Source organism: Ailuropoda melanoleuca, chromosome 10 (genome assembly GCF_002007445.2).
Source record: "Ailuropoda melanoleuca isolate Jingjing chromosome 10, ASM200744v2, whole genome shotgun sequence".
NCBI lineage: Eukaryota > Metazoa > Chordata > Mammalia > Carnivora > Ursidae > Ailuropoda > Ailuropoda melanoleuca.
In genome coordinates this window covers 4,754,108-4,810,180 of record NC_048227.1, presented here as the reverse complement: position 1 = coordinate 4,810,180, position 56,073 = coordinate 4,754,108, and the positions used below count along the sequence as shown (strand labels likewise).

The 56,073-nt window shown below is 44.7% G+C and overlaps 2 protein-coding genes across 4 annotated transcripts; both read left to right on the top strand.

Moving 5' to 3' along the window:
* The first annotated feature begins 13,888 nt into the window (after window positions 1-13,888).
* LOC100478359 (oncomodulin) lies at window positions 13,889-18,329 on the top strand. Of its 3 annotated transcripts, none has more exons than XM_034669541.1 (5): window positions 13,889-13,936; window positions 14,678-14,745; window positions 15,502-15,634; window positions 16,295-16,404; window positions 18,040-18,329. In XM_034669541.1, the coding sequence occupies exons 2-5, from the start codon at window positions 14,685-14,687 to the stop codon at window positions 18,063-18,065; spliced, it is 330 nt and encodes a 109-aa protein (XP_034525432.1). In that variant the 5' UTR covers window positions 13,889-13,936; window positions 14,678-14,684; the 3' UTR covers window positions 18,066-18,329. The 3 variants fall into 3 exon arrangements, with proteins under 3 accessions (XP_034525432.1, XP_011233466.2, XP_034525433.1); XM_011235164.3 differs by having other exon boundaries at window positions 13,895-14,056; XM_034669542.1 differs by having other exon boundaries at window positions 13,929-13,973.
* A 9,617-nt stretch (window positions 18,330-27,946) lies between these two features.
* CCZ1 (CCZ1 homolog, vacuolar protein trafficking and biogenesis associated) lies at window positions 27,947-55,847 on the top strand. Its single transcript, XM_002927571.4, has 15 exons — window positions 27,947-28,155; window positions 29,107-29,204; window positions 29,304-29,397; window positions 29,687-29,764; window positions 30,337-30,384; window positions 31,064-31,147; window positions 32,254-32,429; window positions 39,315-39,396; window positions 41,247-41,308; window positions 41,600-41,711; window positions 47,252-47,285; window positions 47,926-48,043; window positions 54,241-54,399; window positions 54,672-54,799; window positions 55,507-55,847. The coding sequence occupies exons 1-15, from the start codon at window positions 28,042-28,044 to the stop codon at window positions 55,560-55,562; spliced, it is 1,443 nt and encodes a 480-aa protein (XP_002927617.2). The 5' UTR covers window positions 27,947-28,041; the 3' UTR covers window positions 55,563-55,847.
* The last annotated feature ends 226 nt before the right edge of the window (window positions 55,848-56,073 follow it).

Sequence of the window (56,073 nt, the reverse complement as noted above, 5' to 3'; positions counted from 1 at the left end):
CTGAGTTCTGTGAGCCACTCTAGCAAATTAGTCAAACCCGAGGAGGGGGTCACGGGAACCTCTGATTTGCAGCCAGTGGGTCAGAAGCATAGGGGACAACTCAGACTTGTGACTGGCGGGGCAGGGGGCCGCCTTGGGGACCGAGCCCTTAACCCATGGGATCTGACACTACAGCCACTTAGACAGTGTCAGAATTGCATTAAATTACGGGGCGCACAGCTGGTGCTGCCCAGAATTGTTTGGGGTGGGAAACCTCCTCACCCTGGTGTCGGAAGCATTGTGTGTCGTAGTGGGACAGCGAGGGTGACACAGGGGAACTGATGTTTGTCCTATTTGGGGGGGGGGGCGCAGAGAGAAAGAACTGTCCTCTCTCCAGCAACATTAGCGTAAGAAGTGGTACGGCTAATGCTTTCCTCTGCCAGTGGGAAGGCTGGGGTTTGGGGTGGGGGTACAGGGTAGGGAGCGGCCTGAAGCCCACTAGGAATCCAGAGATACCCAGAAGGCCAGCTGGGCCATTCCTGGAGCCAGGAGTGACTGATCCAAGTTCCAAACAGCTGGCTGATTTGGACCCTTAGCATTCAGACTCTCTGGTCCTTAGAGAAAGCTGGAGGAAGAACAGAGAGGAACTAAAAAGAGAAAACCAGGAACAATGCATTAATGTTCCCACAAGTGGGGTGCTGGGCCCTCTCAGATCCTCTCCTGAACCCTCCCTTCCTGCAAGGTCACAGGCAGCTGGTGTCTACCCAGACACTTGCAGCTCTGGCCCCTCCCGCGNAAAAAAAAAAAAAAAAAAAAAAAAAAAACCCCCCACCCCCACCACCTCCTCCACCTGTATTATCCCGCAACACACTTATCCCTGACTGCCGAACCTCAGGCCTCGTCTACACCCCTCGGAAGCAGTCAACCCTGCCGATCCTCCTCTAAATACTATTTATTACCTTTGCCCCGGACGTTCGCTGGCCCAGGGTGAGAGCACTGGTGACATGCTTGTGAAGGGCAAGCGAGGCTAAGGAGCTGTGAAAAAGTATGTGGGCGCTATCCTCCCACCTTGACAGGTGCATTCTCATAGCACCAGAATCATACCCACAGCTTCTTTGTGTCTTAATATTTTTGGCAGGCCGATGTTCGCAGAATTCCTTATGCACTCTAATGACAGCCTCTCCATTGGCAGAGACCAGGATGGGCCCTTATTAATGCTGAGCACATAAGACTTAACACCGGGGCTGCCTGGGTGGCTCAGTCGGTTAAGCATCTGCCTTCGGCTCAGGTCATGATCCCTGGTCCTGGGATCGAGCCCCGCATCGGGCTCCCTGCTTAGCAGGAAGCCTGCTTCTCCCTCTTACACTCCCCTTGCTTGTGTTCCCTCTCTTGCTGTCTCGCTCTGTCAAATAAATAAATAAAATTTAAATAAATAAATAGTGTAATTTAAGACTTAACACTGGTTCATAAGTGTATAGGCTATTGGGTGGCTTTTTTTTTTTTTTCTTTTTAGAGAGAGAGAGCAGGCATGCGAGGAACGTGGGGGCAGAGGGAGAGGGAGAGAGAATCTTCAGCCGGCTCCACGCCCAGTGCGGAGACCAAGGTCGGGCTCAATCTCAGGACCCTGAGATCATGACCTGAGCCCAAATCAAAAGTGGGACGGTTAACCGACTGAGCCACTTAGGCGCCTCAGGATGGCTTTTCTGCATGAGCGAAATAGGCAGAATGTCAAAGATGACTAACCTTTATTATTTTACATGTCTGGTGTTGTGTTGCTGGGTCAGCAACGTTTGAATGAGTAATAAAACAAACACAGATTTAATCCATAAATTGTTATATGTCAAATCCATACAATTTTTCTTCCTTTAATTTTAGCAAAAACAAATTTATGTAATATAATAAAATCTTCACATAATTAACTGTTCTACTGCCAAGAATGATCTCAAAGACTAAAAAGAGAATAGGGTTGTATTCAGGGTATATGACATTTGAATGTATTTTCATCAAAAATGTGTATGAAGGGTAAAAAAATTAAAAACTCAAATTATCCTTATGCTTTCACAAGATTGCTTCTTCTTCCAAAAACTCAAAATCGGCTACCAAAATTAAAAGGTAAAATATAAGTTATACTTAGGGAATACCAGAAATTTTGATTGAAATTATTTAAATAAAACTAAAATGTGTAGTGTTTTAAAATGCGTATGGAATTTTATTAAACTTTATTATGTTTTTCTCAAACCAAGATGATTCACAATCCTAATATTCGATGTTCAGCTGGCTGCCAATGTGGAAAACCGATACCGTGCTTCTCCTGTATGCACATGCCTACCTGCAAACAAAATTAGAAAACATGAGTCATTTGATCTTGCAGATTTTCTTGAGTCACATGTGCAACTGCTGTAAATAACAGGCTCATTTGCGAATACCTCCAGAACGGCACATTAAAACACCAGGAGAAGGGGAAACACAGACATACAGCACAACGGGGAAACAATACTTCGTTACAGGAGAATCGGTCATATTCAGTGTGCCTGAGACAAAGGATTCGATGACTTAGGATTTGACGTCTTTTTCCCCCCTCTAAAGGTTCCCGTCACTCAAATTTTCTCCTGCTTCCCTGTCTGTCTCGTAGGTGGGGGGGCACAGCCTCCACGTCCTCACACGCTGTCATCTTTCGCTCCGATGTTAAGGAGCATTTCCCTGGGGCCTGAACCGTGCCAGCCGTGACCGCAGATGCTTACACACGCGCTGCGCGGGGTCTCAAGGGACAGGAGGGCCCGCACGTCCTTCCGTACATTTCCGTGTGCGCTCCTGCTATGTGGGCACCTGGCGTACAAGGGGCTCCCTGCCCGCCTACCCAGAGGGCACGCAGCTCCCCGGGTTCGTCAGCCCGCTCTGGGCGCCCTCACAAAACACCAAACCCCGGGCAGCTTGAACAATGGGCATTTATTCTCTCACTGTCTGGCCGCTCAAGTTCAAGGTCAAGGTGTCAGCAGGGTTGCTTTATCCTGCAGCGTCTCTCCGTGGTCTGTGATGGCCACCTCCTCCCTGTGTCCTGGTGTGGTCTTCCTTCTGCGCACACCCATTCCTTGTGTCCCTTTCTATGTCCCAATCTCCTTTTTTTTTAAAGATTTTATTTATTTGACACATAGAGAGAGAGAGAGCACAAGAGGGGAGGAGGGGCAGAGGGAGAGGGAGAGGGAGAAGCAGGCTCCCCACTGAGCAGGGAGTCTGACGTGGGACTTGATCCCAGGACTCTGAGATCATAACCTGAGCCGAAGGCAGACGCTTAACCGACTGAGCCACCCAGGTGCCCCCCAATCTACTCTTATAAAGACGCCAGCCGGTCAGATTGGATTGAGGCCCATCCCAATGGCTTTATTTTAACTTAATTCCCTCTTTAAAGCCCCATCTCCAAATACACATTCTGAGGTTCTTCAACATATGAATTGCAGAAGGGGCTTGTTGGGCCCATAACACCTGGCCTACTTAGTACAGCCGTCCCCCACCTTTCTCTCTCTCTGGCCGGCTCCTCTTTGTCTTTTACTCAGGTTCACCGTCTTCTGCCAAGACTCAAGATTCCAAGACTCAGGATTCCGGCCTGAGCCATCATCCCTGCTTCCCGTACCCCCCACCCTGGGCAGGCAGAGCCATACCCATGGCTTCAACGGCCAGCTATTCAAGAATGACTCAAAAATGTGCATGCCGTGCCCTCACCTCTCCTCTGAGCTCCAGATGCACTCATCCTCGTGGCTGTTTCCATCAGCTTGGCCGAACCCTGAGTGCCCACCTTTGTGAAGGGCAACGCCTGTTCTCCCGGAGCCATCCCTGACACCCCTCTCCCTCCTGGCCCTGAGCCATGACCACATTCAGTCCACTAACCCTCCTAATAACACTCAAATCCACCTACTCCTCTCCAGCTCGCTCTCTAAAATAAATAAATCTTTAAAGAAAAAAAAAAAGTAAATACAAATCGAACTCAGTCACTCCCTCCTCGGAATCTTTCAATGGATCCCTTTTGCTCTGAATGCCAAGCCCTTAACATGGCCAACAAAGTCTTGCAAATAATTCCTCATTTTGTAAGTATGCATTCGTTAGTGATCGGTATGATTACATTTTTACTCTTTTTTCTTTCTTTAACAGTCACATGTCTGAGTTTTTGGGTATATGGGCTCTTGAGGGCCATCCCTAGAAATTCTGCCAACCACACCAACCCCGGAACGTGATGTTAGACGAAACGAACTGGCAATCGCTCAATCACTCATTGTTTAAAACCCAGCATCTAGCACAATGCTTGGCCTGTAGACGGCACTCAACAAATATTGGCTGAACAAATGAGTATTATAAGACATTTCTGGGAATGTACCCCGGAGAAAAAAAATAACGAAGGGTGGACTCACAGATTTTGCTCCCAGGGATTTCATCCCTGCACTTCTTATAAGGGTAAAGACGTGAAAAAACCTAGAGGCCCAGTAATGGGGGGCTGATGACATTAGAGCTCCCCCTGCCCCGTACCAGAGAATCATACATAGCTGTTAAAAATTATGGTATATAGGGGCACCTGGGTGGCACAGCGGTTAAAGCGTCTGCCTTCCGCTCAGGGCGTGATCCTGGCGTTACAGGATCGAGCCCCATGTCAGGCTCCTCCGCTGTGAGCCTGCTTCTTCCTCTCCCACTCCCCCTGCTTGTGTTCCCTCTCTCGCTGGCTGTCTCTATCTCTGTTGAATAAATAAATAAAATCTTTAAAAAAAAAAAATTATGGTATATAGATTTGTACTTACTGATGGGGAAAATGTTCACAATACATAAAGTGACAAAGCAGGCTACTGAGGTCATGGATCCATTTCAATGTTTAAAATATTTTTAAAAATCAACATATCTTAAAGGATCACTGAAATATTAGCATTGTTATTTCTGGTGGTGAGTTACATCCATTTCTTTTCTCCTTTCTCTTTCTCCTTCTCTTCCTTCCTTTCTTTTCTTTCTCTCTCTTTTTTTTTTTTTTTTTGCTTCTCTGTATTTTCTACAAAAAGCAGGTATTATGTTTTTAATAATACTTTCAAAATTACTTAACCTTCACACACACACACACACACACACACACACACACACACACGGAGAGAGAGAGAGAAAAATATTGCATGTAAACCAGGCTACAGCCTTGTTCATTCATTTGCTGAATGTGTCCCGGCCTCGCCAGGTAGCGTGTTAGTGCTCGCGATCGTAAGCGTACATGGCAGTGTACGTACACGTTACGCTTACGTCAAGCTATCCTATTGTTAAAAGTACTGTACCTTGTCTTGCCGTTACACATTCCCCCTGAGGAAACGGGTCCAGCACATGCAAGACCCTGGACCTGAAGTGAATCATCAGGGGGGATAGGTGGGTTTATGCCCAACTTCCCAAACAATCTCCAGCTCCCTGGCTGGAAATGATGCTTCAGGACCACATACTATGGATTGGATGGACTGGGGTGATGAGTTCCCTATGCCGGAGAGCGCATCGTGCTTTGTCCAGCGGCTTGAAAGCAAACTCGGACCTTTTTCTTTCTAAGGGGAGGAAGGGCTTGTGGAAATCCAGAAGCCTGGCTGTCTTGGGAATTTTTCAGTGGACACCATGGAAAATTCCGAGGATAAGTTCAGGCCCTGCCGCTTAAGCTGCTAATTGACACCTGGAGTATCTCTTAAGCTCCCTTTTCCTCATAGGGATGATAACATTTTACAGAGCTGTTGCAATGACTAATGGCACAACATAATGTTGGTAAACCAGGCAATGTTGAACAAACATAAGTCATGAGCGGGGCCGGCTTTGTGGGTGCACTTGGAAGGGCCCCATGCTTGATTTAATGCTCGGCTGCTGCCATATTGAAATTCTTAATTTGTGAACAAAAGGACTTGTGTTTTCACCTTCCACTGGGTCCTGCAGATTATGTAGCTGGTGTTGGTTATGAACCTTACTTCATGGCCATACCCATAGGAGGTCACAAGGGATGTATCCTATTCAAGTTTTCCTAAAAACTCTAAATCCTTACAGACACAGACTGCATCCAGCCATCCCTTTGTTACGCATTTTGTTGTGAAACCTGCAAGCTGTCCTTTTCGTTCAGCCCTAAGACATTGTACGTTTTTTGGTTAGCAAATGGCAATATCTTCTCACTAAGGAGCTTATTCTAAGCTCCCATGTGAAACCTTATTTAACAAATTTTTGCCAAGTCTCTTTGAGTGGGAAAGGAAATCCTTCACCAGAGAAATGTCTCATTTATAAGTAAACATACTCCAGTAACTCTAGGTGTCTCCCCATATCATCGTACAGATGCATCAGCTGGATGTTAAAATTCAGATTTTGGGGGGGGGGTTCCTTTTTTTTTTTTTAAGGCTTTATTTATTTGACAGAGAGAGAGCACAGCCAGGGGAGTGGCAGGCAGAGGGAGAGGGAGAAGCAGGCTCCCCGCTGAACAAGGATTCCGATGTGGGGCTCCATCCCAGGACCCCAGGATCATGACCTGAGCTGAAGGCAGACGCTTAACTGAGCCACCCAGGTGCCCCAAGATTTTGGGGGTTTCCTATCTTGTCAGTCAGGAATTGTTCTCCCATGTTTCTTGCATTTTCATCACATTTAGGAATCTCAGCTCTTAATGTTCTCAAATAATTTGCCATAGTCCTACAAGACATTTGAGACTCTTCTGCAACTTTTTTTTAAAAAAATTTTAAGATTTTATTTTTAAGCAATCTTTCCACCCAACATGGGGCTTGAACTCACAACCCTAAGATCAAGAGCCGCACGCTCTTCTGAGCCAACCAGGCACCACTGAGACTCCTTTGGAATAGATGGGGAACAACAAAGCATGAGGAATGGTTTTAACCACACTGGCCATTGTTTAAGTAAGATTTCAGATTCCCACCAGGTCCACCTTATGACTAGTCATTGTCTCTCAGGTGAGGCCAGGCCCTCTCATCTCCACTGCTGGAGCCTCTGGTCTTAGTAAATTACAAGCCCCAGGGATTGAAGGTGAACATGAGACACATAGTCCCTACTTTCCAGGAGCTCTCATCTGGGGAGAGGAGATGGACAAAAGCGGGGGGGGGGGAGAGAACAGATCATTTCACATCATGGTAAGTGCTCTAGAGAAAAAAATAGAGTGATGAGATTGATGTGGTAGACAGGGAGGTCTCTCTGTGATGGGGCTATAGGGTAGGAAAAAACTTTTCCTCTAATCTCTTAGGTTCTGTTACTAGGACCTGCTAATTAAACCAACAAAAAAGATAAAGTAACAGGAGAAAGGGTACAATTTTATTTAACTTGCGTGGAATTCATAAGAAAGAAGCAAAACTCAAAAGAGCAACTAGACTTAGGGGCTTATATACCATTTTAACAAAGAGCAGTAAATTGTGGAGAAGTGGCTAGACCAAGGAAAGGGGATTTGGGCTCTAGGGGTGATAAGCCACGGGGAAGTGACCAGGAAATATATGGGGGACTAATGGAAGATAAGGGGCATTCTAGAAAGGTCTGTGTATGTAGACTCCTCCCAGCATCAACTCTCCATCCCCAACAATGGGTTGCTCTCTCTTCCTGGTACAAGGAAGGCACTTTCCTCTGGGAAAATTTTGCCCTATTTTTAGGCAGATAAGCAGAGAGCAGAGACCTCTTCTCGCATTTTTTTGTTGTTGTTGTTTCTCAATTGCCTTTGTCTCGAAAGAGTCCAAGTGGCAAATTTTGGAGGGTCAGAGTCTGATCCCCTTCGGGGCCAGAATGGCTTCTCTTTCTGAGCTGTGAGGTCATTTTCCTCAGTCACAGGGCACAGCCACCTAATGGTTAAGCATCTCTTTCTCAGCCCTGCTGTGAACGCAGGAGGCACCACAGCTGAGTGTCTGGGTCTCACCTGCTGGAAGTCCTGGGAGCCCTGTGATGATTCAGCCGAGAGGACAGAGAGAGGCTGCAGCTGGCCAATGCCTGATCCCACGGCCTCCACACCCCACGCCACAGAGTAGGACCTTCTGTCTTTCTGCGCTCAGCCATTTTTAAAAAGTCAACCTTCTATGGAAGTAAAACATCCATCCAGAAAAGTACCCACTAAAGCTTCCTAAAAATGTAAACAGCACCCAGATCAAGAAATAAAGCATTACCAATACAGCAGGATCTCCCCACCCCCAGTCTCTGCCCTCCCTTCAAGGGTAACCTCTATCCCCTTCTAGCATTTTAGATGAGCTTTACCTGGGATATCTCTGTTTTTTAAAAGCCGATAAGGCCAACAGCAACGACAGAGGCCACCATTTATTGCTCCTTCGCTGTGTGCCTGGCTCACTGCCAGGTGCTTGCTTCACCTGGATTAGCTGTCAGCAATCCCATGCAGCAGGTTGTATTATCATCTCCAGTTTGAAAGGGGAGAGGTGAGGCTCAGGGGAAGAGACCTGTTCAAGTTCACCTGTTCCACAAATCCAGCTACTGAATTTACAATATAACAAGGAAAGTAGTAGTGAGAGGCTGAATATAAAAATGGACAATGAGGGGCGCCTGGGGGACACAGTCAGTTAAGCATCCCACTCTTGCTTTTTGCTCAGGTCGTGACCTCAGGGTCCTGAGACTGAGCCCCTCGTTGGGCTCCATGCTTAGCTCAGAGTCTGCTAGAGATTCTTTCTCCCTCTCCCTCTGCCCCACCCACTCATGCTCACCATCCCCTAAAATAAATAAACAAATCTTAAAACAAACAATCAAAAATGGATAATGGTTGGACCGTCTATAAAAACAGAGCTCTGACCTGAATTCTGCAGCAACCAGCCCCAGAAGCCAGCCTGCTGTATAGACGTCAGGCTTGTAGGGAGTCGGACCACTGTCCCTAGCAAGCAATCCAGGAAGCCAAACACCAATCCCTGTGATGACTGGCCCAAAACAGCAGGGACTTAAGTCGTAACTGACAGCTCCCTTCATTTTTATTCCAGCTTCCAACATGGGACCAAACAGAGGAAATTGAATATGCCCCGTTGTTCATTCACAGAGGACGTTCAGCTTCTATTAGCCTCCCTCCAGCTGCCCCAGGTGGACAGCCCCCTATCAGGACATATATGAATCCTCCCTTCTTTCCTCTATAAAGCTTTCCCGCTCTTCTGCCTGACTTTGAGTCCCTTTGAAACACAGGTGAGGCTCTGAGTTAATAGTCTTTGCCTGTTCTCATTTGATTGGTCTTCATTCATGTCCACACTGGGGTACAGAATTGAGCAAACACAGACCCTCAACCTACCCTCATGGGTCTCACTGTCCAGTGAGCAGAGAGACACACTATTCAAGCAATCACAGCAAGTGGGACCATGCAGCTGTGATTTGGCTGTAAGGGAGAAGCCCTTTCCAGACACAGGAAGCAGTACAAGGAGACATGGCTGGAGAGAGGGTGGGAGGATGGTGTGAGATGAGGTTGGAGGGGTCCACACGGGACAAATCATACAGGGCCTTCAAGACCATGGGAAGGACTTTTGCCTCTACCATAAGGACAAGTTGAAGCCAGTGATGGGCTTGTAGGATGGCAGTGGGAGAAGACGGGAGCCATATGCTTGGTGTTATGGGTTGAGTTACGTCCCCAACAAGATCCACTAGAGTCCTAACCCCCATTACCTAAAGAATGTGACCTTACTTGGAAATAGGGTCATTGCAGATGTAAATAGTTAAGATGAGGTCATACTGGAGTAGGGGGACATTTAATTCAATATAACTGGTGTCTTTACAAGAAGAAGACACACAGAGAAGACGGCCATGTGATAACAGAGGCAGAGATTGGAAGGACGTAGCTCTGAGGATTGGCTGCAAACACCAGAAGGTGGAAGAGGCAAGGAATGATCTCCCCTCCCCCCTGAGCACCTTTGTAGGAAGTGTGGTTCTGCCATCACCTCGATTTCAGGCTTCTGGTCTCCAAAACTTGAGACAATAGGCGTCTGTTGTGTTGAGCTACTCAGTCTGTGGTCCTTTATTTTGATTGCCCTAGGAAAAGCTAGGGTTTTTTAAAAAATCGATCTGGTTAGGTTGAAGGGGAGCCCACGTGGACGAGGGTTGGCCAGTTAGGGTCTGCTGTGGTTGTCTCCCAAAGACAAGATGGTAGCTTGGGCTCAAGTGGTGACAAGTAGGGCATGGGGAGAAGACAAAGCTGAGGAATGTTTAGGAGAGGACATCTACTGCGAAAGTGTGGGAGTGGTCAGCTGCACTCTTGTCTACTGTGTCATACATGTTGAAAAGAGGGCCTTAGACACTTACAAGAAACTTGTCATCAACAAGGCAGCTGGGATTGGGCACAAGCAGTGATGACATCTAGGACAGGCCAGTGGGTCAGGAGATAGGTCTGGCCAGCGTGGCTGGAGAGACGTCACAGGGCTACACAGCAAGTGATCAGCATGGGGTCTCAGGGTAGAGGAAGTCTTCGGGATTAAGAGGCACGCTGGGGATTGGGATTGAAACAGGTGATTGACTGGGGACAGCATCAGATATATGAAGCAGAAGTGTCGTCTGAGAGTACGGGGCCACTCACTGGCAGTAGCAAAGTCCAAATACGCAGCCCAGCCAGGGTCGCCAAGTTCTTTGCTTCCACCTGCCAGCCCTCCTCCTTGCAGACATTGCTAGCTGATCCCAGAGCCCACTCCTTCCACTCCGGGAAGTCCCTACCAATCGAGTGGAGTAGATGCAAGAGAGAAAGTCCTCTTGCAATCCCAGGACAGGGGTGGGATTCAACGGGGGACTCCGAGACTCCTCCGGAGAACTGCCAATCTGCACTTGGTCCTCTGATCCCCAAAAGAGCCCGGGAAGTTGATAGAGCTGCCGCCTGCATTACTCCTATTCGCTACAAGAGGAAACTGAGGCCCGGAGCCTTGAGGCTAGTGAAGGACAGAGCGGGGCTCCAGTTAAGGTCTTCTACTTTCAAATCTTCTTTCTACTCTTTCCTGGGAGCAGTTGTGAGTTGGTGGCCAAAATAATGTAGACCACTGAATCAACTTTTTTTTTATTGCGGTAAAATACACATAACATCAAACTTACCATTTTAACCATTTCGAAGTGTACAGCTCTTGGCTTTAAGTGCACTCACAGTGTCGTGCAACCATTGTCACCATCCAGAACACATTTCACCTTCTCAAACTGAAATTCTGCCCCTGTCGAACACTATCGGAAAGAGAAAACTCCACGAGTTTCTATGGCAATGTAATGTCAGCAACCTACGTTCTTGCAACTGGTTTCCAGAAACTGCTTTTTAAGGGCAAGTTGGTACGGGTTGGTAATCCTGTTTTCAAGCTCTTGTTGCTGCTTTGTTTATCCATTCATCAAATAATTACTGAGCGCCAAACTAGGTTGGGGACCATGCCAGGCACTTGGGGCATATTATGCGGGCAAGACAGGAATGGTGCCGGCCTGATGTTTGGTAACCAAACAATGCTGTGGGTGCCCCTGAGAGAAACTTCTCATTGAGGACACTGGTGAAAGTAAACTGCTGGGTGGGGGGAGGTAGGAGGATATATTTGGGGACAAATTGAAAATGACCACCCTGAGGATATGACCCAGGGAAGGGTCTAAAGCTCTCGAATTATCTACTTTGAAGCCACTGACTATTTCTGATGGCAACATGGGATTGGTTTTTGACTTTTGAAAAACTTGAATCCAGCCTTAAAACATGAGGAAGTCCTGTCACACACCACAACACGGATGATCTTTGAGGATATTATGCTAAGTGAAATAAGCTAGTCGCAAAAAGACAGTACCGCAAGGTTCCACTTATAAGAGGTGTCTAAAGTTGTCTAAGTCCCAGAGACAGAAAGTAGAATGGTGGGACACCTGGGTGGCTCAGTCAGTTAAGCGTCTGCCTTCAGCTCAGGTCATGATCCTGGAGTCCTTGGATCGAGTCCCACGTCTGGCTCCCTGCTCAGTGGAGAGCCTGCTTCTCCCTTGGCCTGCTGCTCCCCCTGCTTGTGCTCAATCTCTCTCTCTGACAAATAAATAAACTCTTAAAAAAAAAAAAAGTAGAATGGTAGCTGCCAGGGGATTGGGAGGGGGAGGGGAGGGGGGTTCTTGTACAATGGGCATAGAGTTCAGTTTTGCAAGATAAAAAAGTTCTGGAGATCTCTTGCACAACCATGTGCATATAGATAACACTATTATAATGTACGTAGACTTTAATATGGTTAAAATGGGGGCACCTGGGTGGCACAGCAGTTAAGCGTCTGCCTTCGGCTCAGGGCGTGATCCCGGCGCTATGGGATCGAGCCCCACATCAGGCTCCTCCGCTATGAGCCTGCTTCTTCCTCTCCCACTCCCCCTGCTTGTGTTTCCTCTCTCGCTTGCTGTCTCTATCTCTGTCGAATAAATAAATAAAACCTTTTAAAAAAAATAAAATGGTTAAAATGGTAAATTCTGTTACATGATTTTTTAGCCACAATTAAAAAAAAAAAAGTCTAGCCCTGCAGCTGGCTACATAGGGACTCAACAGATAATTGCTGAAAGCCAAAAACAAAACGCAAAAAACCTTGAGGTCTCAAATCCTGGCCTCATGTTTTTCCTGCACATTTTAGATATGGGGTTTGGGAATGGTTGGTTGCTTGCCTCCTTTTTGCCTTTCTAGTGTGCGCGATTTAAGATATCGTTGGGAAAATCCAAGTCAAGACTTTTTTGGAAAGTCATCCAACCAGCATCACCCCTTTGATGGAGGAGTCTGTCCATCTGACACTGACTTTGAATCTGTCAACTCTGGACCAAGGTCGGCCTCGCATGTCTACGGCTTCAGAGGGTAAGAGTAGGCCTGCTTCGAACAGCAGCCACTGGGGCACCTGGGTGGCGCAGTCCTTAAGCGTCTGCCTTCCGCTCAGGGCGTGATCCCAGAGTCCTGGGATCGAGCCCCACATCAGGCTCCTCGGCTGGAAGCCTGCTTCTCCCTCTCCCACTCCCCCTGCTTGTGTTTCCTCTCTCGCTGGCTGTCTCTATCTCTGTCGAATAAATAAATAAAACTTTTTAAAAAAAATAAAATGGTTAAAATGGTAAATTCTGTTACATGATTTTTTAGCCACAATTAAAAAAAAAAAAGTCTAGCCCTGCAGCTGGCTACATAGGGACTCAACAGATAATTGCTGAAAGCCAAAAACAAAACGCAAAAAACCTTGAGGTCTCAAATCCTGGCCTCATGTTTTTCCTGCACATTTTAGATATGGGGTTTGGGAATGGTTGGTTGCTTGCCTCCTTTTTGCCTTTCTAGTGTGCGCGATTTAAGATATCGTTGGGAAAATCCAAGTCAAGACTTTTTTGGAAAGTCATCCAACCAGCATCACCCCTTTGATGGAGGAGTCTGTCCATCTGACACTGACTTTGAATCTGTCAACTCTGGACCAAGGTCGGCCTCGCATGTCTACGGCTTCAGAGGGTAAGAGTAGGCCTGCTTCGAACAGCAGCCACTGGGGCACCTGGGTGGCGCAGTCCTTAAGCGTCTGCCTTCCGCTCAGGGCGTGATCCCAGAGTCCTGGGATCGAGCCCCACATCAGGCTCCTCGGCTGGAAGCCTGCTTCTCCCTCTCCCACTCCCCCTGCTTGTGTTCCCTCTCTTGCTGGCTGTCTCTCTGTCAAATAAATAAATAAAATCTTAAAAAACAACAACAACAACAAATAGCAGCCACTAACACCTGGGGGGCCCTTTTCAGTTAACAGAGTGCCCCCACTATGTTCACTTCATTTTGGCCACCATCTCCTCTTAACCAACTTTCTGCTCTCTTCTCCACACCACTTGTGGGGTTCGTTTGCAGAACTGAAACCTTAGTTAAGGAACACCACTTGTGGGGTTCGTTTGCAGAACTGAAACCTTAGTTAAGGTTTGTTGAGGTTTGTTTTTAAGAATTGGCTGTTCCCACCCACATTCCCTTGTGATATAAATAGAAACAAAAAGAGGTTTAATTAGCAAAGCAAGACATTCGAGCTATGTCTACTTGATCCTTGAAAAAGAAATCTAAGAGGTTCTTGCTATCACTTTTTCAATCCTATATAAGGGAGGTCAGTAAGGTAGCAAAAGCACATCTGTTTTGTGCTCTTTCAACTCTTTTTCCTGATTCTTCTTGGGGGAAAAATCTAAAACAGTAAGTAGCTGGTGGACCTACAAGACCCCAGACTCTTCTTTCCTACATGTGCCCATATTAGATTGGTGCATGCTGTGCTCAGATTTCTCTTTCTCCATGGACTTGACATCTGAAAGGAGTCTCTTTCATCTCTGGTAGATGGGCTTTCCATATTTCTGATTCCCATCCTTCAGGACAGAGATCGTCTTTTCCACAGAAGGTCTCCAAGTAGCCTGAGCTGTGTGGAATTGGCAACATTGCATTTTCAGTGTATGAAAATACCATTGCATTTGTAACATGGTTTACTTCTGGATGTTTTGTAGATGCCTATGTAAGCAATCGATCGTGCAAATATCATTTTTATAAGAAAGTGGAATCAAGTCATGCTCTAAGCTGTAGTTTTAAATTTTGTTTTTGAAGAATATTCAGGAGAAGGCACTGAGACAAAAGGAACTGGAATCTTTTCAGTGTATGGTTTGTTTGTGGCTCTCCTGTCCCATCACTTAATACAATACCACACTTATCACACTGAACAATTCCCCACAAATGCACAGTTTCAGTGGGCCTAGGAGGGCGTAGTGCCCCTAGATGTGCATCTTCCTGCTTGCCATTGACCACATCTCATTTATTCTGTGTGACTAGGAGGAAAATGAGCATCACAGACGTCCTTAGCGCCGACGACATTGCCGCAGCCCTGCAGGAGTGCCAAGGTAAAGGGCAGTGGGGCAGGGGTGGGTGATTCCCACCTGTTCACACGTCCAGCAAAGCTGCAAAGATTAAAACGTGAACTTTGCTGAAAATTCAGGGGATCAGAGAGTAAAACTGTTACCAACGAAATAACTACAATTATAGAGCATAAGATTCCCTTGCTGTAAGGGGAAAGAAACTTGCTAGATGTGAAAAAAGAAACGTGTGGATACCATGTAGCCTGTTTGAATGCAAGACTGCATTTCCCCCAGCCAATCAGACCAGCCCTGCCGGAGTCTCAGACACACAGTCTGTACAAAGGGAAGGGGGAGGCACAGAGGAGAGGGTGGGGAAGGAGACAGGAGATCTATCACAAAGACTCCCAGTCTTGGCTGCCTCAAAATCTTGCACTAGTCACAGCCCTCTTTGTCTTTCACTCTTTTTTTTTTTCTTTTTTGAGAGAAAGAGACGGAGCAGGGGACAGGAACAGAGGGAGAAGGAGAGAGAGAATCCTAAGCAGGTTCCTTGCCCAGCAGAGCCCAACGCAGGGATCGATCTCATGACCCCAAGATCGTGACCTGAGATGAAATCAAGAGTCAGATGCTTAACCGACTGATCCACTCAGGAGCCCTGTGTTTCTTAAAAACTGAGAATAGAGCATCCCTGTAGCTCGATGATATCATGAGGAGGGGTTTTGATAACCTATGGTTTCGGCCCATGGGCCCAAATACAGAATGTGACCTGATGAGCCTCCGAAAAACCCTCTCTTCGTCCTTTAGACCCAGATACTTTCGAACCCCAAAAATTCTTCCAGACATCGGGCCTCTCCAAGATGTCGGCCAGTCAGGTGAAGGATGTTTTTCGGTTCATAGACAATGACCAGAGTGGATATCTGGATGAAGAAGAGCTTAAGTGAGTTTTGTCCTGAGTTTGTATGGTGCCCTTGATGTTGCTGTGTGGGCTGGGAGCCGCGGATGCCAGTTTGGTCCGTAGGTCTTCAATGGCCTGTGTTGACACTGGTTGTTCAACAGAGCCTCAAGAAAGGGAAGACCGTGAGGCAGTGGGCCACACATCCATCCTTGTGAAGCACTGGACACAAGCACTGAAGCTTATCGGTGCAAAAATTCATTCGTTGTAGGTTTTTTCTTTGGCAAACGGACTTAGCAACAAAACTCTGAAAAAACTTTAATATTTTAAAATTTATTTCTTTTTTTCATTTGCGAGAGTGCAAGCCTGAGCAGGGGGAGGGTCAGAGGGAGAAGCAGGCTCCCCGCTGAGCCGGGAGTCCGATGCTGCGGGGCTCGATCCCAGGACCCTGGGGTCATGACCTGAGCCAGAGGCAGATGCTGAATCAGCTGAGCCCCCCAGGTGCCCCTCTGGAAAAAAAAAAAAAACTTTTAAAAACAAAATGCCCACCAGTAGTTTCTACAAGGAAGGCAAGTGGGGCTTGTGAAGACCTTTGACAGAATAGCGCCGTGGCCAGGAACAGGTGGTTTGCTTCAAGAGAAAAAGGGTAAGCACAGAGACACGTGGTCTTGCAGAAAATTGCCATCAATCTTGGTTGTCCTGCAGGTTTTTCCTCCAGAAGTTCGAGAGTGGTGCTAGAGAGCTGACAGAGTCAGAGACCAAGTCTTTGATGGCCGCTGCAGATAATGACGGAGATGGGAAAATTGGAGCCGACGGTATGTCCACACCTGTACCCAGCACAAAAGAATTTAGCTCTGGAAGCAATCCGGGGGGACTTGGGCCCTGAGATCAGGCAGACGTGGTTAGTGAAAATCCCCCTCTCTTAACCTTGAACTTCAGTCTTCTCATCTGTAAAATGGGCCTTCTGTGAGGATACCAACAATGTATGCAGAGACTAATGTGATGCCGGCAGATGTACCATAGAATCTGGCCCTTGAGTCGCTGTCTATGACCCAGAAAATACCCTTCACCTGACCTGGGGACTAGCTATGGCCTGGCTAATGATTTGCAAGACACCCTTAGGCATCACAGCAGTAATGTAAGGAATTGCCACCACTGGCCTTTGAGCCCTTCTGAATAAGGGAAGGATTGATGTGCTCAAGTGTGTCTCATATCAAAATGTCTATTGACTTGAATAGGAAAGCCTCTTAGCTTTCAAGGGTTTAAATAAACACGGTTTATTAGACATTAGACCACCGAGTGGACAATATTAGAGAGTAGATCAAACACCGCGTATGGAGTCTTTTGTGTGCAGGACCCTATATTCAAATTTTAGTATGGGTGCATGGCTGTAGGATTATTTTCATCCCGTTCAGTTATGTGGCTTACATGCTTTTTAGCTACACGGTGCATGCCACCTCAGGAGAATATATGCGTGGTCTTTATGGTGTGACTAACTGGAAATTAAAAACTCCTGTTTAGATCCCCCTTTTATTTATTTATTTAAAAGATTTTATTTACTTGACAGAGATAGAGACAGCCAGTGAGAGAGGGAACACAGCAGGGGGAGTGGGAGAGGAAGAAGCAGGCTCATAGCTGAGGAGCCTGATGTGGGGCTCGATCCCATAACGCCGGGATCACGCCCTGAGCTGAAGGCAGACGCTTAACCGCTGTGCCACTCAGGCGCCCCTAGTTCCCCCTTTTAAAAACCCATCCAAAATTATACCACTGTAACTTACTACACAGTAGTTAATGTCACTTCTATAAATAGCTCAGAAAAATAGTTTAGGTAAGAGAAGATTGATGTATTTAAATCTAACCACAAAAAAAAAATTGCAGATAAAGTGTACCAATAAATATAAAGCGAAACCCCAGTTTTCAACTTCAATCAGTCACATGTACTTGTGTTTATCATTATCACCATTGTCTTTTAGTAATATAAACTCTTGGGGGTAAGGTTAGAGCTCATCAGAGAAAAGTGAGTTCCGAGGCCCACCCTATGAATTGTTGCCTACATCTGCACAACATGGCTTCTGAAAAGAGGAAGAAAACCCCCCATCTCCGTCTTAAAGTAGCTAGACAGGGAGTTGAGCGATCCCAGATTTTAAGAGGCTATTATACCAAATCCATGCATTGTCAGACAGCAATGGCTGGGCTCACACGTTCTAATACAGGGGGCTCTATTGCAAAGCTGAAGTGGTCTGTTAGATTATGCAGGAAGATGGACACTATTGACCATCTCAATCTGCAGTCAGTGACTAATTTTTCCCCCCTCCTTTTGTGCCCTTGGAGGGGGCCAAGCCCATCATCTGACAATCTGTTTCCTCTCCTCTTCAGAACTCCCACTGGCCACATGTCTGTAAAAATACCCAGCCATCTCCGCTGATGCTTTCTCCCCTCTTCTGTTCTAGAATTCCAGGAAATGGTGCATTCTTAAAAGCCCCAGGCTGTGGAGATAGAGACAGTCAGCTGAGACAGCCGGAAGGCCTCCAAAGCCCCAGGAATGGGAAACCCCACTTCCTCCCCCTAACTTATTTATTCATCCCCCCCCCCAGTGCTTCTGCAATTGCTCCCTGTTTTAGCAAGATAATAAGGCAGTCATTCATGAATTTTCGGTGGTCTGTAGGCCCTGATGACTCCTGTAAGGCCCTCAGCAGACAATGCCTTTAAAATTCATCCAATAAAGATATGTTTCTCGTCATCTGCTAATGTGTGGGTGTGTTTTTTTTTTCTCAGCAAGGTACAGGGATGAAAGCAATTTGGGGCTTTTAGAAGGGGATTTTCACAAAGATTTCTGGTCCTATCAAGTACTAAGCCAGTCAGAGTGGAGTGTGCCAGCAAACAGAGAAAACAGGTTGGGGGGAAAAAAAAAGTCACAAACAAATAGCACTGTCAGACTGGCATTTTCCCAGGAAGTTATCAGAGTGAAAGTAATATGAAGAAATTTATAATGAGCATAAAATCATCTTTGCCTATGTGTTAGATGGCCATAAGAGAGATTGAAAAGCCAATAGTACAGGACAGAAAAAAGTAGGAGACTGCAGTGGCCCCAAAGCTAAGGAGGCTTGCTCTGCCAGATGGGCACAAACAGACCCATTTTCAAGCTTGCCTTTTTTTTTTTCCTTAGAAAAACAAGCTGAGACTTGCCTGCTCTGACCCCACCTCCCCCTCCTTCTCTTTCTCAGTCTTCACGTTCCTGGCTCTCCTTAAATACCACCTGAGCCAATTACACCGAGAATTGCCTTCACTTGGGAAGTGAGCCTCGCGGTCCTGTTACAGAGTTTTCATGGGGGGGGGGTGCGATTTCAAGCCCAGAAACTCTCACGAGGCTGATGTCCAGGTGGCAGTTTCAAGGTGTTGTCTCTGGCTGACCCCAAGAGTCAAGGACTCCAGGAGGGAACCGAGGCATCTTTCTGGGAGCCTGCTGAAAGGCCCACACTTTTCTCTCCACACCCAGGCTCCTAAGGCCCTGGGCTGTCCTGGATTGCTTCCTTCACCCTTAAGTAGCTCAGGGACTTTCGAACCCCTGTTTTCTGGAGGGCCGTGTTAGGGCAGCTTTTCAACGTGTGGGGTGTATATGACAAGGGGGCCCCTAGGTGACTTTAGAGGGTCAGGGGTCAACATTTTTATTTTAATAACCATGATTTTAATATGCATTTGGAAAAAAAATCAACTAGCACAAACACGTGATTGCAATATCAGCGTGTTAGAGTGAGGCCAGGGGGAACATCAGACGTTTCAAAGTGCATTCATTTGAAGAACAATGTCAAGTAATATTTGAGATGGTATATGAAGTGACAAATCCCATAAAGGGCACTCCCATTCCCCCCTTGTGCCCCAGCCTTCCTGGCAGGAATCGGGCCAGGTCCTCCCTGCCTCAGCTTCCCTCCTTTGGCGTGTGCAAATGTCTCCCAGGTGCCTCTGTGAATTGCTCAAAGTAAAGACAGCAAGAGGGCCTTTCTGACATATAATGACGAGCTTGGAGCCTTGACTCTTCAGACAACCCATGTGTTCCCTTCACCTCCACAGACACTCTGATCCTTCTGTTATCTCAAGGCTCCCCATTAGCTTTTCCCAGCCAGTGGTTCTTTATATCCAGTTACAGCTCCAAGTACCTCAAAGTGAGTCTGCCCCACTTTTTCCCAGGGGGCTCTGGCCACCATACACCTCAGAGAAGCCAAGTGGATGATGAAGTCTTAAAGTCATGAGCTTTTGACTAAGCAACCCATTGGAGCTGCAAAGGCAACATCGCCCTAATCTCAGCGAAGATCGTCAGTTTCTCTTATTTCTTTTCTGTCACTAGGGAAGGCATCTGTAGGAATAATGCCTGGAGGGGTTATATGGAGCACCCAGGGGACACTGTGTCATTAGGTCATACTGATGTCCTGTCTTGGGGAGGATGCTTGAAGAAGACGGATGTCTACAAAAGGATAGATGGCCACAGATTTTCCACAGATAGGATTATGGTCAGTTATTCATGAATTTAATTCATTCTGCTGTTTCAAAATGACAAGTCCCATCCTGTTTGCCCACATCAGGTACATGGCTTTTATACTGTTCCAACCCAGTTTTAGGCACTTAATTTCAGAGTCGCTCTCAATAGCCAATAAGTAGCAATCAAAAGGAGCCCTCTCTCTGTATTTAACACCCAAAAAGTGTCAGGTGGTATGCTGACGTGAAACAGTCTTGTCTTTACTCATAACAATTTTAAATTACGTTGTCTGGATATTTGAGCGTGCTGGCGGTGGGTGGGCGGCACGTAACTCCATCTCTGAACGCAGGTAATGATAACTCTGGGCATTTGAATATATTTGTTCATTAGCACTTTTTGTTTTTCTAAGTTTAAATTTTGCAGGGACGTTAGCATTTCCAAATCTTTGGTAAGTATAATTTGAAAACAAAATGTTTTCAAAAGTTACCCGAGTTCAGTCATTATACAAACTTTGTACGAAGTAATTCATTTCTAAATGAGTCTTACTCAATATGTACCTCACCAAAGAGAGAAAGGGCACATAAAATGTTAACACCGGTTATCTCCCGCTGGAAGGACTACAGAGCAGTGTGATAAGACCGAGGACTTGGAAGAAATGGAGCATAACTAGAGAAATGAAAAACAGATGTTGAATCTACCCGATTTTTGTCACTAGGCCAAAGGAACAATTTCTATCTTAAAAAACTTTCATGCCAGAGATGTATCCCACACTCAAATGAATGAAAGCCCAGCATGCTATTCTGTTCCTGAAATTTCTACTCATTTCTTTGGACTCATTTATATTTTTACATACTGAGGAAAAAATTTAAATATATCCAGAGTCGAAGCAAAACTGGAAAACATCCTGAGATTGTAACAGTCTGGAAAAGAAATTGACGAGAGTGGAAACAACTTAACTTTTGTGCTTGATTTCTCGATTTTTAACTAATTTGCCGATGACATCCCACCTCAGGAAGGGGATGTTCTCAGCAGTGCCATGTTGTATTTTGGCTTTGACCTGAGGGCCTGGAGTTCATGATAGGTTATAGAAGTCTGTTTTTCCTACTTGCTTATCAAATAGGGCTGCGGCAGTGGCTTTAATTTGAACTATTTTTACTTAATTGTAATTTTTACTTATAGTTCGGTAGTTTATAATTTAATGGGATGTGATCTGAAAGCCAGTTTCTCGAATGTGCTTCATTGTTGACCCTAATAAGAATTATTAAAATACTTTAAACACTATTGGGTATTTTGCTTCAGCATCCACACATTATGAAATATTGACATTAATTTTTAAATATGTAGGTTTTCACCCAAGTTATTCCCAGCTCGAAAACAAAACACGGAAAAATGGCAAAGATGTGAAGTTCTGTCTGTTCACATTGACAAACTGCATAGTTAATTCTGTGTGACAATGCAGTTTAATTTTGTGTAATGAGTACTCAGGAATCCAGTTTCAAGCAAAAACCTATCTTATATCTCTCCTGCTGAGGTGAAGGTATGGTATTACTTTGCAAACACTTAAGACGGCAGGTGAAATTGGAATCACAAGGCTCGTTTCCGCCTGGCCTGTTAACTTATTCACTGGGGAGACTACTCATTTATATGAGGTTTTAACTGGTTTCCAAAAGTCAACGTTTTTCGGGTAAGGAGTAGATTTTGACATCGTTTTCCTAGGAGTTCTACAATGAAGGTAAACACATTCACATCCTTGAATTATTTTGGGGTGATAAAATATATTTCAACAACAAGAAACACCTGCGTCTCTACCCCCTCACTTTATCAAATCTTGACACTGCTCATGTGGCGTTTTTGTGACATGTCAAACTTGCTTGGGCTGTAGGTGCCCAGTCTTAGGTGGGCCTGAGATTTGGGGGCGGGCGGGGGAGTGAAGCAACAGCCATTGTACTTATGCTCTGAAACTCAGCATGGGGGGGGTCATTTATCTGCTGGCTTCCCTCCTTGGTGTGGGGTCCTTCTTCAGCCCCCAGCTCCAGGTATGTCTTTCCTGCTCTGACAAAGTACACCAGCCTTTCCTGGTGGAGCCCCCGGCAGCAGGGCTGGAGGCAGGGAGGGACTCATGTACGTTCCAGTCTGTCCTCGCTCTCCCCCATTCTTCCTGTCCCGCTTCCCTTCCTGACTGCAGACTTCAAACTTCAGCATGGAAGAAGACAGTAGCCTTACAGACACTGTTTAGGTCTCTCATTAACACCTAATAGCTGTAGAAAAGACAGACCCATACAGGTATCTCCTGTTTTTCCAAAGCTCAAGTTACATCACTTCCCTTTTACAAAAAAACCTACATTATTAGTACCTGTTCACTAAACGAAACGAATCAATTTCACCTTTATAAAAAAGTGGCGGTGCGGGGAGAAACAGCATTCAGCATCAGTTTTGTGGTGAGAGCAGTGACAGAGACAGGACAGATCTTATTTATCTTATAACTGAAAGTTTGTACCCTTTCACCAGCCTCTCCCTGTTTCTCCCCCCTCCCAGACCCCTGGCAGCCACCATTGTACCCTGTTTCTATGAGGTTTGGTTTTGTTTTCTAAGATTCCATCTATAAGTGATACCACACGGTATTTGTCTGGCTTATCTCACTTAGCAGAATGCCCGGTAGGTTCATCCAATGTTGTCCTGAACAGCAGGATTTTTTTTTTCTCATGGTTGAATAATATTCTATCCTACCCATATAAACCACATTTTGTTTATTCATTCCTCCATCGACACTCAGGTTGTTTCCATACCTTGGCTATTGAGAATAATGCTACAGTGAAGACGGAGTGCAGATATCTCTTCTAGATAATGATTTCGTTTCCCTTGGATACACTGCCAGAAGTGGGACTGCTGGATCATATGGTAATTCTATTTTTAATTTTTCTGAGTACCCTCCATACTGTTTTTCATAGTGGCTGTACCAATTTACATTCCCACCATCAGTGCACAAGTGCTCCCTCTTCTCCACGTTCTGGCTAGCACTTTTCTTTCGTCCTTTTGGAAAACTGACCTAACAGGTGTGAGGCGATACCGGATTGTGGTTTTGATTTGCATTTCCCTGATGATGATTGATGTCGAGTGTCTTTTCATGTACCCATTGACCTTTCTCTTTGGACATATGTCTTTTAGGGTCCTTTGCCCATTTTTTAATTGGGTTACTTTTTTTTTTCTATTGAGTTGAATGAGTTCCTTGATATTTTTTATATTAACCTTTATCAGATGTGTGGTTTGCAAATATTTTCTCCCATTCCATAGGTTGACTTTCCATTTTATTGATGGTTTCCTTTGCCGTGCAGAAGCTTTTTAGTTTGATTTACTCCCAACTGCTTATTTTTGCTTTTGTTGCCTTTGCTTTTGGTGTCAAGTCTAAAAAATCATTGCTGAGATCAATGTCAAGGAGCTTACCCAGGTTTTCTCCTAGGAGTTTTACTGTTTCAGTCTTTACATTCAAGTTAAGTTTTAATTTTGCATTCAAGTCTCCAATCCATATTGAGTTGACATTTGTGTATGATATAAAACAGAGATCTAGTTTAATTCTTTCGCATGGGGCTATCCTGCTTCCCCAACACCATTTATTGAAGAGACCATCTTTTCCCTGTTGTATATTCCTGGCTCCTTTGTCTTAAGTTAACTGACCATATATGCATGGGTTTATGTCTGGGCTCTCAATTCTGTTCCATTTGATCTATGTGTCTGTTTTTATGTCAGTACTATAGTGTTTTATTATTACTTGGTAACGTCATTTGAAACAAACTTTGAAATACATTTTAAATTCTTTAATTGGTCTATACAGATTTTCTATTTCTTCATTATTCAGTCTTGGTAAGTTATATGTTTCTAGCAACGTCTCCATTTCTCCTATGTTATCTAATTGGTTGATAATTATCCACAGTAGTTTGTTACGACCCTTATTATTTGTGTTATCAGTTGTCATGTCTCCTCTTTCACCTCTGATTTTGTGTCTTTTTTTCTCAGTCTAGCTAAAGGTGTGTCAATCTTGTTTCTCTTTTCAAAAACCTACCTCCTCGTTTCATTGACCTTTTCTGTTGTCTTTTTAGTCTCTGTTTCATTTATTTCCAGTCTGATCCTTGTTTTTTCTCCCTTTTTCCTACTAAATTCGGGCTTAATTTGTTCTTATTCCTTGAGGTATAAACTTATGTTATTTGAGATTTTCTCTTTTTTTAAAATAGATTTTATTTATTTGAGAGTGCACAAGTGAGCGCATGAGCAGGGGAGAGGGGCAGAGGGAGAGGGAGAAGCAGACACCCTGCTGAGCAGGGAGCCGGATGCAGGGCTCGCAGGGCTTGATCCCAGGACCCTGGGATCATGATCTGAGCTGAAGGCAGGTGCTTAAACCAACTGAGCCACTGAGGCGCCCCTCTTTTTTTTTTTTCCTTAATAGAGACATTTATTTCTATACACTTCCCTCTTGGAATCACTTTTGCTGCACGCAGTAGTTTTTGCTCTGTTGTTCTCATTTCCGTTTGTCTCAAGATATTTTTTATTTCCATCTTTTTAAGATTTGTTTTAGAGAGAGTGTGCACACATACATGCGTGCAAGCAGGGAGTGGGGGAGAGGCAGAGAGGGTCCTCAAGCTGACTCCCTGCTGAACTCAGAGCCCAACATGGGGCTTGATCTCATGACCTTGAGATCATGACCTGAGCTGAAATCAAGAGACACTCAACCAACTGAACCACCCAGGTGCCCCTCATTTCCATTTTTATTTCTCCTTTGACCCATTGGTTCCTCAGGAGAATGTTGTTTAATCTCCACATATTTGTGAATTTTCCAGTTTTCTTTTTGTTGCCGATATCTAGTTTCTTGTCATTTGTGGTCAGAAAAGATGCTTGATAGGATTGCAATCTCATTAAAATTTGCTAAGACTTATTTTGTGTTCTAACATGATCTATCATGGAAAATTTGTTGTGTGTGCTTGAGAAGAATGGGAATTCTGCTGCTATGGGATGGCATGTTCTGTAAATATTTGTTGGGGCCATTTGGTCTATCTTGTGGTTTAAGTTCGATGTTTCCTTCTTGATATTCTGGTGGGAGGGGAGCTCTCTCTGCGCTGAGCCCAGGTGTATAGCCACTCGAGGGCGCTCCTGTCCTATTTAAAACCTGCTTTTTGCTATGGTGCGGTGGGGCTCACGAATGCCTGCTGGCTATCAGAGCCAGGTAATTTGGGGCCCATCCCATGGGTGGTGACTGTACATGTTGGCACATTACCTGTGTGGACAAGCTTCTTCCAGGGAGATACTGGGGACCTGGTTTTATACTTCAAGTGAACCAGAGGGGAAAATCGGGTGTAGTGCCAACCAGCTATTTCAAGCTCCAGAAGGGATTGCAGCCAGTCCCTACATTTGTGCTAAATTAGAAGCCAGACCCTCACGGCAGCAGCTTGTAAAGTATACAGTCAAATTCCTTCCAGGGAAAGACTGACAGGCATTTTGCCTGCTCCCTCTCTACCGAGCTTTGAGGGGATCGCCATGGTGAGTGCTCACGTGCCCATCAAGAACTACTTCTTTGCTATAGTCTTGTGGGCCTAAAAAGTGCAAGTCTCATTGGCAAAGTCAGGTGTTTTGGAGATAGGGCTGTGGGTTGGAGTCTTAAAAATTGGGGTGCTAGATGTACAATCCAAACCCAGAGAGAGGCTAGGAGTTGAGGGTTCCCTCCTCATTGTATGATGCTGTGCTCGGGTGGGGGATGGGGCGAAACCATGTCTCAGCCTTTCCTGCCCATTTTGATCTGGGTATTTCCTCATTCTACTGATGTGTAGGAGTCACTCAGCTTGTTTCTGGATTTCTCTCAGAAGGAACTGCGCTATGTGTAGCTGTACATTCAGTGTATTTGTGGGAGGAAGGAAGTTCAGGAGCCTTCTGTATCACCACCCCCAGCTTCACAAGGAAGCAACTACACATCCTCTCTATTCTGAAGTCTCCCAAAACATCTGAGTGTCTATCAATACCACTCCTCTCACATCGTACCCATGCACACCCTCAGACTGTGAGAGAAGGGGATGCCTCAACGTCTAAGCTTTCTTGCTTCCTTGGCTTTTGAAACTTAAAAGGCACTTTGATTTCTGGATTTTTGTTTCATTTTGGTTTTGCATCATCTCTTTCCTGTGGCAGTTAATTCAATTGATTGAATGGGTGCAGAGGAGGCAAGGTATACAAGGAGGTAGAAGTGTGCTGGGGAGAAAGCTTGACTACTATAAAGTGCTCCTGCACCACGTTTGTATCGTACTTTGTATTTTACAAAGCGTTTTCATTTGGATCATCTAGTGTAATTCTGCAATAACCCTGTGAGGCAGATACTAACTTTATTCTGCCACGGAAGGAAACTGAGATTAAAGAAGGTAAGTGCTTAGTCAAAGGTCATTCAGCTGATAAATGGCAAAACCAGAACTAAAAATTCAGGTGTTCCAACTTCAGCCCTGGGCTCTTTCCTCTTTTCGAGAAGTATTTACTCAGAGACAAAGGAGAGACTTCTTTAACCTGGAGTTTTCAAACACTGTCCTTGGAGTCACATGGTCCTGGGCAGGTGCTTTAGGGTCCCCAAGGGAGATGGGAATGGTGGGTAGCGCCTGGAAAAAGCCAGAAGTAGGTACTCTTAGACCTCAGTAGATCATAGATGGTAGCTCTCCATCTATTTCATGTATTAGAACTCCCCCATAGACTTTTTGGGGGATAAAAGAGAGAAGAGAGGAGAGGGGATTCTGCTATCTTAAAATATTTTTAAATTATTGCTTTACTACCAAAACTATCTAGTGGAGAATTTCATGCACCTGAGCAAGTTAGTTGGGAAAGTCTTTCAAGAGCAAGTAATGATAACCACTTGTTGAATAATGATCAAGTGCTGGGCACTATATGTACAATTCATAGCCCCAATTAATTCTTAAAGCACAGTTCTTACTAGGTAAGCATTTACTATTAGTCATTTTACAAATATGAACTAGAGGCCGGAGAAAGTCTAGGTAATTGGTCCAAGGTTTTACACCGTGTTGAGTGATAGGGCTAGGGTAAGTACCCAGATCCGCTAGGGTAAGTACCCAGATCCGTCTCACGTCCAAATTCCTATGCATCTCCTTCCTAAACATGAACGTCTATTCTGCCAGGTTGAATGAGAGGTCCTGTTTCTAAACTTCATGTGACAAATGAGGCAACCTAAACCAAGGTCGTCGTGAGTTTGGCCAAGCGGTCGGCTGCAAGGGTTTGAACTCCCAATACGAGAAGCTAGAAATAACGAGCTGTTCCAAACATGTCACAATCCACAGAGCTCAAAATCAAGTGACTCCTCAAAGCTAAGAAAGGGCGACGGCCCTGCTCGCCAAGGTGTGGGATCGGGCACTCCGCGGGGAACGCCACACTCTGGTCCCGCTTTGACCACATACGCCTTGCTGAGCCCAGCGCCTTCGCATCTGTGTGCAATCTTCCTCCCGGGAGCCACAGGTGTAGGGGTAAGGCGCAAACCCCATCGGTTTGGTTTGATACAGCGGCCACCTGAGGTCACTCAAACAGGGATCAAGAAAACCCATATATATGCCAGGAGGAACCCTGTAGATGATGGAAGTGGGCAGATCGCCCAGCTGAACGCACATCACGCAGGGCCTTTCTTTGCATCTCCATTCTCCCTTCTAGAAAAACAAAACAAAACGAAAACTATGCCCGTTCTATTTTTCTTTAAATACGCAGCCCTCGGTTCAGCCGTGACAGATATCTGGGAGCAACCAAAGTTTCACTTTCACCTTCACACCTGCCAGAGAAACAAACGGGAACGAACCCTCTCGGGCGCTCGCCAGAAGGGGACGCTGGGCTGCGGGTTCTTTTTCCGGGCCGGCGGCGACCACTTCCGGGGCGACGGCGAGCGAGGCGGAAGTGCGGTCTCCTCAGGGCAGCTGTCTCGGGGCGGGCAGAGGGAGGCTCCCGAGGCGGGGGCCGGGCCGGGATGGCGGCAGCGGCGGCCGGGGCTGGGGCCGGGGCGGCCCAGGAGAAGCAGTTCCCGCCGGCGCTGCTGAGCTTCTTCATCTACAACCCGCGCTTCGGGCCGCGCGAGGGTGAGGTACGCGGAGCGGCGTGCGGGTGTCAGCCGGCGGTCGGAGGAGGGCCCGAGGGCGGGGGCGGCCAGGCGGCAGGCGACGGGCCCGGAGAGCTGGGGGGCGCGTCCGGGAGAGGACACCACGCAGCACCTGTCACTCCCCTCCGAGGGCGGCATTTACGAGGCTTTGTGCCAGGTGTGCGCCCGGGCCAGGGAATACGTGGGGGCCAGACAACGCCGGCAGGGTCTCTCTCGGGTCCGGGATCGAAGCCGGTGTATTGAATGAAGGCTCAGCAGGCTAATTATTCCTCCTCACGGGCAGAGTCTTTTTGCGCCAATCCTGGGTGACTGAAATGGAGCTTATGTTTTTGTTCCTGGAAGTCTCCGTCTAGAAGCGTGGATCGAGAGTGCTGGACTGTAACCCTAAAATAACGCAGGCTTGGAGGACCCTAGGAAAGTTTTTTTCCGAACTGATAAATTCCAGGGATGGGGTTTTTGTTTGTTTTATAGGTGGGGACGGTGACTTCCTCCAAGGATGTCCGGTTCTGTTGGCAGCAGATCACGGTCCTTTCAAAGGCTGTCAGTCCAAATACGCGTGAACCTGCTGAGTTTTACTCGCCGGGAGGCGTACGTGTACGCACGTGCGCACACGCTTATTTCTTACAAACGTTGGTGTTTTGAGCATGAGGAAAGAAATTAGCATGAGGAAAGAAACCGTAAGATCGAGTTTTCAGAATAATTGTCTAGTGCGCCTCCAGATGACATGTGACAGGAATATCACAATTGCCTTCCAGGCTGATGAGCGTTGTTGACAGACGGAGGGGAAGATAATTCTTGATTTTCTTAAAAGGCTTTTTGTTTCGTTTTGCCGCTAGCCTGTGTGACGTGAGAGGTTGACGTTGAACAGCATTTTCAATAGCCGAGATGGAAAAAAAAATGCTTCTATTAATGTGATTCTGTTTCTTCATACTTCAGGAGGAAAATAAAATTTTGTTTTACCATCCAAATGAAGTAGAAAAGAATGAGAAAATTAGAAATGTTGGATTATGTGAAGCTATTGTACAGTTTACAAGGTAACGCCTTTAAATGTGCTTTTTCAGAGCTCAGTGGATTCTTACAACTCATACAACTTGGAGGACCGTCCCCAACATATTCTTTTTCAACCTTTTTAGGACCTTTAGTCCATCAAAACCTGCAAAGTCTTTACATACACAGAAGAATAGACAGTTCTTCAATGAACCAGAAGAGAATTTCTGGATGGTCATGGTATTTACATACACAGCACATCTTTTTGCATTTGTGTAGTGAAGTCACGGGTGATATTTACCGTTAGGACTGACTTTAGGAAAGTCCTGTAGCTATTGCAAAGTAAAATTACAATAAAGTTGATTGCAGTTTTAAAATCAAACTCCTATTCAGTGTATTTGTTATTGGGGCTGTTTTAAGAAGTTGTGTTTTTGGTGTTGTGACATGTTCAAATTTCTTCATTTAAGGGAAGATTAAAAACTTATACAATTGGGTCATCGTGTAATTTCGTTTTATCAAAATTGTGTAGGTTGTTCGGAATCCTATAATTGAAAAGCAAAGTAAAGATGGAAAACCAATTGTTGAATACCAAGAGGAGGAGTTGTTGGTAATGTGTCATTTTTCATTTCATATTTCTAGAAAATGTATTACTGAATATGTTGAGTGACTTGGTCAGATTTAAGCTATGTCACTTTTGCAGAAGATTCTCAGGATATGCATCGTGAAATTTCACGTCTATTTACATTAGCACTATTGTGTAAAAATGTATATCTTACTAATGCCTTCTAATCATCTGTTAAAAGCCCTCCTAAAATTGGGCTTACTGGTTCATAACTGAAATTTTTTTTTTAAAGATTTTATTTATTTATTTGACAGAGATAGAGACAGCCAGTGAGAGAGGGAACACAAGCAGGGGGAGTGGGAGAGGAAGAAGCAGGCTCATAGCAGAGGAGCCTGATGTGGGGCTCGAACCCATAACGCCGGGATCACGCCCTGAGCTGAAGGCAGACACTTAACCGCTGTGCCACCCAGGCGCCCCCATAACTGAATTTAAATACATCTGATAGCACACAACTGTGTGGGTCCAAGCTTATTAGCATTAGATTGTGTTGCCAAGAGTTATTGTATGTTGGCTATGGACTGTTCCCCCTTGTTGAGATGTATGTTTTGTGTTTGCAGGACAAGGTTTATAGTTCAGTGCTACAACAGTGCTACAGCATGTACAAGGTAAGCATGGCGTCCTTCCTGAATTGAGTCTAGCCAGTTACCCCTGTTTACAGGAATTGTTTAAAAATCTTAATTCTTTTGATGACTGTATGGTGACTACATCTCTGTATTAGGGGAGGAAATAATGGGACCTTTGAAACAGCACTGAGATTTATGTATACCCTTATTCACTGAGTATCGAGTCTTTCTCTAGTCTCAGCCTTGTACTAGGAACGTATCCCCGTTGGTAAACAAGAGAGTCCATGGGCTGGAGGAAAAGGCATACTGCAGATATTTGTATGATTTAAGACATCTGGCGATATTATTTATGTGAAGTGAAACTTAGGAGTTGAGATTTAAAAAAAATTCAGGGCTCCTGGGTGGCTCAGTTGGTTAATTGTCCGACTCGGCTCAGGTGTTGATCTCAGGGTCGTGAGCTCAAGCCCAGTGTTGGTCTCTACACTGAGCAGGAAGCCTTAAAAAAACATGCTTAGGTGATTCCATAGAAATATCAGTTAACAAAGTGTTGATTTTTTGTGATTTATTTTATAATTCAGGCTTTCTCATGTAAATATTTTCTGTGTTTAGAAGTAACAGGGAATTAAATAAGCTGAATTAATCTAAAAGGAAAAAAGAATGTTATACAGGCAAATCGAAGGGCGTAAGAAATTGACTTTTTAAAAAACTTTTACGTTATTAGCTTTTTAATGGTACATTTCTGAGAGCCATGGAAGATGGAGGTGTCAAGCTCCTAAAAGAAAGATTAGAGAAATTCTTCCATCGGGTAAGTATTTTGAATTTTTTTTATAATCTTAGTAGTCTTCAAACGGACTTTTAGAAAAATACACATACAAGTTTGTTTCTTATTGACAAAAAACTTAGGACTTGAAAGTGACAAAGAAACTAAGATACATTGTGGCAAAACCAGAACAGGGAGAAAACTCCCTTCCATTCTTGAGTCTTTCTGTAACCTTTTGTGCGGGATCAGAGCATCCTGCCCTTTGTGTGCACCCCTACATCATCCTGGAGAAACTTTTGGCTTCATCCTGGTTCTGCCTGTGTCTGTCCGTGTGGGCTTGCTCAAAAGCGAACTTACTGCATGGTGATTGGTTAATTAGCCGACTTTAAACTTTTTAGCTGAGTCCTACGTTCTTATGGATTGAGTATTGTTCACTAAACCGAGTATTGGTGAATCTGTATCGATGCAAGGTAAAATGTTTTGCCATGATAGACTTCATCACATTAGTGGTTATTCGTGAGATTTTTCCCAAATGATAGGTGAATGTGCCAATATAGTTGTCACTTTATTATACTGTAAGTTAAATTTTATATAGCTTATCTCTGGTAGAATTCAGGTTAGCTTTTAGAAAATAATTCTCTATTTCTTTTCCCTAAACTACCTTTGATCTGCTTTTGAATTTTCATTTTTACGAATTACTTTTGTTTCCTGTTTGTTCCTCCACTTTAATGACCATAATTAATTACTCTCATGCTGTCTCCTAATTCCTGTTCTTGCCTTCATTACTCTCCTGTCTATCAACAACTGACTACCTGTCCTTTCATTGTTATTTTAGAAGATGGCACTGTCTGTCCGTGATATCATTGTATAGATCCCTAATGAGATTAGTATAATTTGAGCATGCATATAAGGAATTAAATACCTCAAAGAGATAAGACAATCCTGAATAATTATTAATGACTTGTGTTTGAACTTTATATTTTGAAATTGGGCACTGATTTCACATCCAGTTAGCTGTGGCTCACCTGCTTACTGGTCTTATCAGTGTGCTAGTATGTAATCGTACCATAAATTGACGAATTATTCTCAGCTGTCAGAGTGCTATAGTCCATGTACTCTTAGTAAGTTTAATGCCTTATTTTTTCCTACAGTACTTGCAAACGTTGCATTTGCAGTCATGTGATCTCCTTGACATTTTTGGTGGAATCAGCTTCTTCCCATTGGATAAAATGACTTATTTGAAAATCCAGTCCTTTATTAATAGAATGGAGGAAAGCCTGAGTATAGTCAAATACACTGCCTTTCTCTATAACGATCAACTAATCTGGTATGTACACCCTAAGGCTTGGCATATAAAAGAAGAAAATCTTTTAGGATGATAAAAACAACATTGACTGGATTGATAGCAGATTGTCAAACTTGAATGAATAGCAAGGGGGCAAGGTAGAAGCAGTGATTATTTAAACCAAAAGTAGGGTAATTTGGGTTAAAATGACTAGGCAGGGGCGTTTAAAACTGGTTCCATGAAAGGTGGAGAAAATGTTCCTGTCTAGTTAAGTATAGGAACCCTATTTTTATTTCGGTGTTCTTCCAAAAATCTCTTTAAAGAAACAGTATAGTAATGTGGAAAACATACTTTTCATACTTTCTTTTAAAGCTAGGTTTTTAAAAATACCCAAGAAGTTAAATATGCTATAAAACCAGGAACTTACCCACTGGCAACCAAAGGTGCATCCTGTAATAAGAACAAAAACATAATTTCCTTGAAAGTGTTGATACTCAAGAAGAAGAGAGAAACCGTAACCAAGTGCTCTCAGCTACCTAAGACAGCTCGGGAAAAGCCATACGAACATGCAGTGACTGTGACCGTATTAAGGCTGTGGCTCTGAGAGGGGCCTGGAGCCAGCTGATCTGTCTGTGATGGGCCGCCAGGGTTCAGGAGCTGTTCCGGGGGCTCACCCATGTTTAGTTTCCATGTTTACGTGGACCGTATCCCACTTTCTGCCAGTAAGGATGTGGCCGTATTTGAGCCAGAAAACTTGAGTTCAGCTAACAGAAAGGGCAGTCGTGGTTTCTGGAAACCCATCCTCTCCCTGCCAAGATCTTGTAGCATCAGTTTAGGAAGGCAGAGGCTAATCGAAAGAAATATGAATCTGTTTGTTAAACACATTGATGAGTTTTCGTGTAGAATTTTTCTCCTATGAAAACAACATGAAGTCCAGGTGAAAATGTGTCTCCTTTTTTGTTTAACAAATTGTTTCGCAGGACACTTCATGCTGTATTAGCTGGCCCTGTTCTAGTTGCTTTTTATAATATTCACACTGTGGTAGCAAAATGAAATTCTTAATGCTGCCGTGAGAGGTTGAAGGGGAGTTGCCCAGGGTTGGGGGGTGTCAGATCTGAGGAGGGAGTGGCCAGAAATTCCAGGGCGGTGCTGGGCAGGCTGCACCCAGAAAGGAGAGGGATGGACTAGAATTCTGTGGTAGTCCATGGCCTCGGTGCCCCTGTCATTTTCCAACTGCCTGGTAGAGCATAACCCCTGACATAGGCGTGAACTCTGGGGGTGAGAAAAGGTACAGGCCTGGCGCAAGAGGGTCACCCTCAAAGTCAGCAGCTCCTGCTGAGAGGCCGTGGAGCCAGCATGACCAGCGGGGTTGGGGTCCGGAACCTTGAGCTCAGGGCTGCCTGTTGCCCAACTCCTGGGGATCCTCTTGGCATCTTTGTCTTCATGAAGGACAGCCCCTGGAGGTAAGCAGTGCCCAGCTCTGGTGGCTGCACAGAGCTGCTCTGGGGTACCACCCCAATATGCCGACAGGCAAGGTTGGTCCCAGGCAGTCATCCTAAGGAGCCTCCAGAAAAGCAACACATTGTGGGAGGCAGCTGTTAGTTACAAAGCTGGTGTGTTTAAATACCAATGAAGTATTTTATATTTCATGAACAGGATATATATTTGTTCTTATTGCTTACTATTGTATGTATGTATGTGTGTGTGCACGTGCGCGTGTGCATGCGTGTATTCAGTTTTGAATGCTTTGTCAAGGGGAGCCTGATTTTTTTTTTCAGTCATTTTTTTTCATCATGATAAGTATACTCTTAATCCCATCCCCTGTTTCCCCCACCTCCCCACCCACCGCCCCTCTGGTAACCATCTGTTTATTCTCTGTAGTTGAGAGTCTGTTTCTTGGTTTGTCGCTCTCTCTTTCTTTTTCCTTCGCTCATTTGTTGCTTAAATTCCACATATGAGTGAAGTCATATGGTATTTGTCTTTCTCTGACTGACTTCACTTAGCATTATAGTCTTTAGCTCTGTCCATGTTGTTGCAAATGAGAAGATTTCATTCTTTTAATGGCCGAATAATGTTCCATTGTGTATATACCACATCTTCTTTATCCATTTACCTATTTATGGACACTTGGGCTGCTTCCATAATTTGGCTATTGTAAATAATGCTGCTATAAACGTAGGGAGGGGCATGGATCCCATTGAATTAATGTTTTTGTATATTTGGGGTTAATACCCAGGAGTGCAGTTGGTGGATCATAGGGTGGTTTTATATTCAGTTTTTTGAGGAAGCGCCATTATGTTTTCCACAGTGGCTGCATCACCGCCAGCTTGCATTCCCACCAACAGCGCAAGAGAGTTCCTTTTTCTCCACATCCTCACCAACCCCTGTTGTTTTCTTGTGTTGTTGATTTTAGCCATTCTGACAAGTGTGAGGTGATATCTCATTGTAATTGTGATTTGTGTTTCCCTGATGAGTGATGCTGAGCATCTTTTCATGTGTCTGTTGGCCATCTGTAAGTCTTCTTTGGAGAAATGTCTGTTCATGTCTTCTGCCTATCTTTTAATTGGATTATTTGTTTTTTGGGTATTGAGCTGTATCAGTCTTTATATATTTTAGATAGTAACCCTTTATCGGATATGCAGATATCTTGTCCCATTCCGTAGGTTGCCTTTAGTTTTGTTGATTATTTCCTTCACTCTGCAGAAACTTATTTTGATTAGTCCCAGTTTATTTTTTATTTTATTTCCCTTGCCTCAGGAGACATATCTTGAAAAATGTTGCTACAGTCAATGTCAGAGACATTACTGCCTGTGTTCTCTTCAAGGATTTTTATGGTTTCAGGTTTCACATTTAGGTCTTTATTCCATTTTGAGTTTATTTTTGTGTAAGGTGTAGGAAAGCGGTCCAGTTGCATTCTTTTGTATGTTGCTGTCCAATTTTCCCGACACCATTTGTTGAAGAGACTGTCTTTTCCCCATTGGATATTCATCTCTCCTTTGTTGAAGGTTAATTGACCAAATAATTGTGGGTTTATTTCTGGGTTTTCTGTTCTATCCACTTACCTTTATGTCTATTTTTATGCCAGAACCATACTGTTTTTATCATTACTGCATTATAGTGTAACTTGAAATCTGGAATTGTGATGCCTCCAGCTTTATTTTTTTCAAGATTGCTTTGGCTATTTGAGGTCTTCTGTGATTCCGTACAGGTTCTAGGATTGTTCAAGTTCTGTGAAAAATACTCTTGGTGTTATGATAGGGATTGTGTTAAATGTGTAGATTGCTTTGGGTTGTGTAGACATTTTAACAGTATTTGTTCTTCCAGTCCATGAGCATGGAATATCTATTTGTGTTGTCTTGAATTTCTTTCATCAGTGGTTTATAGTTTAGAGTATGGGTCTTTCACCTCCTTGATTAAGTTTATTCCTAGGTATTTTATTGTTTTCAGTGCAGTTGTAAACAGGATTCTTTTCTTAATTTCACTTTCTGCTTCTTCATTATTAGTGTATGGGAAAGGAACAGATTTCTGTACATTGATTTTTGTGACTTTACTGAATCCATTTATAGTTCTTTTTTTTTTTTTTTAGATTTTATTTATTTATTCGACAGAGATAGAGACAGCCAGCAAGAGAGGGAACACAAGCAGGGGGAGTGGGAGAGGAAGAAGCAGGCTCATAGCGGAGGAGCCTGATGTGGGGCTCGATCCCATAACGCCGGGATCACGCCCTGAGCCGAAGGCAGACACTTAACCGCTGTGCCACCCAGGCGCCCCGTCAGTCAACTTTCTTGTCCAGAGGTCTTGGCCTGTTTTTTGAGAGCATTTTCTTTTTAGTGAATTGATGTTCTTTCCAGGGGTTAATGCTTTTATGAATAAATGCTTTAGATATTTCTTAATCAAAGTTGACCGTACTCTGGGATCTTGACTAGATTATTTTATATTTAATACATGACAGTAACGTCTGTATCATAGACAAAACTGATACTGGTATGAAGGATTCTGCATTGCATTCAAATGGATAAGTTGAGATTTAAGCTGAAGAAAAGTTTTTGGGTTGTTTTTTGTCTTTTTTTTTTAAGAAAAAACTTTATAAATAAGAAAAAGTTATTTTAAAAAATAAGTTTAAGAAAACTATTCATAACAAATAACCATATTTGAGAGACTTTGAGAGAAACCTACACTTCTGAGCATGAGTGGGCTATTGCCTGTTTGATGTGCACCGTTGATGGAGTCCTGAATCATTTGGACCCGTCAGTGCGGGAATTTTTTGCCTTTGTGTATTTATTTGTTTATTTGCACTAAGGAAGGAACTTTTTAAATTTTTTCTAAGAACTTTTCCCCAATAGTAACATCTTCCATAATTTTAACGCATTATTGCCTCACTTACTATTGTAGGGGAGCAGAAGTAGGGATGGGGGTGACAGACATTGGAGAGAGGGCTGCTGTGGTCCGAGCTCATAGAGATCCTACAACTAGGACAGTCCTCTCTGAAGGCAAAATGGGAATCAGCTGCTCGGGGTTTTGTGCTCTGAACACCTGGCTGCAACTTAGTATTTTTCTTTTTAAGTTTTCTATCCAGATGACCGGCCAAGGTATTTAATGCCTAGCCTTAAATCTGAAGGGAAATAATAAAATAAAGCCCTAGTCACAGTACACATGGTGAGTAGTTTAGTAGTGTTGTCTGCGATCTCTTCTTACAGGGTTTTTTCTACTTTGAGTCCTGTGGTCTAGAACAGTGGCGTTCAGTACGAAAATAGTGCAGGGGCATCTGGGTGGTTCGGTCAGTTAAGCATCTGGCTCTTGATTTCAGCCCACGTCATGAACTCAGGGCTGTGGGATCAAGCCCCACATTGGGCTCCATGCATGGCAGGAGTCAGCTTGGGATTCTCTCTTTGCCTCTGCCCATCTCCCTGTTCTCTGGCTTGCTCTCTGTCAAATAAATAAATAAAATAATTTTTTTTAAGATTTTATTTATTTACCTGAGAGAGAGAGAGAGAGAGAGAGCGTGAGCACAAACGGGGAGGGGGGAGGGAGAAGAAGACTCCTTGCTGAGCAGGGAGCCCTACGCAGGGCTCAATCCCAGGACCCTGAGATCATGACCTGAGCCAAAGGCAGATGCTTAACCAACCAGGTGCCCCTAAATAAAATAAATCTAAAAAATAAAAAACCGAATATAGCGCAAGCCACATGTATAACTTTAAGTTTCATAGTAGCTATGTTCAAATGAAAAGAAACTGGTAAAATTAACATTTTAGCCCCATATATCTAAAATTATTTATTTCAACGTGTAAAAGCTTAAATTATTAATGAGCTATTATAAATTTATTATTTCAACACATAGACAGTGTCAGTTATTAATGACCTATTCTTTTCAAGCTGAATCTTAATAATCCAGTCTGTTTTACACTCATTTCAACAAGCCACATCTCAAGTGTTCAGTAGCCAGATGCGCCCAGTAGCTGCTTTTTTTTTTCTTCATATTTTATTCATTTGAGAGAGGGAAAGTGAGCAAGAGAGAGAGAGAGAGAGAGAGAGAGAGAGCACTCGCAGAGGGAGAGGGAGAAGCAGGCTCCCCACTGAGCAGGGAGCCTGATGCAGGGCTCAGTCCTAGGACCCCCTCAAGCCCCGGGATCACGACCTGAGCCGAAGGCAGAGGCCTAACCAGCTGAGCCACCCAGGCACCCCCGGTAGCTGCTCTTACTGGAAATGCAGCTCCGGAGGAAATTGCCCAGCACGTAGTCCTCCGTGTAGTGTCTTCTGCCTATCATCGACAACCCCTCCGCACCAGTACTTTTTACTTATGTCAGACAAGGAAAATAACACCCAGAACCTGTTTTGTTTTCCTCTTTCTCTCTCCTTACCTCAGTTATTTCTGTAAAAGAAAAAAACGGGTGACTTTTCACGTGTTTGATTTGGAGATTCCATCCGCCCAGTTGGCTGTATGATACTTTGAGGGTTAGAGTTGCCATAGGACGAACAAAACAAACCTGCTTAAGGGGCTAGGGCTCCCTCCCTGATAGTTTTAGTTGTGGACAAGACCTTACGAAAATTGGCCTGGGAAAGGAGAGAGGCGGAAGAGGAAGAGGTGAGACAGCAGTGGAGGAGTCTCAGGAAGGGAGTAGCACGTCTTTGCCGAGGAAAGCCAAATTTTTCTAACAGATGGTTTCACTGGGAAAAGAAGAGAGAGCCGCTGGGATATGGCATAGAGGCTTGATTTATAATACAGTTGGATTTCATCACAGGATTTTTTTTTTCTTCAGTCATCTTGAATAGAAGAAAATCAGACACAGACTCGGTCTGTTTAGATCCCTCCTAGAAAATGGATCTCAGATAGGGTCTGCTGCTTGCTAGCGTCTCGGCACTGTTTCTATGTGCTGCTTATTCTTGCCTCGTTTCAGATTAGGCTTGCCTGGAAGTTTGTTTCTTTCTCTTCCTCCTCTCTGCTTACCCTGAAGTCATAGAATTAAAATCCACATAGGTTTCTGAGACCGAGCAGGAGCAAAGTTACCCCTCGACAGCATGCCAGTGCTTCCCGGGAGTCTGGGTGAAAGCATGTGCCATTTCTGTGTAGTCTGGAAAGCGAAGAGACGTCTGCTACCTGAAGTGGAGAAAGCGTTGTGGTCATTAATGCTCCCTGAAGAATCCCACATGGAATGCAAGCAGAGAATCGAGTCAGATCAAATCAGACCAGCGACTTTGTTTCACATGGCATATAGAATACAGGGGTGACACAGTAGTGGTCTTTGCCGGCTCAGGATAAAGTGCTAGTGCTAGACTAGTTTAGTTCAGTCCCTTCTGGAACCTCCCAGTCAAGGAAAGGGCTTCTGCGTATAATGTAAACAAAAAAAAAGAGCTCTCTTATGATCAGAGCCACAGGAAGACAGAAGACCAGTTGCAGGCTTTTAACACCATGTTTTTCTGATGTTTCAGGAGTGGGTTAGAACAAGATGACATGAGAATTTTATACAAATACCTCACCACGTCTCTGTTTCCAAGGCATATCGAACCCGAGGTATGGCCGGGCACTGTTCTCCCTCCCTCCCTCCTCCCGCCTCTGTCCCTCTCTATGCGTATGTATGTTGTATGTATACATGCGCACGCACACCCGGGCTGGGGGGCAGGGGGGCGGGCAGGAGGGTGGAGTAACTCAGTAGTCGGTGGGGAGCTCCGATCTGTACAACACATCACTGTATTTTACATCGTTCTGTTTTACGTTGATATTTATGTGGTTGTGTATCCCTTAGCACAGAAAATCGTGTATGTCAGCCCTTCTTTGTTTTGTTATGTTCAAATACAGTAGCAATCTGTTTTTAAGAGGAGCAATTCATTGCGTAGCAGAGAAACGGGTTTTAGGTAGGGTTCTGGAAACTTGAAAACAGCTGGGATCTTTGACAGAAGAAAGGTGAATCCTGTGGTCTTGTCACCTACAAACATGACGTGTCATTCAGTAGATGTTCTATTGGCCGCCTGGCTTTTCCAGTGTGATCCTTACTTTCCCAGTTTTCTGCAGTGACCTCTAAGTAATATTGCAGCCTTCCCCCCCAAAGTGTCCTTTTGCAGCTCTCATTAGGTTGGAGATGAAAAATATTCATAGCCCACAAATCATTTTGGCTGAGATGCATACACGTGCTCACTCGCTCCCTCCTCTCCCTCCATTTAAGGCTGTGACTTCAAACAACAGGAAAAATCTCTTTGATAGGAAATTAGAAGTAAGGTTTTGAGAAGGACCAGGTCTTGCACTTAGGTCCTTTCTAGGCAGTTTGAGTACCATGGCTTATGTTTCTCAAGTATGTACCGTGTCCCAGACACTGTCCTGAGTGCCCAGCAAACCTGCGTTATCTCCTGGCATCCTGAAACCATCCTGAGTGGGACACCTTATCCCCCCACCCTTACAGGTGGGATACTCAGGCTAGGGGGCGTAAATGACATACCCGGGGTCACCTAGCCGGGAAGTGGCAGGGCCAGGGCTTGATCTCAGGATCTGCCTGATGCTAGAGCACCTGCTTACGTCCACACCTCAGGAGGCTTTTCCATGTGTGACAGTGCAGCTGCCCCAACAGAAAACCCAAAGAGCCGGGCTCATAAAATAGGGGAAGCCACAGTATTCAACACGGCAATGTGAGTGTGGATGTGTGAGGCCTTTTTTCTCAGGACAGACTGCCTGCGTGAGAGTCACATGTCCATTTTTACTGTTGGATTTAGAATGTTTTTCAGTCTTTTTGTGTGTGTGTGTGTGTGTGAAATTTTATGTAGACTAAAATAATGTCAGAATTTTGTAGAAGAATGAAGTTTCAGCTAACATGACTATTGGATTTGGATTTTTTTTTTTTCCTTTTCCTGTGTGTATTGAAATAGCACATCTTCGGCAAAGAGTGTTAGGAGTGTGCCACAAATACCAATCCATGAGGAGGCGTGATGTCCTGGCTGAAGGCTTTGATGTCACACAGGCATGGGGTTGACGCCTGGCCCTGCGCTTAGGAGCCGCGTGTGCTGGGGAACTTCTACTAACTTGAGTTTCCACAACCAGAAAATAGGAAGAGTGTGCTGCCTCTAGGGGTCCTATGAAGTGGTCGTTGCCTAGCATACATTAACCGCATGGGAAATTTGGGTTATTGCTAAAAAAAGGAACTAAATCAGTGTATGGAGTTCAGGATATGATGAAGTGATGATTGTTCTGGTTCATATCGATGCATTCTTTACGTACCTCTTGTAATCCCCCCTCCCTCTAATTGGTGGGAGGAATATGAGTAAATGATACAGAAAAAATGGCATGGAGCCCACTAGTAGGTATGAATGCGGTTTTCAAAGCTTCAAAAGGAGAAAATCTAATCAGTCATTTCTCAACGTTGATTTTGTTTACAGTTGGCGGGAAGGGATTCTCCAATAAGGGCGGAGATGCCAGGAAATCTTCAACATTACGGAAGGTAGAACTTCTGTTCTTTGATATACGGTATTGGATTTTATTATTTTTTGGTAAAGGTAAAATCATCAACACTGAATTACCTTTGTGTTATTTATTGGCAGTCATCAGCAAAGGAAATGCTGTTGTTTCCAGTGAATTGAAACTTTATCATACTCTGATTTGGCATTTTCCAAGTAGTGTCTAGCTTCCCAAAAGGAAAATGAATATATATTAAGTGGGAACATATTCCGTCATATATTCCTGTTTATCATTTACCTAATTGAATTGAGTCACTTCTGTGCTTACTTTTCAGATTTCTAACTGGACCCTTGAACCTTAATGATCCAGAGGCAAAATGCAGATTCCCCAAAATTTTTGTAAATACAGATGACACTTACGAAGCACTGCATTTAATTGTTTATAAGGTAACCACTGTTTTTCCCTCCAGCATTACGGATTAACACGAAAGTAAATCTTGCATGTGTACACGAGTGTGTGTGCCTACACACCTCTTAAATATTTCACAGAACAGATGTTGAAAGTTCTAATTACTGTAAAACCCAAAATGGGTGCCCCTCTGGAACAGTGGGTTTATTTCCAGCTCCTTTTCAAAAGTGCTTTTCTTGTTAGTGAAAGAATCACTGTCTGACACTGTCTGCAGCTGTGACTCAGAGGCATTTGAAGTCCTGTGCGCTCACACATCAGAGGCCAGCAAAGGTGGGGTTGCCTCGTCGTTAGATGCCTTCCGGTGTGGGCTGGCCACACTTCAGTGAATCTGCTTTCGCGGATTGGAAAGCACGGACTTGCTGGTTCTATAATGGCAGTCCAGTTATAACTCAGATACATTAGGCTGGTTTTTCTAAAGGTGGTTTTTGATTCAAGAAAGAAAGCCAAGCATGTGTGTTTATCTGCTTCCCCACCTGAGAGTATAATTATGTTTTAATTTGTAAAGGCCAAGGAGTGGTGGTGTGAGAGCACAGGGCGGAGGTGAACATCAGAGCGCGAGGGATCCGTCTCTCTCTGGAGGGCAGGAAGGGGGTATAAGTGGGGTGCCAATGGATGAAGTCTGGCCAAGGACGTGAGTGGAGGGGGTGCACTAAGGCAAGAGCCTGCTTGCCCCACAGAAGCCCAGAGAAGCTCCCGGTTTGGAGACAGCACCTAAGGAGTCAGGAGTGAAAAGTGAGCTTGGAAGGAAGGGGATTAAGTGAGGTGTTGTATATAAACCAGCCAGCCACCCCTTTCCGCATCGTTACGTACACACAGGCAGCCGCGCACCTATCCCTGGGTGAAAGTCAAGGGTCCTTTTTTTTTTTTTTCCTGGGATCATGGCCTGAGCCTCCCAGGCGCCCCTCAAGGGTCCTTTTAAAGAAAAACAATCTGTGGACCCTAGAGTGGCTAGTGTGGGTGGGTGTGAGCACCTGAAAACAAGTGATGATTGTGGGCGCCCGTGTGACTGCTGCCCTCGTCCCGCACCGGAGCAGAGCCTCCGTCCCTAGTCAGCCGCGCACTCCCTCATCCTTTAGTGTGCTTGGAAAAACAAAACTGTAGATCTGGAGAGAAACAAAAATCACTCTGGGAACAGAGAGAACTTTTAAAAATTGGCATCTGTAGAGATTAGAGAAATGTATCTATAAAACCGAAACAGGAGGACGTGGAAGTGTCAGGGTTAGAGTAAACTTAGGTTAATTGAAAGCATAATTCTTAAAGTTATTGGGGCAGGATATACATAGCATAAAATTTGCCATTTTAACCATTTTAAGTGTACAGTGACATTAAGTACATTCACAGTGTTGTACAAACGTCATCACTGTTTCCAAAACTCGTCTTCACCCCAAATTCTGTACCCATTAAACGATAACCCTTCAGTTCATGTCCACTGAAAGTATAATTTTTGACATGAGAACTTCATTAGATGGGTTAAAGATAAGTTGCCCTGCCTTGAATAGAAGATAAAATGACAAGAGATGAAAATATGGAGAAAAACATTGAACACTACATCAAACGCTAATGATGTACTATATGTTGGTTCATTGAATTTAAATTAAAAAAAAATTTAAAATTTTTTTAAATAAAAATAAAATGAAATACAGAGAAAAGATGGAAGAGAGGGATTTCCACATCTGATTCATAGAAAACTGGTGGAGAGGAAATTAGTCAAGTGTATTATGAGGACATGTTTAGCTGAAGAGGAAAACATTTCCCAGATTGAAAAGGCCCACTGAGTGTCTCACACAGCAAATCAAAAGATCCACTCCAACCCACAGTGGGCAGTTTCAGAAATATAAAGAGAAGATTCCAGAAGCTTCCAGAAGGAAAATCAGGTCACCTGTAAATAAAACCAGCATTAGCAGCATTTCCTTACGGGCAGCAGATATTAGGTGATAAGGGAAGGAAGACTTTCAAAGTTCCGAGCGAGTGATTTTCAGTGTAGAATTCTTTGCCAAGCCAAACAATTCCATCATAGGTAAGATCAAAGAAAGGCGTGTTAATGGTGAAAAGTCTCAGAAAGGTTACCCCCTGCATCCGTTCTTCCGGTTTGCCTGGGGTTGTATGTCAGAATCAGTGAGGAAACCAAGAACGAGAATCCCTTGGAACCCCCAGCGTGGCCCTGCTGCATGAGAAGAGTAAGAGGGGGCTTGAGGTGATAGAGCTGTGAGTCTGTGATGAGGTTAGCAACTCAGGGACTTGCTCAGTGGAACAGAGGAAGGGGGCTGTGTTCTGATCTCGGGGTCCTGAGCAAAAAGATGCTACCTTCATAAAACAGTACGACTGTGAGATTTGACGAGATGTTGGCTGTGCCAAGGAATGGCACAGGAGGAGAGAATTCCAGGGGAATTCAGACACGCGTCTGAAAATGAACCATAGATGGGGTAAGGAAAAGCCCACTTCTCTAGCAAGTTAAAATCGTTCTCCTCTGAATGACATGGGGTAATGACTTGGAACCCTAGTGGAAGAAATATCCTGGTACACTGTTGTTTATTGGGTTTCCATTTTTAGAGTCAATCACTAGATAGAATTTTAAATGGGATAATGGCATCACAGTTATTTTAAAATGTTATCTTTTTTTTCAAAACAGCTTTATTGAGATGTAATTCACATACCGTATAATTAGCTCATTTAATGTATTCAGTTCAGTGGATTCTCGCTGCAAAGTGCAGGAGTCCCCAAGACCACCCTTGCTCCTGACACACACTGCTAGCTCAGGGACCCCCAGGCCACCGTCAGGCCCAGGAGTTCACCAGAGTCGCTAGCAGGACTCAGAGAAGCCGGCAGCCTCCCAGTTGCAGTTTATTACAGCAAGGGAGTGCAGATGAAAGATGGCCCAGGGAAGAGGCACATGGGGCAGGATCCGGGAGTCACCAGGCCCGAGCTTCCAGTTGTCCCCTCCCGGTGGAACTACGCAGACAGCATGGGGCTTGTTTCTCCCAACAGGGACCTGTGACGTGTGCGGAGTCTTACCATCCAGGGAAGCTCTCTAGAGGCTTGACATCCAGAGTTTTTACTGGGCATTGGCCGTGCAGACGCAGCTGACCGCTGGCGTCCCTGGCCTTAGTCTCCAGCTCTCTAGAGCTCTGCTGATGCTGCGTGGGCTCAGGGCTGGAAGGGATGTGTGCCTGTGGTTTTTCTCTCCTTTTGAAGTCGTGGTCTGGTTTTGGTATCAGGCTACTACCGGCCTCAGGCCGAGTTGGGAAGTGTTTCCTCATCTCCTGTTTTTTTGGAAGAGTCTGTGAAGGATTGCTGTTAATTCTTTGAATAATTGGTCACAGTGAAGCCATCTACATCTGGGCTTTTCTTTGTTGGAAACCTTCACATTATGAAGAGAGTCTCTGTCCTTGTTCTAGGTCTTATTGCCGGTTTCTTCTCTAGTCGGTTTCAGTTGTGTCTTCCTGGGAATTTGTTCTGCTTGTTACTCTGTTTGTTCATGTATAACTTTGCATAGTATTAATAGCCTTAAAATCTTTCTTCCCCCATAAATCAGTAGTGGTGTCTCCTCTTTAATCCCTCATTTTAGTGATTCGTGTCTCCTTTTTTAATTCGTCTAGACGGTCTAGCTAAAGGTTTTTTCAGTTTTGCTCATCTTTTCGGAGAAGCAACTTCTGGTGTTTTTTTGTGGGTTTTTTTGGTATTGTTTTTCTGTTCTTTGTTTCACTTATTTCTGCTCTGATCTTCATTATATTCTTCCTTCTCTTGCTTTAGATTTAGTTTGCTCTTTTTTCCAAGGTCTGATGGAAATTTAAGTTCTTGATTTGAGATCTTCCTTGTTTTTTAATGTATGTGTTGACGGCTCTGAAGTAAAGATTGATGGTGTTAATACTCAGATTTAGTGAATGTTCTTAAAGAAACATTCCTTCATTTGCTGTCTGCCCTTCGGGCAGTTTCCCTCTGGAAATTTGTTGTTTTAAAATTTTCTTCAATTATGGTATTTGAGGAGTCTGTGGAGTTCGTCATGCCGCCATTTTGAACCGAGTCCTGGTGCCGCGTAGATACCTGCTGCTCTGGGTCTGGAGTAACTGACGGGGCCTCTGAGATGAGCATGTGGGTGGGGGGGGGTAGGGCTGTGTGTCAGCGGGTAGTCACTGGGGAAGTGATGGTCTGCAGGGTTCATTATGCCATTCTGTGTGCTCTTCTGTGTATTGGAAATTCTTCACGTTTTTAAACAGGAACTTGAAAGACACATTTTAAAAAATCAGCCTGTAAGGACTCACACACGCAGATGCCTGCCGGAACCCTGCAGACCCACGCGGATGGGGCTTCAGTGCAGTGTGGAGTCGCAAGGAGGCCAAAGGCCACTCACGTCCACTAGGTGGTAAAGCTGATGGTCTCAGATGTCCTGGTATCTCAGGAGAGGCTGGAAGTTGGAATCTTCGTAGGAAACTCGTTGGCATCTAAGTCAAAATTACACCGAAAGAAACACATACCGGATGGCGCTCGCCTGTGAGCCCCAGTGTTGCAGCCTGTTTAAAAGCAGGTGATAATTAGGATCCACTTACAGAATAGAGCAGGTGTGCTTGAGTGTGACCGTGTGAAAACAGTTACAGCTGCTAGAGGTCGAGAGAGGGACGTGGGGAGAGGTGCAGAGACAGAGGGCGAGTGTGCTCGTGGAACAAGCAGCAGTCCGGGAGCTTGTGCCTGCGACTGTGGTGTGAGCAGTGGGCCCTTTGGGGCTGTAAGGGGACCCGTGGGGAAGCTGGAGTGGCTCTAAGCAACGGGGAGGAAGAGAGGGGCCGATGAGGGGTCGTTCCTGTCGTGACGTGAGTAGGGATTCCGTGTGACATCTGAAGGCCACAGCAGTAGAGCCGTGGTATCTACAACTGCTCAAGTGACTGCCTGTAGGAACGGGCCTCCGGAGGAGCTCGGTGGCTTTTTCTCCTTCGGTCGTATGTTCTGCGTGACTGTTTTACATCTGTGCTGTGTATACAGTGATACATCTAAACATGTCTGGTTATTTGATTTATGGTCTTGGTTGCTGTAGCCAGTGTCACAATCGCAACAGTCACTATCATGAAAAGGGAGACAAGGGGACATTAATCTGCTGGGGGCTTTTTAACTGTGTTCATGGAAATTTTCAAACATACACAAAAATAGAGACTAGAATAATTAATCCCCAGGCGCCCATCATACAGCTTAATTTAGTTAACATGCCAATCTTTCATCTGTTTTCCCGGCGTGTGTGTTTTGCTGGAGCATGTTAGATCATGTCGTTTCACTCATAAATGCTTCAATTTGCATCTCTAGTAAGGGCATCTGTTTCCACCTAACTGCTGTGTTATTAGCACACCTGGCAAAATAAACACTATTTCTTTAATATTCTCTGCCCTCCCGTCCATATCCACATTTCTCCAGTTGACTAAAAAATATCTTGACCAAGTGATTCAAGTCAAAATTCAAACAGGGCACTGCATTGGGTCATCAAATTTCTTTTTTTGTGCCATTTTGTAATCTTTGGTTTGTTTTCTCTTCCCAGGCCATGAGTGCAGCTGTGTGCTTTATGATTGATGGTAGGTACACACCTGTATCTGACTTCAGCCCACGTAGATAAGCCTTTTCTTTTTACGCTTTGCTGTATTCTATCCCTAAACAGTAAACTTGTCATAGAGGCTCTATTAAGCATGGCTCCCCTCTGTGATCTCTGCCAGGGAACTAGCTCTTTCTCATATTTTTAAAGTCCTGGCCTACCTGCTTCCTAGCAGTAGGCCCTGGGCACCTTTCTGTGCCTCCCTGCCTGTAAAGTGATAACAAGAGTACCTGTTTCAAAGGGGGCTTGGGGCGCTAAATCGGGTCGTGTTTGTAAAGCACCGGAGGGCATCTGGCCCGAGTGCTGTGTGGCGTGCATTAAATATTTGACCTTCTTCGGTCTACTGGGGGTAGCCAGCCAATTTACCACCCCACGGGGTGTGCTTAAGTTGATATTCACAGTTGAGATAGGTCTTTGACTCTTTTACACCTTAAGTATAGCTAACTTTGACTCTTCTGTTTCTCTTCTCTTTGGGATGGGAGGGAGAGCCATTTAATTGCTTTATTTTCCTGATCAGTAGAGCTTTCTTTGGAATACTGTAATTAAGACCGTTAGATGAATATTGAGCTTTTCAACACAAAGAATTCTAAAACTTACTGGTATTTTTTTAAATTACTCGTTAGCCTCTGTACAGCCCACGTTGGATTTTTGCCGAAGACTGGACAGCATTGTTGGGCCCCAGCTCACAGTGCTGGCATCTGACATTTGTGAGCAGTTTAACATCAACAAAAGAATGTCTGGGTTTGTACTTTGCTTCGTGTTTACTTTCTAGTATTTGACTGGTTTGGGAAGAAGAAGGGTAGTTTTTACTTAAGAATATGGATGGTAATATCATTTGTGTTTTCTACGAATCCAGAGAACAAACATGCAGTTCAGTCCGGTCCGAAAAGCTCCCCGGGGAACTATTCCTGAGCTTTTCTGCTCCGCGATGATGGCAGGGGCTGGGTCTTCTGTGAATTCCTTCCCTCAGCAGTCCCCTACCTGTGGCGTAAATGAATGGGGTCGGGTGTGCTAGCTGTGCGTGTGGGCTGGAGCTCGTGAGTACCACCTCACATCCCACTTGACCAGCCCAGACTGTAAAATTCACACTGGCAGTGGTAATCAGCAGGGTTTTGCCTTGTGTAGACAGAAAAGTACTTTGCCTCTTGTGCATACATGTTTGGGGTAAAGTTAGCTGTGCTGTAGGCCGTGAGGGCGTTGGGCCAGAATCTGGTGCTTTGAAGGACTCTAGCTCGAGTAGTGTATCGGGAGACTCAGCTTAAACTCATTTTGGTTCCAAGAACACTGGGAAGTCATTGAACCTCTTTCTACTGTCTTCTCAATGTAAAGTCATATGCTATAAAGATTAAGTGAGCAAGTGGGAAGTACTTTGAGAAACGGAAGCCCTCTTTATATGGACTTCCTGTGTGTTTGAGAAGTTACTACCGTGTATGACTTTACGTGTAACCTATGTTCATAGTGATCCCGTGCTGTGCGTATATGGTCTTCCAGAAGGAGGTCACACACAGGGTCCAGGTGATAGTACGTGTAGGTTTTGTATCTACACGTGGATTGTTAATCTAATGCCCACTTCGCATTAGAAAAGATAAGGCCAAGAAATGAATATGCCTGACCACTTTCCATCTTGAGGTTTAATTTTTTTTTAATTCAGTGTAATTAGCATACAGTGTAGTATTAGTTTCAGAGGTACAATATAGTGATTCATCAGCTGCATGTAATGCCCAGTGCTCATTCCATCAACACGCACAACCCCCCACTTAGACTCTGCGGTTAACACTTTGCCGTGTGGTCCAGCTTAGCTCCGTCGATCGCGGGGGGACAGTGTTTGTTAACAGATCCTCTCTGTAGTATCTGAAGGAGGGGCTCCTGGAAAACTCGGTGGTAGAACGCACAACTTAGGGCACAGCCCAAGAGCAGAGACTCCAGAGCCATAGTTGTTTTTCTCTTTGTAAGTTGACCTTAGGGTTGCTCTCAGTGCATCTGAGATTTTACAAGTAAGGGGCTCTGGCTCGCCAAGCCGTGAGTATCAGCCGACTAGAGGGAAATGCTCTTGAGTACAAAAGATAGTGTGCTTTTCTTCTGGAAATCCTGAACCAGATCTAACCAATTTACACGCCAGTCCTAGGAACTCCAAGACTCACATCCCGTCTCCTCCCGGCATTGCTGAGGGGTGACGGGTGCTGTATGAGGCAGCCAGACATCCCCATCCTGACCCCAGAGGTCAGCGCCAGGACCCTGGTGGCCAGCTGTTCTGTCAGCCTCAACCCTCAGTGGACAGCAGCCATAGGGCTGGCTCAGGGCGTAAAGTTTAGTGTTGAATCCATATTTTAAGCTGCAGTTCTTTTAATGTCCCTTAGAAAATTGATATCACCCTTTTTTTTAAAAAAAGATTTTATTTATTTGACAGAGATAGAGGCAGCCAGCGAGAGAGGGAACACAAGCAGGGGGAGTGGGAGAGGAAGAAGCAGGCTCATAGCGGAGGAGCCTGATGTGGGGCTCGATCCCATAACCCCGGGATCACACCCTGAGCCGAAGGCAGACGCTTAACCGCTGTGCTACCCAGGCGCCCCTGATATCACCCTTTTAAAGAATGGCCTGAAGTAGGTTTGTTTGGTCTTTGGTTTCTATTACTTGTGTGACACCTCAATTTTGTTCTACTCAGGAACTTTGTAGTTCAGTTATTTCAAATTTTTTTTCTTTTTTTTTGAGAGCAATTTATGTCCTTAATTTTAATTTTTTTTTTTAAAGATTTGTATTTATTTTATTTGAGTGAGAGAGCAAGCAGGAGCAGGGGGGAGAGGGAGAAGCAGACTCCCTGCTAAGCAGGGAACCCGATATGGGGCTCAATCCCAGGACCCTGAGTTCATGACCTGAGCCGAAGGCAGATGCTTAACTGAGCCACCCAGGTGCCCCACGTCCTTAGTTTTTAAATTCAGAAATATAAATATTGGAAATCTTTTCTCTTTAAGATTTGTGCACATAGGAAAACAGAGACATATACACAGTGTTCTTTACAGATGGGTTTTTTAAACTGTGTCATGTTGTAAATCTGTAGCTTTTAAAAAATATATGGCATGAGCATCATTTTAAACCAAGAAATAATGGATCTGCCTATTCTGTGTCATGGCTTCGCAGTACTTAGTTGGATAGGTGTGCTCTGTTTACTCAGTGCTCCGTTTGATGGGTAGTCTGGTTCTGGCCGTTAGCATCAGAACAGCTCGTATAAAACGATCGGGTGCGTACGTGTGGTCATCCTCTTAGGAGACGTCGCTGGCATGGAGTTCCGGTGCAAAGGGAACGCTCAATGACAGCGGGTCGCCTCCCACAAGGGGCCACCAGCTCATTCTCTGTGCTGTGTCTTGACATCTAGGTGACACCGAGGTTGGCATTTCTGTCTCTTCCACGAACCGCCCGTGCGTGTCCAACGGCTCTTCCCTCTGAAGCGCTTTATATCTTTGCTTTTACATCAGCCCTCGTCAGTCATACCACATATTTTTTTGACTTTGGTTTTACTATTTTTGATAACATGTCTGGGATTTTTATGTAGTCCATTTCATTGAGTATTTCCTTTAGATTTCTGTTTTCACTGTCATACTTGCAGCTTTCCATCCAATATTTTTAAAATGCCATTTTTATCTGGTACTTATATGGTTTTATCTTTGTCTCAATCTAATTCACCTGGAATTTGTAAGGGCTAGAGGAAGGGCTCTAATTTAAGACTTTTTTCCCCAAATCGGTGGTTTTCTGAATCTGAGACATTTCTTTCTGCTTCTTTCACCTACTCCTACTCACTAGCCACTTTGAACACTAAATTTGGAAAGGTGTGAGGAGGAGGAAGTACAGAGTTACTAGAAAAGGCGACTCCTTCCTGTGAGCAGTTGTTATAATCTTTTTTTATCAGTCATTTTGAATACATTTGGAAACCAGCCCAGTTGCTTGGGAGGTTGATGGTGCTAGGATTTCTGCTGAGGAGAGCGCCCATTGACGGAAGTGCGCCCGTTGACGGAACCATTGACGGCAGGTTGGTGACAGTGAGACTCGGGACAGGATGCCAGGCAGGAGGGAAGCGAGAAGGGATGCGTTGGCCCGGCTGGCGTCCAGAGGGCGTGCAGGGGGAGCAGGGGTGGGGAAGCCTTCCTTCCAGGGCAGAGTTCACGAGCATATTCCAAGGGCTCAGCTGTGCCTAACGTCCTGATTAGCCTAGACATGCAAAGGAGCAAGAGCTGTACTGTGTAACTCCTAAATTAAGACCAGTTTTCCTTTCTTACAATATCTACATCGGTCAATTCAGAATCTTATTTTTTAGTTCGGTTTATTAAGTGAGGAATAGCCGTCCTCACCTAGAAACCATGTGTCTGGCAACCTGAGCCGTCTGGAAGGAGGCCCAGAACAAGTAAAGCCACCAGATGGTCTCAGTGCTCCCAGCCAGCCATTGACGTCCACAGGGAAACTCCACAAGCAGCCAAGTACCTGCTGAACAGCTGCTGGTTTCCTCCCTTGGTTCAAAGCCTTTCCTGGCATGCTCTTGAAGTTTGGATGGGTCTTCACATACCTGGTCCTTAAACACTGAAGTCTCTGGCAGCTCAGTAAAACTGATGCTGTTTACTCCTGGGAAACCTCCCTGTGACTCTGCCAATCACAGACACTTGGGTTTTCAGCCTATTGTAAAAGAAAGAGGCAAAGGGATGTGAAGAAAGGCTTGACGGAAAACAGAAAATACTCTCTAAAAAATTAGTGGACATATGAACTGAAAAAGTATAGAATACAACCATTTAAGACAGGCCCCACCTTTTCATGTTCTTTGAGGATATCGTTACTGTGCTATGATATTTTAAGCCGAACTTCGTAACAGATCGTCAAGAAGAATTCTGTATTTCCCTGTGTTCAGTCTCTTTTATATTGACGTAGTTAACTGTATTTAGCGTGTTCTTTTTTAAGAAAGCAAGAAATTTGCATTTCTGTGTTTAGGGGGAAAATGCTTTGGTGTTTAAAAGGAGACTGTTTTCGCTTTTTGGAAAAGATACCAGGTGAATCTGGCAGCTACACCTTCAAAATGAGCACACCGTTTGTTAGATGTCATTTTTGGTAGAACTAATAAGCCCGTAGGATGAACATCATCCTTGCTGTTTTTATTGTGAGCCGATCTCTCCTTTTTCTTTTATTAAGAGGACAAGTTAATAGTGAAAGAGCAAGTAGCAATTTTTCTATTCCTGTTTTTATGTTATCCTTGCATAAGGCGAAGTGGAAAGAGGCCACATTGGTCCCTGTCTTAACTACTGCATAACATTTGCTAATGTAAATTTCCATCAGGGGTACAAAAGAAATAATTTAGATCTTCTTAGAAGAATATTTTACATATTCTGAATGAGGGAAAGAGGGAGGCCACAGAGAGTGTTTTGAGGTGAAACGGAACAGCCAGGACTGTAAGCCCGATTGCGGCTGGGTAGAAGTTTGTCTGCTGGGCCAATGAAATTCCCAACTCTTTCTAAACGTTTCTTAAATGTTCCATCTTTCCAAACGTGTTTCTTATAGTTATACTTGCTTTTCTTAGTTTTAGGGGCCTACTAAAGACATATTCTGGTTTTGTTAAGAATTCTCTTTTCATTTTCCTGGACACTAAGCCATCCACATTCTTTCTTTGCCTAGATGTGAAGTATTACAGTAGTAACCCACTTTTCCAGAGGTCGGCTTTCCGGCACCCCCAGCCCACCAGAACATGGCTGCTAACCCTGAAATAAGCAGAGAAGGCTTCTGAGCCCCCCCAGTGGCAGGGCTGCTCAGGTGGTCACCACACCCCAGAGTGAACTGAAGTGAGGGTGCAGTGAGCAGGGAGGGCGGGAGGCCCTGGAGCTGTGGCCTTGCCGTCAGAGCAGTTCCCTGAGGAGTCCACACTCTGACCTGGGAGGCCGTGTAGTTGCCTTATCCAGTCATTTCACGTAATAAAAGATGTTTTCCAATTAAAGTATTCATTATGCTTCAGCTGAAAAGCCTAATACGCCATAGAACGGTCTCCCTCCAGGGTGATGAAAGCTTTGTTACAGGAGTAAGCTTCAGTTCTGTGGCGGATTACATACAGGGAGCGCATTCATTCCCCAGCACCGCAGGATAAAGGAGCCCTGACTCTCCTAAAACGGGTCAGCAGACAACTTCTGCCAAGGGCCGCATAATACGCATTTTTGATTTTGTGGGCTGTATATGTTGCAAATACTCAACTGTTGTTGAAGCGTGAAAGTGGCCACAGACCGTACGTGAAAGTACGGATGTGGCCATGTGCCGCTAAAACTTTATTTAGAAAAGTGGCCACATTTGGCCCCAGGGCCGCTAATCGTTTGCTGACCCCTTTGCTAGAAGACAGGTGGCCTGTGTGTAGTTTGCATTTGTTTTTAAAAATTCAAAATGCAGAGAATAATCAAGCAATTGCCATTTCTAAAGCACTGTTATTGAGAAAAGCATCACAAAAATGGTTATAATACTGGCTTTTCAAAAAGATAAACTTCATCTTTCTGGAAAATTCCATCATATTGAATACTTCATGGTTATCAAATAAGTTACTAGTGAACAAAGAGCCTATTACATCTTTTTTTTTTTTAAAGATTTTATTTATTTATTTGACAGAGATAGAGACAGCCAGCGAGAGAGGGAACAAAAGCAGGGGGAGTGGGAGAGGAAGAAGCAGGCTCATAGTGGAAGAGCCTGATGTGGGGCTCGATCCCATAACGCCAGGATCACGCCCTGAGCCGAAGGCAGACGCTTAACAGCTGTGCCACCCAGGCGCCCCTAGAGCGTATTACATCTTAACTGAGATTCTTGATTTGAAGGCCCAGCCATTGAAAATACAAGGCCTTAGCCACATGGATTTAAGGTTTTAACAATATAGTGCTATTGTTTGGATAATTATTCTTTGAGAATGTTACCATTTTAATGACATGTTTTCACAGGTCTGAAAAAGAACCCCAGTTTAAGTTCATCTACTTCAACCATATGAATTTAGCCGAGAAAAGTACAATTCACATGAGGAAAACACCTAGCGTGTCGCTTACATCTGTGCATCCGGATTTAATGAAGATTCTGGGTGACATCAACAGTGATTTTACTAGGTAATTCTAACAGCTTCTCAACTTAGGCACCCCCTTTCTAAGGAGAGAAGAGGCACCGAAGGAATCCTCTTCAAAGCGCAGTGGCCCAGATCCGCCTTAGAGGGCCCCCCTTCTGAGGAGACCAGGAGGCCCCAAAGTCACTGGTCACTTGCGCGTGACTCCCCAGACTTTTCAAGTGACTGGTTTCCAGTTTCTCGTCTTAGAGTGTGTGTGTCTTTCACGTTCTAGCTCCCCCTATAACAGACTTGTGTTTTGGAACTTGTGTCTTGCAGAGTGGATGAGGACGAAGAGGTCATCGTGAAGGCAATGAGCGATTACTGGGTTGTCGGGAAGAAGTCTGACCAGCGGGAGCTGTATGTTATTCTGAATCAAAAAAATGCAAACCTGATTGAAGTCAATGGTAAATAGGCTTTGGTGCTTGTGCAGAACTTGAGTGCTGGCCGTTCGCTGTGCCGGGACACAGAGAATAAAGAGACATCCCGAGGCAGAGCTGTCGGGTTCACCGGGCAGGTCACAGCCCCCCGTCTGCGGCTGAGCAGACTGCTGGCGCGGGAGCTCCCCGCCCGCCTTCTGGCCCTTGTGGTTGGTCTGGTCCCGAGCGCACCGTGCTTCCAGCGATTGCCTCGGCTGATCCTGACAGCGGCTTGCGCCGGAGGAGAGGGCTGTGTCCCCTTCACCGCATCGGGCTCCCTTGCTGCTCTGTTGGAGCAGGACAATTGGGGGAGTGCTGTGTACGGGACAAAAGTCAGGTGTGTGGTTTCATTTTCTGCACACACCTGCTAGGACACAGCACGTTTTTCTCTTACTAGTACTTGTAGCGAGAGTTGTGTGCATTAGACACAGCAGTGAGCGCACCCGGTGCGGGGGGGGGGGGGGGGGGGGTGCGGCTCGGCNGGGCGGGGATTGGGTCATGATGGCGCCACCTCTGCGGAGCGCTTGAATTGCGAACTGCGGCCCAGGTGGCAGCTAGGGGTCCTGGAGGGTTGCTCCCGCTGGCTCAGCGTTTTAGAAGTCGCGCTGCAGTCCCCAGCCCGTGGGTGTCAGGCGCTTGCGTGAAAACCTCGGTTTCTCACCTCCGTTTTTTGTTTGTTTGTGGTTTTTCTGCAGAAGAGGTAAAGAAACTTTGTGCAACGCAGTTCAATAACATATTCTTCTTGGATTGACCCGTGATGGCTCGACGAAACATCTTGTAAAAAACAACTCAGCAGGCATTTTGTTTACCACTGCAGGGTCTCGGTCATATTATTGACTGGATTATGACAATAGTAAAGCAATACTTGCTTTGAAGAATCAAATTTCTACTCAGTCTGATGATCCGCTGGGGTTTTTAAATATTTATGTGGACATAATTAAAGGTAGTCGGCTACATCTCTTTCATTCCGTTCTTTTGACATTATGTGAATATTTTACTGGAAAATAAGACGAATAAATTGTTAAGGTTTTTAAAATTCTGGTTTGGCTTTGAGTTTCTCACCTGTTGCTTGCTGTGGACCACTCCGCCCAGTGGGCCCCTGGCTCGTCCTTGGGGATATTCTAGCAGCTAGAGCTTCTCGGAGATCGGGTCCCTCCCCCAGTCACTAGACCTGTGGTAGCGAACCCAGAAGCGTTTGGCCAAAGTAAGTGCTAGACTTTGTTTTTTTCTTGAGTACTAACGTGATTTTTAGACCATGTATA

What these genes read in the sequence shown, in the direction of transcription:
- LOC100478359 (XM_034669541.1), top strand. Translation starts at nt 14,685, where the DNA reads ATGAGCATCACAGACGTCCTTAGCGCCGACGACATTGCCGCAGCCCTG. An exon ending in AGCCCTGCAGGAGTGCCAAG is followed by an intron (nt 14,746 to 15,501) that starts GTAAAGGGCAGT and finishes TTCGTCCTTTAG; the next exon opens with ACCCAGATACTTTCGAACCC. An exon ending in TGGGAAAATTGGAGCCGACG is followed by an intron (nt 16,405 to 18,039) that starts GTATGTCCACAC and finishes CTTCTGTTCTAG; the next exon opens with AATTCCAGGAAATGGTGCAT.
- CCZ1 (XM_002927571.4), top strand. Translation starts at nt 28,042, where the DNA reads ATGGCGGCAGCGGCGGCCGGGGCTGGGGCCGGGGCGGCCCAGGAGAAG. An exon ending in GCTATTGTACAGTTTACAAG is followed by an intron (nt 29,205 to 29,303) that starts GTAACGCCTTTA and finishes CAACCTTTTTAG; the next exon opens with GACCTTTAGTCCATCAAAAC. An exon ending in TAGAGAAATTCTTCCATCGG is followed by an intron (nt 31,148 to 32,253) that starts GTAAGTATTTTG and finishes TTTTTCCTACAG; the next exon opens with TACTTGCAAACGTTGCATTT.